We start from the raw sequence: 71,037 nt of genomic DNA, 5'->3' as shown, positions 1-71,037 counted from the left end.
CCTTTTTTTTTTTTTTTTTAAGGAAAACTTTCCTCTTTTTCTCCATCTCTGCCTTTTCTGTTTTCCAGCACTGACTTTCAGCTGAAAAGTTCCAGGATTTTCTTTATTGGTCTTTTAGCCTTTTTTTTTTTGGCCGCACCACACGGCTTGCAGGACCTTAGTTCCCCAACCAGGGCTCGAACCCGGGCGCCGGCGGTGAAAGCGGGGAGTCCTAATCACGGGACTGCCAGGAAATTCCCGAACCTTCATTTTAATTACCTCCATTTCATCCTCTGCATTGCCCTCTGCTCCTTCTGGTGTTTGCTGCGCCAGACTGAGTCACGTCACTCATTAGCATGGCATACAAAGCCTTTGGTACTCTTACTCCTGCCTGCCTCCCATTCTCCTCCACCTTTGCACATGCTTTTCCCTCTATCTGCAATGCTTTTCCTTTTGGATAGCAGGGAAAATTCTGTTCATATTCAAAAGCAAGTACAGACCTCCACTGTGCTACAGAATTAATCACTAATTCCTCTGAACGACACTTTTTAGGTACTATAATTCTCTTGTGGTTTGGGACTTTATAAAATAATTGTCACATTTGTGTTTCCTACCATGTATATACTTATGGAAATTAGGAAGTATTTTACACCTGGTAGAGGGTTTTTGTATGGAATTGATAGGGATAACAATAGAAGCCCTTCCTTGTTGGCCCAACACCCCCCCGCGTCACTTTTATGCCCATTGTTTCCACTGACTCTACTGGACTATGGGACGTTGGGGTTTGGGGGAAGGATATGGTCCTAGACTGAACCAGGAGGATCCATTCCTAGTTGTAGCCAGGTGTTTGGCAGCATGCTTGGTGTTGCCATGGCAAAGCTAGCACCTGTGATACAGGGGAACGTCATGCCCATGAAGAACTTGGGAGCTTGGAAGTAGACCTCTGTAACTTCCCTTGGTTCTTTACTGTTGGAGAATTCTTGGGCTGGCTGTATACAAGTTGAGGACTGGATGTCCTCGTGAGAGTAAGTAAGCAGGAGGCGTGACTATGGCATGCAGACCCTTCTGATTCCTAAGGGCTGCTTATCCTCAGCTATGTCCACAGATACTCTGTTTATCTCTGCTCTGCAAGTAGTCTCACTACTCTCTAGTCTCACTACCTTCTGTGTACTGTGTGTATACATTCCGTGTATATATTTCATGGGGGCCATCAACCCAAATTGGGAAAGATATTCCCATCTTTATTTTTGTTAACCTCCTACTGAAATGTAACAGTTTAATGATTAGTAAAACTAGCCACAGTAGAATTAGTACACTTAGAAACACCTATCGCCTTGTCACTAAAATAAATGACATTTTCACATCACAGTATTCTTAGAGCCGTCTCAAAATTTTATCAAAACCTCAAACTTATAGTTATTAGACTACCACTGTAAATTTTTATTTTTATAAGTCAGCTTCATTAAGGTATAGTCAACATAAAGAGTCACAAATTTTAGTGTATAATTCTTTGCCTTTTGACAAATACATATAGTTATATAATGAACTCTACAATGCCATGATTTGTGTGTGGTAGTTATTAGACCCATCAGTATTCTGGGCATTGAATCTAATTGTAAAGAAGCACATATATTACTATATTATATTTGGTTTTTAAAATATTTTGTGATGATTTCAATTTGCTTGATTTCATTTGTAATCCTATGTATTTTATGTTAAATACTTAAATGTATTATTCTGAAAGGGTCCATAGGATTCACCAGACTAAGTTTCTCCATGACACAGAAAGATTAAGAGCTTCTATTACTGCCCATCTTCCCACCACTATCTTAGGGTATGGTAGAATATAGGCACCTTTTAAGCCTTTAAGGTCTAGTTGGTTAGTCACTGACGAGGTCAGAAAGTGGCAATATGGTGACAAGTTTGCAGTTTGTTCTCCTTGATTTATTTTAGCCTCATTGCATTTTATAAAACAGGGGAGGAAGGGATTGGATAGGAATTGAGAGAGGTCACATGGTATGATTTGCCTCAGTAGAAAACTTCCAGACAGAACCCCCTGATGAATGTAACAAATGGACTTAGAAAAAACTCCACAAATCTAATTTTAAAAAATATATCTTTAGAGCATTGAAGAAAAATATTGAAAGCAATAACTTTGACACAAAAGGCATATAACAGAGTTTGGAAGAAGATAATCCTGAAAAATCTGATATCTCCTAACCCTTTAGTTGTTAGATACTTGTTATGTAGCCTTAGAGAATAATACTGTGGCAGTTCACCAAATACAGGTGAACTCCCTTGTGCCACCCCCTGCCACAATTCATTTGTGTGAAGGATGTACTGTCTACGCCAGGCTCCATTACCTCCTGACATGCTTCTGTGACCAAAGTGAAGGAGTCTAACCTGGAAATGCTGGGAACAGGTATCTTCATAATATCTTTATGGTTTACATTTAATTTCTTTTTAGTAAAATTTTTTAGAATTTCAGTTAAAGTATATTCTTATTTCTTCATTTGCTTTAGAAGGTCATATTTACGTTACCTCTGATGTATTTTTCAGTAAATATGCAATTATGGAAAAAATTTCTTTGACTCTTGTATCCTTTTCTGGTGACGTTTCTTTTACTTTTTTATTTAAAAAGTTTTTATATTATCCACTTTGGGACTTGAGACAGCTGGTTTATTTATTTATTTATTTTTTCATATGTATATGAAGCTGGTTTTTTATTTTTTTAGTTTTTATTGGAGTATATTTGCTTTACAGTGTTGTGCTAGTTTCTGCTGTACAGCAAAGTGAATCAGTTATATGTATACATATTGACATATCCCCTCTTTTTTAGATTTCCTTCCCATTTAGGTCACCACACAGCCTTGAGTAGAGTTCCCTGTGCTATATAGTAGGTTCTCATTATTTATCTATTTTATACATAGTAGTGTATATATGAGACAGCTGGTTTAAAATCACAACAAAAGAACAGGTTGAATAGAAATTAAAGGAGGAGGTGTAGCAATTTGAGAAGATATATCTGGTGCAAGATAGGGATTAGCCAAATTTTTAAAGGGCCAGATAATCTTTTAAGCTTTGTGGGCTACTTTCTGTTGACACTACTCAATTCTGCTGTTGTAGCATGAAAGCAAAAATAGACAACTTCTAAACAAACAAGTATCACCGTGTTCCAAAATCTTTATGGACACTGACATTTGAATTTCATGTAATTTCCATGTCATGAAATATTATTTTGAATTTTAGCTCAACCATTCTTAGCTCATGGACCATACTAAACAGTGGGCTTGTACTTACAAATGGAATTTGTACTAAAAAGAATTTTTGCTATTCTGTACTGTTAACTTTGTACTATTACAATTTGTACTATTAAAGAGAAATTAAGAAAACAATCCCACTGTCATTGTGTCTTGGCATCCTTGCACCTTTCCACATAGGCCATGCAAGCAAAGGCTATTCTGAGTTTTGGCAGAATGCTTTGTATTCCTCCTAGATCAAGAGACGATGAGAGGCTTGTAAGGAATCGTTATAGGACCTTCTGTCACTTCCTTCTCTGGGAGGTTGTCGTGAGACAGTTTCTCATTGTCTCTGGATTCTGATGAGTTCTGAGGCTTTCTGCCTTGCCCCCTCCCCGCCCCTTTCCCCCCTCCAAAATAAAACTTCAGAATATAAAACCACTTAGCTACAGGCTAGAACTGACTCCTCAGCATCGAAATACTCCACAACTTGCACTGCAGGCATTCAGCCTCTCTTGCTTTGGTCTCATCCTTTTTGGAGTGTGGAACAGGGATTTGGCACATCTTTCACTGTCTTTGTAAATAATAAACTGTCTGAATCTAGAAGTGGATAGTTTTATCTTTACCAGCAGAATCAGTCGGGTCTCCCCCTGTCTTATGAGTGTGTGACAGTGCCCTGCTACTTACCTTCATCCAGGTCAGTCCTTTGACTCTTAAGAATTTGCATTTTGGGGGAAGAGCAGAGAAGGTTTAATCAACTCATTTATGATCTTAACAAACAGAACTGCAAAGCAGGAATGTCTTATCAATTCCACAAGTAATTAATTACTCAGTGCCTACTCTGTGCTGTGTATTGAGATACCCCAGTGAAGGGCTTTAGTTATAGTACTCTCTATAAACCTTCTGTGAACGAGTGGGGTAAAGGGAACGCTCCCTTTTTGGGAATTGCTGATAATAAACCAGTCATACAGCTGCGGTATTCTCACATACACCTGTATATGGCTGGAATTGATATGTATCCCTGGAGGCCAGCAGCAAACTTATTCATCAGATGGTGTGAGAGACCAGAATTATAAGACTGCTGGCCCTCAGAGCTGCCAAGCCATTTGCCATGATGGAGGCGTTAAGAAGCCTTGTCCCTTTGCCCCTTTTCATTTTACCATGTTTGACAAATGAATTTGACTGAGGCTGAGGGAAAAAAAAATTTAACCAGGGTTTCAAATGAAATCAGTTAAGTTCTCCTTTCAAAAGGCCACAGCCAGAAATTTTAAAGCTAAATTATCCACTGCTGGACATAATATGGAGAAACATTTTCTGTTATATACTCTTAAGTGGAAGATTATGTTAGTACCACATTTCTTCAGAGCAGTTCGACACTATATAAATATGTGGAACTTGACCTGGTAATTCTAGTTCTAAGAATTTATCTTTATGAAATAATCAGATATATGCATAAACTTGTGTATCAAAGTGTTAATTATGGCATGCTCATTATTGTAAAATATTAAAGAGAACACACATTTGTAAACCCATACAACCCATACAAAGGATTACTCCAAAGTTAATTTTTTTTTTTTTTTTTTGCAGTACGCCGGCCTCTCACTGCTGTGGCCTGTCCCGCCGCGGAGCACAGGCTCCAAACGCGCAGGTTCAGTGGCCATGGCCCACGGGCCCAGCCGCTCCACGGCATGTGGGATCCTCCCGGACCGGGGCACGAACCCGTGTCCCCTGCATTGGCAGGCGGACTCCCAACCACTGTGCCACCAGGGAAGCCCCAAAGTTAATTCTTTAATTGAGGCATATTTGTAGGAAAGATACCCATGATTTTTTATATATATATATGTGAAGTTGTTAACAGCTATTTTCCATAAGTAGATTGGATTACGGAATTTTTTTCTTTTAATTGTCTTTGCTTTCTTATTTTTCTGTAGCAGACATGTATTACTCTTATGATAAGAGTTGATTTTAAGTAAGTAAATAATTTAAAAGCCCTTATCTTCAAGGCATTACCCTTCAGCCAAAAATAAGAAAGAAAAATAAAATGGGGGGACTTCCCTGGTGGTCCAGTAGATAAGATTCCATGTTTCCAAGGCAGGGGGCACGAGTTTGATCCCTGGTCGGGGAACTAGGATCCCACATGCCACGTGGTGCGGCCCAAAAGTAAAAATAAAAGAAAATGATTGTTTTTTTATATGTGGTGATTACAAATCACAAGTTAGGTTTCATTACAGATTTTTTTTTAATGCAGTTAAAGAATCTTCTAGTAAATTCATCTTTTCTTCTTCTTCTTTTTTTTTTCCCCCTTTGGCTGTGTGGCATGTGGGATCTTAACCACTGGACCGCCAGGGAAGTCCCAAACTCATCTTTCTTTACATAGAGAAATCATAAATGCTTTTCTCCCCAAGGGCTCCAGGAAGGAGAAATCAATTTTGGTGGCTTACTTTGTGAGGACATAAGTACACTTCAACATTAGCTGCGTGGTTGTTAGGCTGTGCCCTCCAGACCTGCAGACCTTGTAATTGCCCAGCCGAGAGACTGAAGAAAGAGCCCGGAGACAGCGACACAGAGACATTAATGGTTTATTGGATAGGGAGTCTTACAAGCCTTACAATTCAGTAGATGTGAAAATTGATGACCAGAGAAGTCACTTAAGACACAGTTACATAGTAATGAAAAGTGGAAGAGGAATCAAATCTTAGCACTCTTGGCTCCAGGGTCCATGTTCTTAAACAGAGATCAGTGGTTCTTTAAATAAGCTTGCATTCCAGTGAGCTAGAGGGCTTGATGAAACACAGATGGCTGGGTCCCACTACAGAGTTTCTGACTCAGAAGTTCTGAGCTGAGGCCTGAGAATTTGCATGTCTAACAAGTTCCAGATACGGCTGGCCTCAGGCACACTTTGAGAACCACTATATTATTATTATTTTTTTTTTTTGTGGTACGCGGGCTTCTCACTGTTGTGGCCTCTCCCGTTGCGGAGCACAGGCTCCGGACGCGCAGGCTCAGCGGCCATGGCTCACGGGCCTAGCCGCTCCGCGGCATGTGGGATCTTCCTGGGCTGGGGCACGAACCCGTGTCCCCTGAATTGGCAGGCGGACTCTCAACCACTGCGCCACCAGGGAAGCCCCGAGAACCACTATATTATTATCTTAATTAAATGTTATTGAAGTGACCTCCATTTGACTCTCAAACTAGGAAATAAAAGAGAAGAGGGGCTTCCAAATATTCTGGAATGGTGATGTTATTAGGGGCAATACAAAATATTTTTGCTGTTTTAAGTAGAGGAGAGAGATCAGAGCATGGGAAGAACAAGGGAAGAGGAAATTGAGATTTAGCATTTACTGGGCACCTCTTGTATGCCAAGCCTGTGCCAGGTGCTTCATGTCCAGAATATCATCATGCCATAGTATGAAGTAGGCTGTGATATCCCCATTTTACAGACTAGAAAACTGAAGTCAAGTGATGTTAAGTCACTTAGCTAAAGTTATAGAGTGACTAAGGTAGGATAAGAATTCAGGTTTGTCCACGCTTGTGGTTTTTCCTCAAAACCACCTTGGAAATGTGTCTTCGGAGGGCATTTGGAGAGACCCTGTCAGAATGAGCAGAAAACTAAAATTCTGGGTTAATTGTCTAATACGTGGCATGGAACTATCTTTAAGAATGTGAAAGTGGTGATGTGGGAACTGGGGAGACGCTAAGTCTTGCTTTACCCATATTTGGATGAAAATGGCCTATTTAAATGATTTACCTCTCAGGTATTAACGTGGGCAAGGGAATTGCAAGAGTCTCAGGGTAGCCATGCAAGAAGAGTTACTTCACCTGACAACAGCTTTGGATTTCAAATGATAAAGGAGGTCAATTACCCATGAAAATATCTGTTTGGGGCTGAATTGTGCTCCCTCTCTCCCAATTCACTTGTTGAAGTCCTCACCCCCAGTATCTCAGAATATTATGTATTTGAAAATAGGGCCTTTAAAGAGGTAATCGAGTTAAAATGAGGGCATTAGGGTGGGCCATAATCCAATAAGACTGGTGTTCTTATAAGAAGAGATTGGCACAAACACAGAGAAAGGAGCACATGAAGATACAGGGAGAAGGCTGCTGATTTTTTTTTTTTTTTTGGCACTACTGTTATCCCCATCTTAAAACAGTGTTGACACATAGTAGGAGTTCAATAAACATTTATCCTTAAGCTAAATTAAAATGAATTAAACAAAAAATTGAATGGAAAAATCTGCACGAGTTAATTTTTACCTCATGGAAAAATATGTTGCACCAAAAACTCCCTGGTCTTGGACTCCTCCATTGCTCATTAATATAACCGTCATCTTGTTTGTGGACAGGATGATGCAGCATGAGCAAGGCCCTCAGCCACGCAGGTGTCTGAAGGTAAAGCTGAGAATCCCAGGAGCAGAGCAGAAGGAGCTGTGGAAGGGGCACAGAGCTGGAACTTGGGCCAAGCAAGGGGGCCTCACAGGGTTACTCCCAGTAGACTGGCATCTGGGCTGCTTTCTGCCACCATAGATACAATTTGCAGGTATGAGGGTGTGCAACCAACTGACCCAGGTGTTAGTCACAGGATGGGCACTTGGCCAAATAACTGACCTGGGTAAAAGGCCTTGAGTGTGAATTACAAAGAATTTCCCACAGAGAGAAAACAAGCCCCTGTAATCACATCACAGCGTTCAGCTCACTGATTCTGAATACAGCCACTGCTTACCTTTTGTCATCTGGAACACACGGCCCCTGGTCCCCATCAGTCCGAGTACTCTTGACTAGTCATGCCATGTGAATTGCCAATGAGATAGCTCTTAGGTTGAAAACATAATGATAATAACCAGCCCCTTTCCCTAAATGAAATGCAGCTGGATTTCTTTGCCCATCTTTCAGCTCAGAGTCAAAATCAAAGTCTCTGGATAATAGACTTGGGGGGACTGGAAATAGGAAACAACATATCATTTCAAACCATTTCAGAAGGCAGGGGGCTGGAAAGGTGTTGGACCTGGGAGGACAGGGGCTGGAGGGAAAGATCACAGAACCAGGCCCTAGTTCCAGTCCTGCCAGTGACTTGCTAAGTGATCCAAGGGAGTCATTTGTTCTCTGAGCTTCAGTTTCCTCATCTGCCAAACAGAGGTTTTAGTTATTTCCTCCTAGTCATCTCTAGAAAGCTGTTACTAAAACACGTTAGAAATGCTCAGGCCAATAGTTTAATGTTGGTAACACAATGTGAAATATCCTTATCAATAAATGAAATAATACTGGTCAGGGCTTACTGCTATGTCTGAATTTATTGCTCTGTCTGAATTTAGAGGCTCAGGTGGGGAAAGGTGTTACCAGATTAATAAAATTCATATTTGAGTCATCGTCCATGACATGTGCTAGCACCTAATGGATTCTAGGCTCTCTTTTTGATACTTGGGGATCCAGAGTTCGTTCCTCATGGAACTTATACCTTGCAAAAACACACTTTAAACATACAGAGTCATCAAGTAACTCAACAGTCAAGTAACTACAGGAATAGAAGGAAACCAAGAGATGAAGTGGTCAGCTCTGTAAAGAAAGTCAACATAGCCTGCCTCCTTAATCGTGACTTACCATATTCAAGACTGTGTCCCTCAGAATCGTTACTGCTTCAATAGGAAGGAATAGAAAAGAAACTTGGAAAAATAAAACATTTTTGAGTGAGATAAAAAGTCGAAGGAAACCCACCGTTAATTTAACTCAGAGTACTGGGTTCAGTGAGTGTGAGCATAGTAGGTTCCTTTACTCAAGACAAATGTCTGTTCAGAGTTAAAGCAGGAGCTGGAAAACCTTAAGGCAAACAGAAGTCAAATTTTCAGAGAGGTACAAACAAAGGTCATGATACAGAGGGAAAGGAGCAAGTAACATGGGGTGGGGGGCAGATGGGAATCAGTGAAAAGTTTACAGATGAGATGGCATTTTAGTGAAGCTTTGCAGGATTAGTATTTCAGCTGATAGAGGAGGAGAGAGACTGGAGAGCCATCTAGCCAAAACTCAGGCATGAAAATCCATTAGGTGTGGGGAAATGCAGTGGGGAATGAGGCTGGAAAGATAAGCTATGATGAGATGACAGGGCCCAGTCTAGGATGACACACGTGAGGTGCCTGGGGTGCACAATTTAAGGAGGCATTCACTCTCAGGGTCGGACAAGCGGGATTGGCACAGTGGCTTTGGTCATTAAGTAGAGGGTTGATGTCAAAATTTCCCACATGAGAGACTTCTGCTTCTGGTAAGATGGAGTAGATGTACCTTTCCTTATGCTTCCCACTAACTGCAACTAAAAACCGTGAACATATAAAACAAACATAAGACTCTGACAGATGGAGAGACGAAAACAGACAAGCTTAGTAACCTTGAGATCCAAGGAAACATGGTTGGTGAGTCCCCTGGATTTTGTTTTCGCTTCATATTTCCAGACTTGGAGCCGAAGAAGCTGGCAACCTGGAAACACCAGTGGGTGCAGACAAAAAAAGCCCAACAAAAGCCTGCTGTTTCTAGCCAAAGGACCAGGAAACAGGCAGCCTAGAAAGAAGGAAATAACTGCTGTGTTCCAGCCAAATGCCACAGAAAAAACTGGTCTCACTTCTCCTCCCCTTTCTGTCCCCCACAGCAGAGACTACATGCAGAAACTAGACTTCCATTATCACCAGGCTCTAAAGAGGTGTCCCAACCCCCTCTCTCCAGGTTAGTGCCCGAGAAGCCTGAGTAGAGCTGAGACCTGCATCCCTTCCCAGCCCCTGTGGTGTCAGTGGAGACCTTGGGAAGTCTGGACTTCCGCCCTCATCTGGTGGAGATGAGGCACTGTTCCACCTAACTGATGCAGTGATACCAGAAGCCTAGTGGAAATTCAAGACTTTATCTCCCAGCAGTAATAAAGCCACCTCCAATGTGGTGTCATTGGAGACCAAAGCACGAGGGTTTTTTTCTTCAGTCTTTACCATAAGAACCTAATTGAGTTCCTAGAGGTAACAATCATGAAAGTGTGCCCCCCACCACCAAAAACAAAACAAAACTGAGCCTCCAGGAGGTTTTTGGTTTTGTTTTGTTGTTTTTGTTTTGTTTTTTTGTTTTGTTTGTTTTCTCTCTTAAGCTAGTCCTCATTCAGTAATTCATCAATTACTATTTAATTGTTCCTACCCATTGCTGGCTCCAGCAGTGACTTCTTCTCCTGGTGTACTGTATGCCATGATTCTCTGTATTCACCTGTCTCTTAACTTTTGGGGGTGGCTGTTTTCCATGTGACTTCAATTCTCTTGTTAACTTAAGAAGACTTGTTGATTTTCAATTTGTTCCATTTTTTTTTTTCTTGGTTTTGAGGATGACAGTTCCCGAGCTGTTTACATTTTGGAATGGAAATTGGAAGGTCCATGATTATTTTTATTTATTTTTTCTTTCGGTTCCTTAGACTGGATAATCTCAATTGACCTGTCTTCACTTTCTTCTCCCTGTTCAAATCTGTTGTTAAGCCCCTCCAGTGATTTTTTTTTTCAGTTATTGTACTTTCCAACTCCAGAATTTCCATTTGGTTCTTTTAAAAAATAATTTCTCTCTCTATTGATATTCTCTATTGGAGACATTATTCTCATACTTTCCTTTAGTTCTTTAGAAGTGGTTTACTTTGGGGATTTCCCTGGTTGTCCAGTGGTTAAGATTCCACGCCCCCAATGCAGGGCTCCTGGGTTCGATCCCTGGTCAGGGAATTAGATCCCTCATGCCTCAACTAAGAGCCCACATGCTACAACTAAAAGATCCTGCACGCGGCAATGAAGATCCCGTGTGCTGCAACTAAGACCCAGTGCAGCCAAATAAATTAATTAATATTAAAATAAAAAGAAGTTTTACTTTGGTTTACTTTGGACATGTTTAAAATAGCTGATTTAAAGTCTTTTTCTAGTATAGCCAACGTCTGGGCTTCTTCAGGGAAAGTTTTTTTTTTAAATTTTTATTGGAGTATAGTTGATGTACAGTGTTGTGTTTCAGGTGTACAGCAAAGTGAATCAGTTAGACATATACATATATCCACTCTTTTTTCTTTTCTTTTCTTTTTTTTTTTTTAGATTTCTTTTCCCATATAGGCCATTACAGAGTATTGAGTAGAGTTCCCTGTGCTGTACCACAGGTTCTTATTATCTATTTTATATAAGGTAGTGTGTATATATCAGTCCCAATCTCCCAATTTTTCCCCCTCCCCCAGGGAAAGCTTTTATTGATTGCTTCCCTCCTCCCCCTTTTTATGGGCCATACTTTCTTGTTCCTTTGCATATCTTACATTCTTTTGTTGAGAACTGCACATTTAAAATAATATAGATAATAAAGAGTTCCCTGGTGGCCTAGTGGTTAGGATTCCAGGCGTTCACTATCATAGCCTGGGTTCAGTCCCTGGTTGGGGCACTGAGATCCTGCAAGCCACACACCATGGCCAAAAAAAAGCAAGAAAAAATAATATAACATGGCAACTCTAGAAATCAGGTTCTCCCCATTCTCCAAGGTTTGTTGTTGTTGTTTGTTTAGTGACTTTTCTCGACTAATTCATTGTGAAGTCTGTATTCTTTATTGTGTGTGGACACTGAAGTCTCTACTGATTAGCTTAGTAGTTAGCTAATGATTGGCTACTAAGCATTTAAGATTACCTTAAATGCCTGGAACCAGTATACCTCCCAGTCTTTCATGAGGGGCTCTGTGTGCCTACTGGGGCATGTCTTCAACAGTATCAGCCAAGCAGTTGAAAACTCTGCCTTTGCCTTCACTTCCTGCTTGGGAAAAGCTTCACGGTCAGCCGGGGTTGAATGCACAGGGCCATCTCATGTCTTTCTTGAGCATGCTCACAACCCTGCATGCACACGGCTCTATACATGTGCGTGGACTTCTAGACTCCTACGGATATGTCAGAGCTGTTCAGAACCCCTATGGACATCTAATTTACCAGCTTTTCCTTTAAGCTTTTTGACTAGTCTGTCAGTTGCCGCAAATAATCCAATGCCTCAGAGAGCCAGGAAGTTAAAACATTTTGTCAAAAGTTTTGCCAAAAGTTTTGTGGGGAGAAGACTTTTTTGCACTGAGTGGACTCCAAGTTAGGTCAAATGCAGATAGCTTTGCAAGCAAGTGACGTCTTCCAGAAAACCAGCAGATGAGTCAGATAATGACAGTTCTTTGGGAGTGAGACTCTGAAAGGGCTCTACCTCTATTCTGCTCCCTCTGGTGGCTGCGTTGGAATCTAGGCTGTTGAAAATAAGACTACCATGGAGCTGGAGAGTGGATGATGGAACAGTGCCACAAAGCATGCTGTTCAATACTGAGATTCAGTTGTTCTTAAATAAATGTTTCCTGAGCTGCTGAAAGCTTATAGTTATTATCCAGAGTCAGAAAAACCTGATTCTGACAATTTCTTTTTTTGCCAGATTTTTCATTGCTTTTACAGAGAAGAGAATTTTCAGAGATCTTATGCCACCATTTTGGGTTATATCTCCCCTGCAGTTTGTAACCTCACCCAGGGTTTGGCCAGAGCAGCAAGGAGTAACCCTTTGTAGTTAAAGTAATTCCCTCATTTAATGGAACCAGCTTTGCTGGTGTGAGTACCTTGAAATCACAGAAACCCGATTTAAAACAGATATCCTCTTCAAATTGCTTTTTGAAATCTTTTTGTCTTAACTATAAATTATGATAATATTCTGAAGTCAATGAACCTATATCCAAATCCTGTTCAAAGCTACAAGTACATACTATTTCATTGTGTTACTAAAACATAAAGTCTAACCAGCCTTCTATGACTGTACTTTTAGATATGAGTATTTTTAGATATTAGCCTCCCCACATCACTGTCTTTTTATTTTGTTGAAATCCCAAATTTGCTTTTGATTAACAGTCAAACCTTAAATGGTCCTCTGAGAGAAACAAAACCTGAAAAGGTGAGATTGAAATTAAATGATTTAAAATAGTATTTGGGCATTCACATTTCCATTGGTGCTAAAATAAATCTGAACATGGAATGGAATTCAGAACTCCATGAAAGAGAGCTGGTGTCCAAAGAGTTGATGTCACACAGCCTAAGGCCTGATAGGCATATAAGTTGGAGCTGGACAGTGGTTGTCCATTCTGGTCGCACTGGTGGAGACTGTGCTTCTAAAAGCGAGCTCTGCATACTTATATCTCAATTACTCCTAACAAGGATAAGTAGAATTTTCTTTCTCAAATTAAGGGTTTGAGAAATTCCTGATAAGATGTACTGTTCCCTAAAGTTGATTTTAATTGTAATTTTTTTAAACTGTCAGCATTTATCCAGCTTTGGCGACTTAGATACTCGTAAGTATGCTTTGGCAGTTGGATTGTTTATTCTTCTCTTCTGGCTCACTTTTCCCCAGTTTCAGGGAGTCAGATTAAACAAATTGCTTATTCCACACAAATGGGGCTTCCTGGAAAGATTTAGCATTTAGGAGGAAAAATGGCAGTTGTCAGAGGGAGAATTGAAAGCTTCCTTTTCCTGAAACACATATCACAAAATAGATTAGTATATTCTTAGTATTTTTGAACATAACATTTAAAAAAAGTCATTCCCTTAATAATTGCCATAGAAGATTTTTAAGCCTGATGTACAGGGAAGGGTTTAATTCTGACTCTGAAAGGGAACTTATTTCAGGAGGCCCAGGTGTTTGGGAATAAAACCATTTGCTCGAGTGCAGGCTGGTTATTTACAGCTGCACTTTACTGCATGTGAAAGAGAGAAAAAGATTCTTCCCACTTTCTTTCCTTCCTTCTCTCTGGACTTTGCATTTCAGTCCCATCTCATTTAGAAATGAACCCTTTCCCCCATCTCTGGGCCAGCTTAGGGTCCTGGGCCCCCCCTAGGAAGACTCATTTGTGTTTTACACGCATAAGGATCTGTGGTTTGGGTTCATTCTTCCTCCACTGAAGGAAGCATATTGAGGTTGCTAGGTGGCTGTGGGGAGGGAAGCCACATTCACTGCTTGCCTGCACTTCTCTGCCTAGGTGAAGCTTCCCAAGTTAACACGATAATTATGTTCTGCATTGGTGGCGGTATCCTTTTGGCTGTGCTTGTGCTGATGGCTGCTGTCATCTGTCTTTACTACAAAGTAGCCAACGCACTGAAGTGAGTGATATGGGTAAGAGTGGCTAACACTCCCTCAGATGGGATCCTGCGGTTCTCTGCTTGAGTAGGGTCATTCCTTGCCCCATGGCCGCACCCCGGGTGAGGTCAGGAACAGCGGGAGGGTTTGAGACGACAAAGGCAGTGCGTGTAGAATCTTGGTTTCTTCACCTTCCTGTTTGGGGCTCTGAGCTCATAAGTAGAATGTTCTCAGCCAGGTGGCTCTGTGCTGCTTTGCTGTTACTTGGCCTCATTGAGTTTACCCTCAGCTGGCTAATTCCACACACTGCAGACTGAAGACTGTGTGAATGAGTCTCTCTGCCTGTGTTCACTCAGAGGACGGGCTGAGTTGATCTTCTCTTGCCTGAGTTGGGGAGCTCTCAGTGTGTCCTTGGCCTTGGGGACAGTGAGGTGGGCCTATAGGACTTTGGGGAAGCTGAGTTGTGTGAAGATCCTGGGGTTTGCCTAACAAGGGAGTGTAGATCAGAAAAGTGAGCATTAGATTTTGGGGAAAGGAACCTTCAAATATGGGAGAGATTGGTTGCCAGAAGCAGTGGTGTTCCCATTCATTAACGTTCCAAGGAGGCAGCATAAGTTGTTGAACAGAGTCCTGCATCAAGCTTTCAATGACCTGCCTTTTATTTACAGCTCCTCCTCTGCTTGTATGTGTTTGACCAAGGCACTGTGTTTTTCCATGTCTCAGATTCCTTACCTAATAATGGAGAGAAAAAACAAACAAAAAAGCAGTGGTTTTCCCATTCTAGGGAACTTAGGCCTGTGTGCTGGAAGGTGAATCCCAGCACTCAGGGGACGGCTGACTTTGGCACCTGTCATGCTCTGCACTTGGAGGACTTGCAGTGATCATCTCGTGACCCACACTTGCAATTCACACTCCCTTATTTGCTGTAACCTGATTTTACATTTCTGGCAATCTTAGGAGAGAAAGGGATTAGACAGGAACTTGGGATGGGGGCAGAGCACTTTAGTCTTGGGCTGGTGTCATGTGTTTCATTGGCTCCAGTCCTAAGCTTCTGAGATACCTCTGACAAGTTGTAACAAATGGACTGAGAAGAAAAATTCTAATCCTATGCTCTGTGTATGTCTTTTCTTAAGAGTTCCAAAGGTACCTATTTCTTCAGCCTTAAAAGATAATCCAGCCATGGTCACCCAGGACAAGGTCACTGCGGCCATCACCACTGGGTCTTATCCCAACCTCCAATGCTGTGATGAATGTAACTTGTATGCTGGCTTTGATGCCCTGCCACCGTGCTTCTGTGATGCAAACGAGGGACTCTGACTTGGGTGGGCACAAATATCTTTGTGAGCAATATTTCTTTATTAGTAGAATGTTTTATTATTCAAGTCAAGTTTTATACCGTTTACATTATATCATGTGCTATGTAACATATTTATGTACTTTTGAATAACTGAAATATTGAAAATAATCCTCTCTGCCTCCAGTGTTGTTGTTGTTAGTTATAAAAGTACTTAAATTTGTGTAGTACCCACTTTGGGACTTGGGGCAACTAGCTTATAAAGTTGTACTGCAATATAAGGAGAGTTAGAGTAGAAAATACACCTATATATCCAACCCCAGAAAAAAAATATTGACCTTAGAGTGTTTCTAGTTTCAGACCCTGCTAAACTTCCCACGGTCGGCCCTCCTCCTTCTAAGGGCTTCATTCACTCTCATCCAGCTACTCTACCATGGGCAGTTGTTACACTGCCCTGGAGGGAAACTCCATTCATCCCAGAGGGAGAACAGCCAGATGGGCTACCTCTGGGTTGAGGCTGCCTGATATGTGCAATCATGGGGTTGAGCTCTGTGGTGTCAAAAGGACATTTTAAAAACCTGAGATTCCTCCTCCTGCTATCCTCCAGAGCTTCAGAAGCAGATTTTTTTCTTCTTTTTGGATCACTTTAACGCTGATTATTGCTGACTCAGCTGTCAGTGTCTTTAACTGCAAACAGGAACCTCCCGCTGAATGGTGAAGCCCAGATCCTCCTGGTCTCAGCAGTAGGCAGGAGGGTGCACCCCTTGTCACTCCTGCTCGTCTGCTCCCTTCTGTTCCTGCTCTTTCCTCTGAACCTCTGGAACCCCCTTTTAACCATAGACTCTCCATTTGTAACCACAATTTGTTCTTTTTTTTAAAAAAAAAAAACATTTGAAATGTTGATAGCACATATTTAATTTATTTTTATTTATTTATTTTTTGGCTGCATTGGGTCTTCATTGCTGCGCGTGGGCTTTCTCTAGTTGCGGCGAGCAGGGACTACTTTTTGTTGCGGTGCACAGGCTTCTCATTGCGGTGGCTTCTCTTGTTGCGGAGCACGGGCTCTAGGCGCACGGGCTTCAGTAGTTGTGGCATGAGGGCTCAGTAGCTGTGGCTCGCGGGCTCTAGAGTGCAGGCTCAGTAGTTGTGGTGCACGGACTTAGTTGCTCCGCAGCATGTGGGATCTTCCCAGACCAGGGCTCGAACCCGTGTCCCCCGCCTTGGCAGGCAGATTCTTAACCACTGCGCCATCAGGAAGTCCCCGCAATTCGTTCTTTCATTAACAAAACCCTTGCTTAGTGAGCATCATGTGTTTTACTCAAGGTAAAGAATTGACTCATAACAGGTGGTTGGTTACCTGCTAAAAGGGATGGAAAGGGTAACAGGAAATAATGAAGGAAACGGCTACTATCTCTAGGCTAACAGGGAGAGAACAATGGTAGGACTAAGCATTTGGAAGAGGCCACCTCCTGGCTGAGTTTCAGTCCTCAGTAGAGGGCTTGGCTGATGAGGGAGTATTCAGTGCTTTAGTGCTCGTGAAATTTGCCAGAGGGATGTGGGAGCTGGAGCTGCTCTCACACAGTAGCCCTTGGAATGTCTGGGAAACTCGATGGAGGGTGAGTGTCCCCAATCTCAGTAAGAGTTTCAAGAGGCAAATTCAAGGCTGCACCTGCCCTGGAACCTGCCTTCCAGCCGGACGTGACACGTCCTTCTTGAGTTCCTGGAGCACTTCCTCCCTCTCCTGGCACCTACTGCTTTCTGCCCCTTCTTAGGAGTTCGAATGCAGTTCTATTTTCTCTTGTCGCCAGCAAGCCCCTGAGCACGTCCAATTTCCCTCTGAACCCCACCCAGTGGGCAGCTCAGTGCCCAGCACCTGGGAGGCCCTGCACAAGTGTGTTCCAAATGTGGGGAATATGCCGTAAGTCCAGGCATCGCAGGGTCCTTGAGGAAGGCAAGATGGAGTAAGAGGTCTTTGAGACAAACCCCTCTGGTTGGCAGTACGGACAGAGTGTAACACAGGGGCTTTAGAACTGGACACAGTTGGTTCCAATCCAACTCTGCCTTTCACAAGCTAGTGCCACTGGAGAAGTTTCTTAACCTCTCTGAGCCTGGTGGCTGGGGGCTGCCAAACAGGAGCCACATTCCTGATGCCCAGAGGCCCTCTCTTTACTCCTGTGTATGAGTATACAGTATGCTGGGGATACACCATGGATACAACAGCATCTCTGCCCTCAGCGAACAAGTTCTTAGGGGCCTGATTGAATTCCAGCTCCAAATCAAAACAGATTTCCCCCATTTTCTTCTTAATATTTCCATGTAGATCTTCCAAATACTTGCCCCAGTGGCCATGCGGGTGAATCTCCTCTGCATTCGTTCATATAACGAATAAGATCTTTTCTAACCCAATGTGAAAACACTTAAGAACTTACTTAGAATGGGCAAATCAAATTAAGTATTTAAAAACAGCGCTGAAAAATTATCTGGTCACTGGCCCATCAGTCATCCCTCTGTCAGGAACTGACTAAACAGCCACTGGTGGCCATGCAAGGGGTGTATTCAGAGGTGCGTCGGGTGCCATAGTGTAATACGAAGAAAACTGTCAAATACTGTGACTCACTAGAGAGTGTAAAATCATATAACCAGGAATAAAAAAACCTTTGTAGTGCAGCTATCGAGCTGTACAATGCAGTGTCAGCATATGATAATATATCAGTGTTGTTTTTTCTTTAGTCTTAGCAGACTCAAAGGGGTGCCTCAGACCTGATGGGTGGGGCTGGAAGTCCAGGCTCCCCACCTGGCCTCCACCTGACTTGGGGGTGCAGGGTGGCCCTCCTTGCTGCCTGGAGGTGATGAAAGTCCCAGCTCTTCACTCTGCCTTTTCTGACATCACCCTGGGGAAGGGAAGGGAGGGGAGGACAGGGGATGAGATGGGTGTGGGGCACGGAGAGCAGGTGGAAGTCTAGGCTCCCTACTTCACCTTTGCTGCCTGGGCTGGGGGTGGGGCATAGTTTTACCTATGGTGTTTAGAGCAGGAGGTTATTGCCTAAAAGTTTTCTGAATTGGCTGGCTGCCCCTTTGCTGCTGGTCCTTTGGCTAGAGGGAGCAGGCTTCTCTTGGGCTGTTTTTTTTTCTGCACCCATTGGAGTTTCCGGGTTGCACGCTTTTCCCTGTTAAGTGCATTTTGATCCATGGGGCATAAGATGCTGAACAGCGGCCTTGGTTTGCAAACTTCATCATTCCTAAGAATCACCTGGGTGCTTTTGGAAAGGGCAGCTTCCTGGCTCCCATCCACTGAACTACACCCAGAGTACCTGAAATGGAAGTTCATTGGACCCTTATTTATTTATTCTTAAAAATTCAGTCCATTCATTGTCAACACTTTTCACATTAGGGATTTGCTAAAAGCCATAAGATGCTAATTTTGGAAACTGTTACCCTCCCACTTTCTCAACAAGATTTGGATAGGTACCAGTTAATGGGCAGATGAACTTTTCAAAGTGGAAACTCTAGCAGCTCTTGGTTACTTGGGAAAATTCCCTTTTTCATCTGAAGCACTTGCATGAAATAGATGCCAGATGCTAAAATCATTGTTTCGTGTGATTGAGAATGAAGCTCCTCATGAGAGATAATACACTTTAGATACGAAGATTGCCATCTTCATCAAATTGACCGGTCATCACATACCATCAGCTTCCACTACGTATCAGCAGGAAACTTACTTTTACCAAGACAGTTGTTGGTGAAGGGCATGTTTGTAACCAAACTGACATGTCTCCCTTTAGAGGCAGTGTCCCTCCTTGGGTCCCTTGTCAGATTTTCACCTCTCAGGAATTTGGGGTTCACTCCCAGGCCCCACCAAACCCTGCCTCCTCCCTGGGGGACTTGACAATACTGTATTCTCATCTCACACATGCTATTTATTGACAAAGATGGGAACGATACCCTGGGCTTGAGGGCTCATATTTTAAATATTGTTACTGAATATTTCTAAAAAATTTTTATTGGAGTATAGTTGCTTTACAGTGTTGTGTTAGTTTCTACCGTACAGCAAAGTGAATCAGCTATATGTATACATATGTCCCTTCTTTTTTGGATTGCCTTCCCATTTAGATCACCACAGAGCACTGAGTAGAGTTCCCTGTGCCATACAGTAGGTTCTCATTAGTTATCTATTTTATACATAGTATCAATAGTGTATATATGTCAATCCCAATCTCCCAGTTCATCCCACCCCCCCACCCCCCTTCCTCTTTGATATCCATACGTTTGTTCTCTACGTCTGTGTCTCTATTTCTCCTGTGTAAATAAGATCGTCTATACCAGTTTTTTTGGATTCCACATATATGCATTAATGTAGTTACTGAATATTTATTGAAAAACAAAGACAAAAAAATCTGGCTGTGTCCAAGTCTGTATCTTTAAAGACAACTTTGAGGGTACTGAGCCTAGTGCAGGCCTCTTTCTGTTAAGGTATAAAAAGATTAGATTAAGTGGGTGCTGCCCTTCTTTTCTGGGAGCGTGTGGGAATATGCTAATCTTTCTTTGCGTGCTTTTCAGGTTTCCTGTAATGCTTTGAAGATCTGGGAAACAGACTAAGTGCGTGGTAGCTCACAGAGCAGTCCTGAGGGGTTGTCGTGATTGTCGTTAAGTGTCTCATTTGCAAGCTTAACCCAAACTCAACGAAGCCAAGGCCCAATTTGTTCCCTTTGAAACAGACAAATAAAGCTTGTTTTGGGTAAATGGCAACTGATTCAACTGACCAATTATTGTAGTTTAAAGAAAAAACAAAAAAAAAACAGCAACTTTCTGACAGACACTTAGTTTATTCTTCACAAGACCCTTGGCAAAATCTGAAAATAAATTCTCACACCATCAGAGGGACAGAAACAAAAAGGTACACCTACTAGCATCTAAACATTAAGGAGTCAAACATATCTTTAAGTTGGCAATGTGGTATCAAGAGATAACTTTTCTTTATAAAATGTTGCACTGTTTAAGACAATGATCAAGTTCTTGATAGTGAAGAATTATAAAATGCAAGACTTCTAGCTGCAAAGAGAGCGACTGCCTTAGAAGTTGAATAATCAGAGAAGAAGACTTACTTAGCAACAAACCTCAGAGAGAACCTCTTTAGCTATTTCTTTTACCTGTCTCTACATGGACAACCTCAGATTTGTCAAACTTACTATTTTGCTGAGCAGAAATAGAATTTACTTCTAATTTCTAACAGATTGACGTGAAACTTGGAGAAATCACACAAGGGTCTTTCTTCAATCAGTTCCTTTGTGGATCTCCAGTGGCCCCACCATTTGGAAATACTCAGTGTGCTCTACTGTGGCCTCCATGGGGCCTGCGCCCCTCTTACTCTGCCCTGCACAGCCCTGGGAGCAGCGGGAGGCGTGGTCCCCCACTTTGCCTACGGCAACTTTACACTGCAGATAGATCACATCATAGCTGGTGAGAAAGCTGAAGACGTTGAACTTGAACTGAGCTATGTTCTTCTGTCGGGAGTGGAGGTTGGCATAAGTATTGTCTTTGATGCACCTGATGGCAAGAAAAACCCCAGGCCAAGAGGATTAACTTAAAGCATGGTGTGAATTAATTCTGGCTCAAATAATCAGGCTTGGACACAGACCTTTGAATTTCAACTGGAGTTCTCCCCACAACCCACTCTTCCTTTCGTTTATTAAAAAACCTTATAATACTACCATGAGGGGAAAAACCACCATTCCTGGCCAAACCACCATTCTTGGCCAGAAACAGAAGGGAACTGTAAAATAAAATAAAAACAAGACAAAGTAATTAAATTATAGCTAGAGCTGTTTCCTGCTCTACTTTTTTCAAAAGTGGAGATTAAAGGTGGTGGCTGCATTATTTGAAGGTGAACTTCAATTATTTTAAAATGTATTTTGTAAACCCTAGTGCAACTACTGAAAAACTTAAGGAAAGAAGTAAATGATATATCAAGAGAGGAGATGAAATGGAATAATATAAAATGCTCAGTTAAAACCAGCATATAAAATGTTGTATTAAAACCTGAGAAGGGACTTCCCTGGTGGTGCGGTGGTTGGGAATCCGCCTGCCAATGCAGGGGACACGGGTTCGATCCCTGGTCCAGGAAGATCCCACATGCCGCAAAGCAACTAAGCCCGTGTGCCACAACTACTGAGCCTGTGCTCTAGAGCCCGTGAGCCACAACTGCTGAGCCTGTGTGCCTAGGGCCTGTGCTCTGCAACGAGAGAAGCCACCACAACGAGAAGCCCGTGCAGCGCAATGAAGAATGGCCCCCACTCGCCGCAACTAGAGAAACCCCACACACAGCAATGAAGACCTAATGCAGCCAAAAAAACCCAGAAACCAGAGAAGGCAGCAAAAGTAGAGTGGGGGGAGAAACAAAGAACAAATGCAACAGGTAGAAAACAGTCACTAAGATGGTAGATTTTAATCCAGCTATATCAATAATCACTTTAAACATGAATGGACTAAATATACCAATTTAAAGACAGAGACTGCCAGAGTAGATAAAATGAAACCAAGATCCGACTATATGCTGGCTATAAGAAACCCACTTTAAATATAAAGATAAAGATTAATTAACAGTAAAGGGATAGAGAAAGATTTACCATGCTAATACCAATCAAAAGAAAGCTGGATTAGCTACATTAATTTCAGACATAACAGTCTTCAGAGCTAGGATAATTATTAGAGATGAAGAGGGGCATTACATAATGATGAAGGGGGATCAGTCCTCCAAGAAGATGTGGCAATCCTTAATGTATATGTGGCAAACAATAAAGCATCAAAATATATGAGGCAAAAACTGATAGAACTGCAAAGAGAAAGTGACAAATCCATTATTATAGTTGGAGACTTTAACACCATTCTGTCACTGATTGACAGATCCAGCAGGCAGAAAATCAGGAAAGATACAGATGACCCAAACAGCACCACCAATCAGCCAGACCTAACTGACATTTATAGAACACTTCAACAACAGCATAATACACATTCTTCTCCAGCCCACATGGAACATTCACCAAGATAGACTACATTCTGGACCATAAAAAACCACCATAACAAATTGAAGAGAATAGGAATCACAGAAAATACATCTTCAGATCACTTTGGGATTAATCTAGAAATCAATAACAGAAAGGTTGCTGGAAAAATCCTAAATATTTGGAAATTAAACAACACCAAGTAACCCAAAGATCAAAGAAAAAGTCTCAAGAGAAATTAAATCTTTCAAACGAAGTGAAAATGAATATACAATTTACCAGAATTTGTGGGATGCAGCTAAAGCAATGTGTAGAGGGAGATTTATAGCATTAAGTTAATGTATTTGAAAGAAGAAAGATCTAAAATCAATAATCTAAACTTCCACCTTAGGAAACTAGAGAAAGGAGAGCAAATTAAACCTAAAATAAGCAGAAGAAAAGTATGTCAGTTGTTAAATTCCAGCCTCTCTCCTATATGTGTATAATATTTTTTTGGCTGTGCCACGTGGCTTGCAGGATCTTAGTTTCCTGACCAGGGGTTGAACCTGGGCCATGGCAGCGAAAGTGCTGATTCTTAAACCACTGGACCTCCAGGGAACTCCCTCTCCTTGATATATTTTGAAAAGGGAGAATTGAAAAGGGAAGAGCTTTCTCACTCTGACTCAGTGCAGTTTAGTGCCACATCTGTGCACCTCCTGCACCATGGCTCACACTGCCTCTGGAAGGTGCTGCCTCTTGCCCCTCACTGGCTTTTTGGAAACAGGCACCACGATGCTTCTCACGGGCTTTAGGCTGCTGTGGCTCTCACTACTCTGCAGCTGCCATCAGTAAGTGATGGGTTTTGTTATCTTCACACTGGTTGCCAGTTACCCATCCATAAGCATTTTGCCTTGGTTGGGGGACATGGGAGCTATAAAGGCAAACAACTTGTCAGAGTTCTAACTTGGCAAATCCTTTGTTTAACCAAAGGCACCAGAATAAATCTCATCACTGTAAGAGCCTAGCCTGGGGTAACCCACCAGCCCATCAGTGTAGGCCAAATATCCTGAGGAATGGGGAGTGTAATACAGTTATAAAACTTAAAGAGAAGCGGGGCATGGGTATGAAAGGCTGGGATGAGACAGCAGAGTCTGAGACAGCGAGGGTTCTGCCCAGGACTCTTTGGGGATTCAAGGGAAGTTGTCTAGACTTCCTGTGATTGTTTGTCCCCAACTAGAATGAGAGGGATGGTGAGGGCCCGGGCTCTGCTTCTGGGGCATGATGAGGACTCTCTGCGCAATGTTATGGTTTAGGACTACCAGTTAAGAAGCCACAGGTCCCCAAAAGAATGCCACGTAAATATAACAGTCAACCAGCGAGGGCCTGCTATTTTCCTTACCCTCGTTGGATCAAATCATACTTGACAGTTGTAAAATCACCAGGATCTGGAGAAGCCACACAGGTATCCACAAAGAGCCGCAGGCAGGGATTGGGGCTATGGAGTGTGACCTGGAGGAAGACCTCTTTGCTCTGGCTGGCGTAGTGCGGCCCCATGCTCCCCACGTGCTGGGACGTGGGCAACTCGAGAAATGATATGGACACATCGTAGCTGGCATTCTCCCTTGGGACGTCAGCCCCAGGGACAATTTCAACTGCTAACGGGCCATCCACCTTGCAGGTGAACGTGAGCTGAGGCACCTTGTGCCGTACAATGACTTGGCCAGGGTGGCCCTGTGTCTGGCCTCTGATGGAGTTGGAGTAGTTGAGAGAGCCGAGGCTTTCCTGGGAGGAGAGAGGCAGCTTGGTGACCAGTGCTCCTGGCTCCCTGACAAGTACTTTCTTCATGAGCAGAGACCTCTGCTTCATGTCCCCCACTTGGAGCCAGTTTTCTGAGAAGCTGGAGGGCATGAGGCCTCGGGCATGACCTTGCAGTTACCTGAGGCCATGATGGGTGACCTTATGTCCTTGTTTTTGGGAGTTGGGGGTGCATACAGCGAGCCCCTAGTATGTGAGTCTGGACTCCCGTCTTCCCTCCTGCGAGGGCCAGGCCGTGGGATGTGAAGTGGGGTGGGAGGTCCACGCTGGCTGCTGGATTCTTCCACTGCTCCTCCCTGCTCTTGACCCCAGGTCAGCCCTGGCTCCCTGTGAGCTGTGGGCCTGGCCCTGCTGACCTTCATGCTCAGCCATGTTCCTTTAAATCCAACATGACTTGAAGGGGCCAAGGGGGTGCTGAAGGCTGATGAGCAGGGGCCACTGCCTCTGGCAGCCCCCTTCCTGTAGCCTGGTGGGTCGCCAGAGACTCACTCTGCCCAGGGACGTTTGTTCCAGGAAGCGTTGGCTTGTGCAACTCAGATCCAGTGACAGTCTGCCTTGAAACCCTCCAAGGACTGCCCTGTCAGCTTACAGCAGTGTTTCTCACTGATCTGCCTTGTTTTCCTTTTTTTTGCTTCTGAGAATCAATGTCTGTCTTCCCCCTTGAAGGGGATGTCACCCTTGTTGAGAGGACACAGCTAAGAAGGAAAGCTAAACTTCAGGACCACATGGCCCTGCCCACTTCCAGCCGAACTTTGGGCTTCCCGTGGCTGCTGGGCCTGAGTCTCTCCCTCGAGCTCTCCAAGCTGGCTGTCGGCTTGGGGGCTCTGCACTGGCTGACCCCCTGCCTGGAGCCCTTGTTCCTCTGTACTTGGCTCCAGCTCCTTGTTCAGGCCTCGGCTCTTTGACCACCCTATTCAAAGTGGCACCCCAAAGCATTTTCTAGCCTCTTCCTTGATTGATTATCTTCTTAGCCCTTTTCACTATAAAGGACTCTCATTTGTGTGTTTATCCAGTGCCTCTCTCCCTTCTCTCGAATGTAAGAGCCATGGAGCAGTGGCCCTGTCGGTCTTGTTGGCTGCTGTGTCCTCGGCACCTAAAAGGTTGCTCATTCACTGACTGAAATCAGATACAGGAGGACCTTTTTATAGTGGTGTTTTTCCCATAGGTGGCCTGGGGCTGGTCACCACTGCAGGTGGTTCCTGACTTCTGTGTCCTCTGGCCCCAGCGCTGTGGTCAGCACATGAGGTTTGCAGGGGGAGCTGGGCCAGCCAAGGCTAGAGAGGACAGCTGCAGGGTTCTCCCTGCTGGCCTGGAAATGTCTGGGGCCTGCTCTCCTCCCAGACACCCGGGGGGTTCTAGCATGGTTTCTGGGGCAGAAACCTCTGAGATGAAAACTAGAATTTTTAGAGCGAAAGGGATAAGAAAGACCATGGTCTGCACAACCAAAGAGACAAACTGCGAAGCATGGAGTTGAAGTGGTCACTTAGCATCATGCAGGTGGTTTGAATGAATTCAACCTCCAAAAATACCAAGTATGTTGGTTTTGGGTTTTCTTGGCATGTGCCTAAACAGGGATGTGAAAGAATAGATGAATAGCATAGGGATCTTGCTTTGGGACATGTTACATTGTTAAATGTACCTACAAAAATGATTTTGTGGCTATACACTCTTCCTGGAGAAGGAGCCGGACAGACTTGAAATGACTCCCCCACAAAAGTGACTTCCTCCTGTGAAAACAAACGAGAGAGCCGGGGCTGGGTTCTTCAGGCACGCAACGTGCATTTTCCCAAGTACAGAATCCAGAACTCCAGCAAGCTCGGAAGTGAATCACAAACTGGGAGGGGATCGTGCTGGTGTAGACGCGGTTGTGGCTTGGCTGGTGTAGATGTGGTTGTGGCTTGGCTGGTGTAGACATGGTTGTGGCTTGGCTGGTGTGTGGCTGTGCCCTGAGAGGGGGTGAGGGAGGAGGAGAGATGTATGACAGGTAGGCAGGACCCTACGACTGTAGGTGAGACTGGAAACGGATTGGATACGTACATGGCAGGTGTGGGGTGTCCAGTGACACATCCTTAATGCTCTCCCCGGCTTCCTGTCGTGCAAACCAGCCCAACTAAGATGCGGACAATCCATCTACTTGTGAGGGCTCCGTCCCACCACCTCCTTCCCCTCATGCAGGCAGGACAGCAGACGTCTATTCTACTTTTATGAATTATCACCATGATTCCACCCTTTATAGGTTATACTTTCAGTGGAAGAGTTACCTTGTGGGATAGGTGCTTGGGGAATGGCAGCTGCAAAAATCAGAACCAAAACAATCAGGAAAAAGCTTGGCACGATAACATCACCTTATATCAATACCTAGGTACAAATGAATGAAGCTGCTACTACTCTTGAATCTTAATATATGGTGTGGACACACTCATTCCTCTTTTCTCCCTGATCTGAGATGCAACCTCTCCCCTTCTTGCAGTGATTCACCAGGAAATCACAGACAACACACAGTCACATGATTTGTTTTCTCTTCTGTGCTGGGGCCCACCAACCCAAGGGCTGTCCTGAGACTGACCAGTCATGAGGCATCACCTACAGTAACATCTGGGCTTATGAACACGCCACAGTGCCTATAGAAATTTATCAGGTGCCAAAATGCAGAGGGACAATGCAGCTTTCAGACCCGGAAAGTTGAGAGCCATGGTGGGGAAAGGTAGGTTGGACAAGTATTCCAATGAAGTAAGACGGGCCCCTTCCCATAGTTCTGCCTCTGCAACCCGCACCAGAAGGGCAACCTACAAGGGATGGCAACTTCCACCTGGGATGCCCTCGGAACCTGGACTGGAGTGGGTAAGAGGCTCCCAATGCGTGTCTCTCCAAATGCACCATAGTGGTGCCAGCCCCAGGTAGGGACAGCTGCTAGCCACCTCGCCTGGCCCCCAAACACTGCAAGGAGCACCCCTGACCCCGACTTTCCCCGACCCAGGCCACCACTGAGGGCAGAGAGTGGCACCAGCCACTGGGTAAGGCTGGGAGGAGGGTGTGTGGGGCCCAGGGTGCCAGTGAGCAGGGAAGCAAGTGGCTGGGAACTTGTCCTGGAGAGGCAGGCAGACGCAGGAGGCAGGACCGTAGGTGCTCTGATGCAGCAGGAGTCTGAGTTAGGAGGTCACTGCTGCACATCGACTTTGAGTAGGTTACCTGAAGAAGGTGTACCTTTCTCTATTCCTGCTGTGTTGGCTAAGCCAGGAGGCCCACAGAGGAGCCCCAAGTGTTTTCACTTCCCCAGTCTGCTTTCTACCCACTGGGAGAGTTCAACATTCAGTGCTTCTTTGTTTACTTGCATGCTTTCACTCTCTAATTCGTATCCCTGAGAGGTAAACCTTTCCTCCTTCCTCTCTGTATCAACCCTCTTCTCAGCCACTGTGATGGAACCATCCTCTTTCCGTCCCCTCCCGCCGCTCTGTGATCTGTTGTCCAGAGAGGAGAGTTTCAGATGCCATTTCATTTGGGAAATGTGACTTTTAGCTCGTTGACCATGCCCCTGGTTCTCAGCCTTGGCTGCATGTTGGAATCACACAGGAAGCTTTAAATACCACTGATGACTGGCTGTGACCCCAGAAGTGCTGATGTGACCGGTCTGGGGTGCAGCTTGAGCATCGGGAGCTTTTAAAGCTCTCTGGGTGATTCCAGTGTCTGGGTCCAGACAGAGGTTAGATTTCTTTTTTTTTCTTTTTTAATATAAATTTATTTATTTATTTTTGGCTGCATTGGGTCTTCATTGCTATGCACGGGCTTTCTCTAGTTGCGGCGAGCGGGGGCTACTCTTTGTTGCGGTATGTGGGCTTCTCATTGCGGTGGTTTCTCTTGTTGGGGAGCACGGGCTCTAGGCGCGCAGGCTTCAGTAGTTGTGGCACATGGGCTCAGTAGTTGTGGCTTGCGGGCTCTAGAGCGCAGGCTTAGTAGTTGTGGCGCACGGGCTTAGCTACTCCGCGGCATGTGGGATCTTCCCAGAGCAGGGATCGAACCCATGTCCCCTGCATTGGCAGGCGGATTCTTAACCACTGAACCACCAGGGAAGTCCCAAGGTTAAATTTCTTATTCACTTTGCAGAGATAATGGGTTCAGTGTCAGACCTACCTGGGGGTGCAGGAATCACATCTGGAACCCAGTCCCCTGCATCTGCATGCATTAAAAAGAGGTAAATTTAGGAAATCTAAGTTAAATTTTATAAAGACAAGTGGTGGCTTTCTAGTGTGGGCAAGTCCCAAACAGGCAGACTTCGTCTTACACAAGCAAGAACAGGGCATGTTTAGACTCTGGAGAAGCAGTTCCAGACCTGAGAGAAGCTGCAAGGAACAGGACCAGAAAATTGTGTGGCCCTGGAGTGTGTGTTCAGAAGAGAGCGTGGCTCTCAGCATTCTCTACCAGCCCGGCTGAAGGGACATTCATCTGTCTGGTCACCTGGCCCTGCTCTGTGCACACCTTCCACCCGAGATGCTGAAAGACCAGAAAGAACCTGCCGCAGGAGGAGAGGTATCTGAGCAGATGACGCCAGCATCCTCATGGTGACCACAATTGTGGTCTACCAGCCAGAGCTGGGACACTGGCCAAGGTGGTTCTCGCTTCCCGAACACTGAATGTTGTCCAGGAGGATGTCTCCAGAGCCCAGGCTGAAGTGGGCCGTTCCAGGGGCAGCGACGGCCCTTCCATACCCCAGCTGTCGGCGCACGACCTCAGCTTCATTCAGGTCCCATAGGTGGTCACACACGGTGCCCCAGGCCCCTCATGGAGGATCTCCAGGCGTCCTGAGCACTGTCCAGAACCACCCACCAGCCGCAGCTCTGGTCCATCTTCTAAACAAAGCAGGATTTTATTTATTTATTTATTTTTTGCGGTACGCGGGCCTCTCACTGCTGTGGCCTCTCCCGTTGCAGAGCACAGGCTCCGGACGCGCAGGCTCAGCGGCCATGGCTCACAGGCTCAGCCGCTCCGCGGCATGTGGGATCCTCCCAGAACGGGGTGTGAACCCATGTCCCCTGCATCGGCAGGCGGACTCCCAACCACTGCGCCACCAGGGAAGCCCAGGATTTTATTTTTGAGTGTAGGGAGTTTTAAGTAAGAAGGATTTCTAGCTCCCGTATTTGTGGCTAAGGGAAATAAATGCAAGAATGAAGCCTTAAGGCTGTCTTGATTCCGTAAGGGCTTAAGAGTGAGACAGAGGCGGGTTTGGATCCCAGCTCTACTGCTCCCTAGTTGTGTAACCTTTGACAAGTTATTTCATCTCCCTGGGCCCCAGTTTCCTCATTTGTAAAATGGGGCTTCTAGCAGCATGTATCTCAGAGGTGACAAGCCAACAAGAGTGTGACTATAAGGCACAGTGCTTAGCCCCAGCACACCTTGGGTTCTGCGGATCTTGCAGAGCTGGGTTCCTGGGGAAATGGGTTCCCAGCTGCTTCTTTGGACATGTCTTGGATAAGTGCTTGGATAAGTGTAGATTTAGTCCCCTGAAGGCACTTGGTCACAAGGGTGTCTAGGACTTCATAAAGCCCAAAGGGAATGGCTTTTTCTGGACTGACGGGCTGTGTCCAGCTGGAGTCACCTGTGGTCTCCTGGAGACGCCCTAGGGACAGTCTTCCCTTACTGTGTCCACAGGCTCTGCCACCCTGGCCTTTCAGTTTCTCTAATATGTCCAACTCTTTCCTCCCTGGGAGTAGCCCTTGCATTGCTATTCTCTCTGCCTAGAATGCCCCTTCATGGTCACTCATCACATATAACCTCCTCAGCAAGGCCGCCATCCCCATCCAATCCACAATAGCACCTCCTCCACCCCAGGCACTGTCTTCTATCCCATCTGGCTCTGTATTCCCAGCCTTATCACTACCCCCCAAATCATCTTGTTTATTTACTTGTTTCTTATGTCTTGATCCTTCCCCACTCACCCAAATCCACGCTACTGTAAACTCCACGAGGGAAGGACATTGTACTGTTTACCGTGTCCCCAGCACTTATAACTGGGCCTGACACAGAGTAGGACCTTAGTGAAGATTATTGGATGAGAAAATGATGATCTTGAGTCAATGAATGGTCTGGATTTCAAATGCTGGACCTTATTTAGCCTCCCCAGGGCAAGATCTCAAGCATGCTTTTGAAGGTAAAATATATAAGGAATTCCCTTACTCAGAAACAAACACCCCCCAGCTTCAAAATACACCCAGAGAGTTTCCACCCGAATTCCTAATGACCTGAGTTACTGGGGCCCCACAATCGGCAGGTAAGTATGCTTTCTGGGTGCAAACTGGACCTGGTCCTGGAATGACAGGCTATAGCATCCATCCATTAAGGAGTCCCCAGGCCTCTTATTTGGGTGAGTCTAGGGTCCAATGCAGGCAAGATGTAGAGTGAACCAGCTGGTGGAGGGGAAGAGAATTCTTGCAAGTTTGACTTTTACATTTCAGCACCCTGGACAGTTCCCAGGCAGCCGGCAGCGCCGGATGCAGCTGTGGAGAGGAGCCCGCCTGTCCGTTCAACATACAGGCTGCACGTCACTGCCTTATTTCATCGCTCATGAGGCCCTCTTAATGGAAAAATCTAGCAGCGATGCAGCAGGGCTTATGTGTGTGTGTGTGTGTGTGTGTGCTTTTACACCTGAATCCCAGGCCTCTGCTAATAGGGGAATCCCTTAAATTAGAAAACTGTTCTGTCTTTTCAGGGCCAAAAACCTGCTTGAAGCTTCCCACCTGACTCTCTTTCACCCTGCGGAATTGCATTGAAAAGAGCATAAAAGCCACTGTTGGTGATCACAGAATCACTTCCGAACACCACAGTCCTGATGTCGGAGGAGGAGAAAAACATCACAGCTACTGAGGCACAGAATTTGCCCATGGACAGCAGGCAATCCTGGGGCCGTCAAAGATTTCAAGTGAGTCATATGGGCATCCAAGGATGTCTTCCAGCCTGGGGGAATCACAGCGGAGGGTTAGCGGCAGGTTAGGGCATCCTAGATCTTAAAGTTTGAAAAGTATGACAATCACAGGATTAAATAGTTGGATTATACTTTAACTTGCATATTAATATATAAAATATCAATTAACTTTTTCAGATGCCTTATTAACAGAACTCTTATTATCTTTGAGGAATGTGTGAGGCTTATGGTTACAACTTAGTAATAGAAATTTAAAAATCATAACGGTTTTGGCCAATCACAGCTTACACGGAACATTAGGAAATGCGAATATACACTGCAAATAAAATCTGAACAGTAAAATCATCCCAGTGATCAGCATGTAACCAACATCACAGCCTGATTTTCCTACCTCTGTATTTCACAACATTTTTCATACCCAAATTCTTGGGGAGAAAAAACTTGATTTTACAATAAAAATAGGGACTTCCCTGGTGGTCCAGTGGTTAAGACTGCGTGCTCCCAATGCAGGGGGCCCAGGTTCCATCCCTGGTCAGAGCACTAGATCCCGCATGCCGCAACTAAGAGCCCGCATGCTGCAAGGAAGATCCTGCATGCCACAACTAAGACCCGGTGCAGCCATAATAAATAAATAAATAGATATTAAAAAAATAAAATTAAAATAATGTCAGCATGTAGAAGAGTATTTGCACTTTGGTAATTATCCAAAAGGATGTGTATGAGAGCTGATTTTGAAGAAATGGATAACTGATAACATGACAGGCTTTAGAGGTTTGGGTTCAAGGCTCTCACTTCATTGTGGGCTATGTCCTTAGGGTTTTAGTCAACAAAGATAATGTGTTTCTAGGATATCATTTGTCACAGGGCATGTTGGACTCCATGGACCGAGCAACAATTCAGTGCATGATAAAGGGGGATTTTCATAGCATTTCGCAGTATTGTTGTGTTTGTAGCATGATGTGTGTCACAGACAACAAGAAGAAGGGCTTTGTACAGACTCTGCTTACAGAACCATATACTGGTGAAGAGCTAGGCCATTTACATCCAATAGGACTAGAAGGTTGGCCTTGGGCCAGTTAGTTAACCTCTCTGAGCCTCAGCTTCTTTGTCTCTAATTGGGATGAGAAGGACATCTATCGTAGGGCTAAAGTGATGCTGGAACATGACAAAGCATACACAATACATAGTACAGAATCTGAGCACACTAAAACAAGTCAGCTATTACTTTATGTCCTGAAGGTTAAAAAATGGCAATGACTTAGGAAATTCTATCCTTTTTATATCAGAGATGAGGCAATGACTCTACCATCCCCTTTCACTCTGTGGCAACATTTAGAGGATGTGAGGCTCAAGGCTGGAGTAGCCAGCTAATGTATGTGTATGGAAAGCCTCTTAATTTTTAAGCTTGTTTAAAATGTAAAGAAAAAGAAAGTCTAAGAGAATAAATATTGGTACCCAGTGTATAGTGAGGGCAAAGCTGATAAGGATATTTTTAGAAAAAAATCAAAAGAAAAACCATCATAGGAATGTTAAGTCAAATATGTTAATAAACCACTTATTGAATTTTTCAAGCTAGAAGTAGCTCATTGGATAGCACTACAAAAACAACTCCAGCTTCAAACTGGAAAGAATTTGGCATTCTTCTGGTTTTGCCCCTAAATGTTTCCCACTAAAAGAAACATCTTTATTATGATTTCACAAGGCCATACTCTTATTTAGGTGGACTCTTCCCTTTAAAAGTTGTTTTCTTACTTCAAAGTTGGAATCATGAGTTCTATGCGGAATTTTTTATCCACGTGGATCTCCCAAACACACTGGACGTCTGTTGGGTAGTCTCCTGGATGCAGCGGACTGGAAAATGAGCCAGAGACACTAGAAATGACCCCTCCACAAGAGTTACTTCCTCCTGAAATGACAGGATAAAGGACGCCAGGATGTGCCTCCATGGCATCACTTATGTGATCCCACTAACGACTGCCTCACAGCCAGCGGCCTGGTGGAGTCAGGCTGCCGTCGGATGGATCTTTAGCCTAAATGTCTCCTGGGAAGGAGAGTCCATTCAATCTAATTCTTATGGGTCAAAAAGTATTAATGCATGAGAGCTCCCGGCCTTTCCCCCTCCCTCTATCCTCTGATGAAGAAAATATTATCTTTGTCCTGTCTGTTTACTCTCTCCTCGCTCTTTCTAAAGTGGAAGGGTTCTTGCTTGCTGGGAGAGAGGCAGAGCAGATCGACATGAGGGTTTGGGAAAGAGAGACAGAGACTGAGGCTGGACATGCCTGGGGAAGGGGTGAGTCTGACGAGGTTTGGGTCTGAGGAATCTGAGATGGAGGGAATGGGGGTGGGATGGACTGTTTTGGGAGGTTATGACTGGGACCTCCCTTTCATTACTTTTTCATCACATTTTCTGGGTAGATTGTGTTTTCTTCAACTCAGTATCTACTGCAACTGAAACTTACAGGTTTTGGATTTATAAGAATTAAACAAGGGGCTTTCCTGGTGGTGCAGTGGTTAAGAATCTGCCTGCCAATGCAGGGGACACGGGTTCGAGCCCTGGTCCAGGAAGATCCTACATGCTGTGGAGCAACTAAGCCCGTGCGCCACAACTACCGAGCCTGCGCTCTAGAGCCTGCAAGCCACAACTACTGAGCCCACGTGCCACAACTACTGAAGCCTGTGCGCCTAGAGCCCATGCTCCGCAACAAGAGAAGCCACCGCAATGAGAAGCCCATGCACTGCAACGAAGAGTAGCTCCCGCTTGCTGCAACTAGAGAAAGCCCGCGCGCAGCAGTGAAGACCCAACGCAGCCAAAAATAAATAAATAAATAAATACATTTTATTAAAAAAAAGAATTAAACAAGTAAAATCTAATTCTTCCGTACTAGTTGTCATATTAATATCAATTGATACACACACACAAACATACGTATGTAAAGCAGCATGCCACACAAAAAAGTAGAAAACTTAGAATTGTCAAATTATTTTAGAGGAAATTTGAAAACATAATGTTTTATTGACCTTGTGGCCAAATTATGAAGATGCTTAACTTTCTTCTTTCTGTTCTCCCCTGCCCACCTCCTCCTGGAGTCACACAGATTCCTGGCCTTTCCCACGATGGATGGTGGGAAGTGGTGATGGGCACAGAGCACTAGTGTTGACTGCGCTTGTAGGTTACAATAACTGGGCCTCGTCATGCTTGATGCTGAAACCCCGGGGAGCTGGCAGGGGGTGATGAGCTGGTGCCCGTCATGGGTGTCTGCTGCTGGACGGTGCCCAGAGGCAGCAGGCTGAGAACGGCCAGACGGACCGAGCCACCTTCTCTTCAAGTCCCTTGTCACCCTCCTGCCTACTCTGACCTGGGCAAATCCACACGCCCCCTTCCCAGCCTGAAAGTCAGCATTTACAATTTTATACAAAACTTATTGTTCCCCTTCATTATATATGGATGTCGGCATTTATTCTGCTACTTCTATCCAGTTATTTTCATTAAAAACGTGCTTCTTAGCAGACTCACAGATATAGGGAACAAAGTAGTGGTTACCAGTGGGGAGAGAGAAGTGGGGAGGGGCAATATACAGGTAGGGGAGTAAGAGGTACAAACTGTTATGTATGAAATAAGCTACACAATGTGGGGAATATAGCCAATATTTCATAATAACTATAAATGGAGTATAACCTTTAAAAATTGTAAATCACTCTATCATATACCTGTAACATATAATATTGTGCATCAACTAAACTTCAACAAAAGTTTTTTTAAAAAATCATAAACCAAGAAATCAGCATTTACAGGCATTAGAAGTACTAATGCCACGCCCCTCGGCAAGGCTGCAGTGAGGACAGAGACGCTCCTCCGATTGAGTCCTGGCTGCCCTGCCTTCTTGTGGAAGGGGCTGCAGCAGGATGGGCTTGAGCAGCAAGGAAGCAGCCCCTCAGCCACGCTACACCAGCCTCTTTGTGCCTTTTCCTGAACACACCGCCTGGCATCTCCTATGATGGTTCTCTTGGCATGGAGTTATTACCATGTCAATTTAAAACAAGCGACTACCTGTTACGCGATCCTGAGAAGCTGTGGAAAGACCCAGAAGGAGAAGAAAAAAGGAGATACTGATGACCTCCAGGGGAAAATAGTCTCATCTACTAGGTTAGCAAAATGTAAAGGGTCTCCTTAGAAATGTCCATGTACTTAGTGCAAACTGAGAAAAGTCTGAAGGTGCTGAGAGAATTCCTGTGGTAGGTTAAAGAAGGCCACAGATTCTCGGACGTGCCTCTCGTCACGAGGTGGGTTCCCTCCCTTGAACCTGGGTGGGCTCTGTGACAGCTCTGACCAGCAGAGTATGGCAGAAGCGATGCTGTGCCTTAAGACACTGGCAGCTTCCACTTCCTGTCTCTGGGAACCGTGGCTTGCTCGTGGCACCCTGAGCCACCCCTTAAGAGGTCTGATTACCTGGAGAGACCTTGGGAATGTGAAGAGGCCCTGAGACTGCCTGGAAAGGAAGAGGGCCCTTGGCTGAGCCCTCCAGGGCTCCACCAGGACCCCAGGCATTGGAGTGCAGCTGTCCTGGACTGTACAAACCAGCCACTAGGTGACCCTGCTCAGTGGTATGTGGATTGGAAGACTGTCCCATCCAAGCCCTGCCCCACAAAACCGTGACAGACAACTAAGTGGTTGTTTTTTTTGTTTGTTTGTTTTTTGCAGTACGCGGGCCTCTCACTGTTTTGGCCTCTCCCGTTGCGGAGCACAGGCTCCGGACGCGCAGGCTCAGCGGCCATGGCTCACGGGCCCAGTCGCTCTGCGGCATGTGGGATCTTCCCAGACCGGGGCTCGAACCTGTGTCCCCTGCATCGGCAGGCGGACTCTCAACCACTGCGCCACCAGGGAAGCCCTGTATGCGTACTTTTTAAAAAGCCTGTTTCTGTTTTCCGCTTCTCTCCAAATGTCACATTGTTTATGTGCCACCTTGAAAGATGCAGTCTGAGTGACGTGCATATGAAAAGACCCATTTAAAATATTACCATCACCTTGAGTCACAGAGACAAAGAATGAGAGTCCTGCCAGAAAGAGATGTGAGCGATGTTTGCATTGGGAGGAGCTGAAGGCGCGTTCTACCTTCCTTGTCTGATGTCTCAGACCTGCTGGACCCTCACCCTCACCTTAAGCCAAGAACAATTCTCAAATGTTTCCTGTTGTAACAAAGAATCTGCACTTTCCAAGTCTGAGTGCCAGTGCTGTAGACGAGCACCACTTTTCATGTTCAAAATGATCCTTTTATTAAAGGTGATCCTGACACATCCCCACTCAGATAAATTAAATGCCGGAGTAACGCAGGATTAGTAAATTCTGACATAGAGACAGTGCAGAGCTCTTACTTCAGACTTCTTCCTTCATCTGGTTCCAACTTGTTCCACAGGACCCTGGGTCTACCCAAATTCTGTCTCTTTAGGTTCCTGGCATAAAGTTACATACTGGATACAAAGGTGAGATTGCTCCTTCCCCAAGTCAGGCTGGGAACTGGGAAGTTCAACTGTGAAGTCCCCCTGGGGGTAGAGCACTGGCCCCAGGGACTCTTCTGGAGGGACAGGGCAGAGAGGAGCTGAGTGGCCAGACCTGGCGTCTCCAGCTGAGACTGTCTGGTGCTGGGGTCCGACAGCGGTGAGTGCTCCAGAGAGGCCACCGAGCAGATGCAAGACTCTGGGATTCCAGGATGACGGAAACCCCCGTGGGACAACAGCAAATTTTACTTCCTTCCTCCTGTTGGCAAATCTCATTCCTACTTTTGTTCCACTGCAGAAGGGAGAGGCCCGTGTGAGAGATCAACTCTCCCCTGCAGCCGGGCAGAGACCTCTCGCCAACACTGACTCACCCCACTCAGCAAATGCCCTCAACCTGCTTCTCTTCACCCATCTCCTCTACTGCTCCAGGCCCGCTGCAGTTTGTAGAGTCTATTCCAGGCCAAAAATTAATAGAAAGCCCGGGAGGTGGATAAACTTGCATAGCCTTTCCCCAAATTCTCATGCACCTTATCTCTGAACACCCATAGTTTGCCCCATGGGAAGTTTCTCTGAGCCCCTGGCTGTTAAGAATCTTCCCAATGTTGCCAGAATACCACCTTTCTTGCACCAGTTATAATGTGCATTATTATATTCTACACTGACCTTCTGTATACCTGTGTCACCCCATTTTGTGAGATCTTCTGCAAAAGAGAGACCCTGTCCTGTCTTGTTCCTCTGTGTTTCCTCAACATCTAGCAGAGTTGAGCTCATGGCGTGCTTGAGTGGAGGCATGCGTGCACACATGAACATATGTATGAATGTGTGAGTACCAAAGAAAGCATATCCAGAGAAAAATGTTCTCCCTTACAGAGTATTACATTCAAGCAGACATTTAAGTAGACTTAAGTATCCTGCTTTGATACCCCTGTAACGTGCATCTATAATGGGCAGCTTTTGCCAGTAATGTCAATACTTGCAAAATGTGCAGAGCAGACATTTAATGGTTAGTCCACTGTCTAGGGGGCTTCTGTGCATAAGAGAAGAAAAAGTGAAAAGTTTGTCCACCTACCAGTCAAATGCCAGTCTCTTTCCATCACTATATCCCGACCCTAAATGTGCCAGGTCTTTGCCTCTGTATTTGGTGGCTCCTCCTTGCCCTGGGGACTCAGCTCTGCCACTAGATCACATGACCCTGAGTAACTCCTCTTCATCCCTTTTTTTTTTTTTTAACTCTCCACAGGTCGAATGAGCACCCTGGTGAGCCCTGCATCTGGTGAGCTAGTTGGGATGTACCTCCCAGACGTGGCCAGCTCCTTTTCTCTCACATTCTCTTTCTGGTTGTTTACTTCTCAGTTAGAGTTTGTAGCAACCCAGACAGGGGACAGAGCTAAATAAGATGTCAGGGGGACATGGGCACAAGACAGGAATGGAGCCCAGACTCTGCCTAGTCATACCCTTCCCCAGCCTAACCCATCCCCTTTCCCACTCCTCCCCATCATGGAGGGAGAGTAACACCACAGTCCTACAGTCTTGACTTGCTGTGGCCCCAGAAAGGGGGGTCTTTTCTCTTATTTTATCTGTGTCCAGATTTCACAAGGAGTGACAGGCGGGAAGGAGCGTTCCAGATACAGGAAGCTGTCCATCCCCTGGTCTCCTGCTTTGTCTGGTTGCAGTGTGACCAGCAGAATCATGGTCTGGTTTGCCTGGCACCATCTGCACGCCAGGCTAATACAGGAAGTTGTTATTTAAAGATAAGGGAAACCGCAATTAACACCCTCCCTCCATAATCTGATAGAGTCTTGGAACTGCTAAGTTGTTTCTGCATTAGCCTACGGAAAGGTAAGATGATCTTCAGCCTGATTCTCCAAGTGAGTTCAGGCATTATCCCAGCTACAAGCCTAGGCAGGTACTTCCGGCTTCATGGGAAGAGGGCAGGTTTCCTGAGCACGGATTTAGCAGTGCCTCTAGTGGTGACAGAGGGACAACAAAAAAACCCAACGCATCCTACAGCAGAAAGCCAAGGAGGCGAGGGTAATTTGAAGCTAGAAAGGGGTCATTTTAAAAAGAAAACACTTGGGCTTCCCTGGTGGCGCAGTGGTTGAGAGTCCGCCTGCCGATGCAGTGGACCCGGGTTCCTTCCCCGGTCCGGGAAGATCCCACACGAGGGCCGTGGCCGCTGAGCCTGTGCGTCGCAACGGGAGAGGCCACAGCAGTGAGAGGCCCCCGTACCGCAAAAAAAAAAAAAAGAAAAAAGAAAACACTTGAACGCAAATCTGTCGAGATAGAAAGTAGACTAGTGGTTGCCAGGGGATTAACTATAAATGACCATGAGAGATCTTTTCGGGGAAATATTCCAAAACTGGATTGTGAATTATACAATTCAGCAAATTTATTAAAAATCATTGAATTGCATGTCTAAAACAGGCAAATTTTATGGTAGGTAAAGTATATCCTATGGCCCAGGGCTTCTTGGTTCACTTCCAGTGCTATCTTAGCTATTTTTTTTTTCATTCCACAAATATTTATTGAGTGCCTTCTATGTGTCACAGACCATGCTGGGACTGCGAAAATAGCAATAAATAAGATTTTAAAAGTTCCTGGTCTCTTGGAGCTTACATTCTAATGGGAGGAGTGAGATAGTAATAAAGATAACTACAGATCGCTATAGGACAGTAATTCTTAACCCACATGGTAGGACCACCTGGAGGGCATCCAAACATCCCAATGCCCAGGCCACACCCTATCAGACTCTCTCGGGTAGGATCTTAATAGCAAGACAGGCAGCCAAAGGAGAATTCTCAAAGCCTCCTTTCAGACTGAGAAGGTGGTGTTGCACAGTGGTCTGCGTTAATCGGTGAGGGAAGGGCTAGGGAAGACCCTCCTTCTTGTGCCCTGGTGTCTGTTACCTCAACTCACCTCCGTGGGACAGATTCCACTGGGGAGGGGGAGTCCTCCTTGGTGGGCCTGAAATTCTGGTGGGAAAAAATAAAAAACACATGCAGGCAGGAATATCGTCATCCTGGCCTAGATTCTGAGGTCTGATTAGATCACCCTTTTGGGACTTGACCTTCCCCAGATAATAATCTGTTCCCCCTCAGTCAGAAAAAAAGAATTAGAGACCCTGCTTCTGACACCTCCATGTGACCAAGCATTCCCCAGAGGTCTAAATGGAAACAGGCCTCGCCTTATCCATAGGTTTCCACTGTTCTGGGTGGACCTCCCAAAGAGGCTCCAAAAGTGGACCTATTTATTCCTAAGTAACTATTTGTAACAACTCTGCTTGAGCCAGCATCTCCTCAATCCTTATGCCAAGAGGAAGCAGACAGGAAGCTGGAAACTGGATTCATTTTTTAATTTTAATTTTATTGGAGTATAATTGATTTACAATGTTGTGTTAGTTTCAGTTGTACAGCAAAGTGGTCCAGTTATACATATACATACAGTTGTTCTTTTTTAGATTCTTTTCTCATATAGGTTATCCCAGAATATTGAGTAGAGCTCCCTGTGCTATACAGTAGGTCCTTGTTGGTTATCTATCTTATATATAGTAGTGTGTGTATGTTCATCCCAAGCTCCTGATTTATACCTCTCCCTCTTGCTCCCGCTTTGGTAAACATAAGTTTGTTTTCAATATCTGTAAGTCTGGGAAACTGGATTTTAGAAACAGGTTGGTGCACAGCAGGTGAATCCTGACCACAAGTCCTCTGGGCTGACTCCATGGGGGTCCATGTGGAGGTTGTGTGTCATCTGATTCCTCACGGGGCCAACCAGCTGCCTTTCACACTTTTCTGTGTGTGGGATTCACCTGGGGAGCTTGTTGAATTGCAGATTGTGACTCAGTTGATCTGGGACAAGGCCTGAAATTCTTCATTTCCAACCTGCTCCCAGGTTATACCACTGCTGCTGGCCCCCTAGCCACACTTTGAGTAGCACCTCGTGCTGAGGAGTCCCACACATTGAGTTGCAACTTTGTTCCTCTTGGACCAGCAGCATTGGCATCCCCTGGGAAGTTGTTAGAGGTGCAGATCTTTAGGTTCCACCCCAAATCTGCCGAATCTCTGCATTTTAATTAGATCTCCCCGGAGGGTTATATGCACATTAATGTTGGAGAAGCACTGACCTAGAAGACTGTCCAGGAGGCTGGTCTGCCCAGAGCCAACGGCTTTGTAATGGGAACTATGATTTTAAGGCACACAGCTTCTCATATAAAGTCTGGATATAATGCAATGTTAGAAAGGAGCACCATTCTCATAACCAAGGGGGCTATCTCCATAGGGAATCTTAGCCCAGGGGTAGGGGGATGGCTGGTGGGTCTTTGCAGAGCCATCTTTCAGTGAGTGGCAAGATCCACCAGAGGGAGCCAGAGCCTAGGAGGTGACTGAAGGGACGGATGTGGCAAGGGGGGGAGGAGAAGCCCGGACTTTTTGTGTATGACTTGCACACACAAACACACACACACGCAAACACACACATGTACACATGCTCCTTGATAGCCATTATAATAATAAATTGGAAAATGTACTTAAAGAAAAAGAGGTAGAAAATGAACATTAAAGTTAATAAGATGAGGGTAGGAAGTTAAGAAAGTTCAAAAGAAAAACGTTTTTAGAGAATAATATAAGAGAACTCATAAATATATATGCAGTATAATATAGTAGAGTATCATTCCTACCTAGGATAGGAAATGATTTCTTAAACAAGTCATGAAAAGCACTAACCATCAAGGAGAAGACTCATAAATTGGAGTGTAGCTGGCATCAAAGTAAGAAAGGAGAGAGGCCAGTCTCGAATAGGAGCCGATATTTGCAACACAGGTTACTGGCAAAGGGCTTATATCAAGAATATGTAAAGAAGTTGTACATATCAATAAGAAAAAAGTATTAGAAAAAATAGACGAAAGACTTGCTGAATAGACATTTCACTAAGGGTAATCTCAACGGGCAATAGAAAAAGTGTTCAACCTCATTTGTAATCAGAAAGTGCAAATTAAAGCCACAGTGAGATATCACAAGATACCCATTAGTGTTGGCAAGAGTGAATTCTCATACTTTACTGGTGGAATGGTGAATTGTAGAGACACTTTGGAATAGAGCTGAGAATTCTCTAGGAAATCAAAGCTACACGTATCCTAGGGCTCAGCAATTCCACTCTTAGGTATGCACCTGACAGAATAAGTGCAAGGAAACATGACAAGAATGTGCCCCAAATTTTAAAAAAACCAGCCTAAATGTAAACAACAGAAGACTGATTAATAAATGAGTCTTCTCTTTGAAGAGAAGGTGGCTTCTCTTTGTTGCAGAGCACAGGCTGTAGTTGCTCGGGCTTCAGTAGTTATGGCACGTGGGCTCAGTAGTTTTGGCTCACGGGCTCTAGAGTGCAGGCTCAGTAGTTGTGGTGCACGGGCTTAGTTGCTCCACGGCATGTGGGATTTTCCCAGACCAGGGCTCGAACCCGTGTCCCCTGTATTGGCAGGCGGATTCTTAACCACTGTACCACCAGGGAAATCCTATTCTGTGAAGGTGTTTTTGGATGAGATTAACATTTAAATCAGCATACTTTGAGTAAAGCAGATTGCCCATTGCTCCATAATGATGGTGGGCCTCATCCAATCAGGCCTGAAGAGAACAAAGACTTATGTCCCCTGAACAAGAGGAAATTCCGCCGGTGGACTTGAATTTCGACATGGGCTCTCTCTGGGTCTCCAGCCTGCTGGACTACCCTGCAGATTTTGGATATTCCAGCCCACACTCATGTATGTTAATTCCTTAAAATAAATTTCTCTCTGTCTCCAGATCCCACCCCAAACCTATCATTGCCATGGTGACATCACTTCTGGGCAGAGTGGCAGGGTGCCCTTTCTCACTCTCCTTTTCCCTGATGCCTGGAGGAGCTGAGTCCTGACAGTGCCACCCTTTTCTACCTGGACCTGCTGGGACAAGGCCATAGCTTCTCCATCTCAATACCTGGAGGTAACCAGGCTGCTGGTACATGGCCAGCCCTAGAATATCCCCCATCATCCCACAGTCCACTGCAGATGTCTCTGTGAATTTCCTTCCAGTCTTTTTTCCTCCTGCATATTTGTATATTGACAGCATCCGGATCATACTCTATATAAGTTTTGTATTCTCTCTTTTTAAAACATCACATTACATCATGAGCATATTATTGGAAATTTGACAAAGACTTGATTTTTTGATAGGCCCATAATATTCTATCATGTATCATTCATTGGTTGTTCCACAAATATTTGTTGAGTGCTTGCAATGTGCCAGGTGTTGTGTGGCTTGTGCAAGCAGTTGACTGTAGGACAAATGTGTGAGTCAATGAATACAGGGCAGGAGGCTCAGAGGCACTTGTTGCTATTTCCAGGTTCACAGCTGTTCCAGGTAACTGAACTTGCCCAGGTAAGAGGAGCACCAATGTATTTTGGGTGGCTGGCATCGGTACGAGCACTGGACTGAGCTCTAAATATCCCCATTTGGGGATGTTTCCTGGTAGAAGCAAAGGAAAGCTTTAGGACCAGTACTTGTCAGAGACAACTTCTTCCATAAGCTGCTTCTTTACTTTTTAAACTTACGTTTTCAATAGGTAGTATGCTTACATTGTTCTAAAATTCAAGACGAAATAATAATGTACACAATGAAAAGGCTCATTCCCACCTCTTCCTCATCTGCCAGGTACCCACCTCTGGTAACCATTTTTATCATTTTTTTGGTATGTATTATTCTAGAGTTTCTTTATGCAAATACAAGTTTCCTTTCCAACACAAAAAAGTCGTCTACAATTTATATACTTTTGCACCTTGCTTTTTGCACGAACAATATTTCTCAGCGATATTTCCAAATAAATTAAGATCTTTTTATTACTTCTATAGTCCTATTACTCCTATATCGTATTCCATTGTATGGTCAAACATAACTCTCTAGAGCCAGTCACCTGTTAATGGACATTTGAGTTTCCCATTAGGTTTGTCATCTCACACAAGGCTGCACTGACAAACTTGTGCGTATTTTATTTTATACGTGTAATTGCTGGGTCAAAGGGTAAACACACTTGTAACTTTTGGTATATATTGCCTAATTACTTTCTACAGGATTGTGCCAATATACATTCCCAGCAGCAACACTCTTGACCCCACTTTTGGGCAGGAACCCAAGATGATTGCTTATTAGGTCAACAGGCTGAACATCTGCTCTATACTAGATCCCATGATAAACAACCCCAGTGCAAAGAACAAGATGCTATTGGCACCTGCCTTTGAGCAGAGGGAGAGACAGACCTATTTATTGGACAACCAAGTCAATACGTGACAAAGCACTATAGCATGATACAGGAAGTGCTGTGAGAATGTGGGCCAAGGGATAATTTATTCTGCAAGGAAATCTTCAGAGGAAGCAATAGTTAAGCTGGGCCCTGAAAGACAAGCAAGTTGTCTAGGGGGAGAGAGGTATTTGAGACAGGGGGGAGCATGTCTAGAAGCTGATTCCAAGAACCATAGATAGAGTTCATGGACGGAGCATGAGGAACTAAGATCGGAGCTAAGATTGGAGAGGCGAAGCCAACAGCAGGGAGAGACGTTAGCTGATGAGCCTTCATCCTGAAAGAACCGAGCAGTCTTTATGGGCACATAAGTGGCAGTGACGTGGCCAGATCACCTCCCAGCCACACTCTCTGCCCACTCTATTCCTCTAGACCCCAACACGCCAGGAGCATGGTAGTGTGTGTCCATTTCACCCCAAGGGGTCATTTGTTGCCTAAACTCAGACCTCACAATAGCTCCACGTAGGCCAGTTATGATGCAAGAAGTTTGTGACTGTCCCTTGGGTTCCCATTAAAACTGTCTTACAAAGAAACTCCAGGCACTGACACCTCCCATCTTAGCCTATTGCCAGAGTATGATCAGAGAATGGGAGAATGGCTGTCAGAAGACTGGAAAACAGAGGGCTAGAGATTCAAGGGCCCAAGAAAGGATGACTACAGAGGGGAAGTCAAATAAGAATGGAACACCAGTCCAAGTATTCAATATAAGCGATTCCTTTCAGGATAAAGACTCCCTGTGCTGCCAGGGGGATCCATGTTCTGCTTCACCATTGGGGTGAGTATGACCTGTGCTTCTGGTCTATTCCTTCCCACCCATGTCAGAACAAGGCCAAGTGGAGGAGCCCACTCTAAGGCTGTAGAAACCCTGGTCACAGTGACCCTGCCCTGACTAATGTAGAATCACCCTTTGTGAGATTTCCCATTCCAAAGGGAAAACTAGGATGACCCTTTCCGAGTTCTAATACACCCCTCTGCCTTCCAGGATATGGACCAAATTCTACAAATCAGACCCACGCATTGCCCTCGGAAAATACTCCCCCTTGGAAAAAGAGATCCTAGTAAGTGCTGTGAAATTTATACACAGGGAAGCCCCATGGAAGCCAGGCAGTTAGGCTAGGGGAGCCAGAGGTTCAAAAACCACCAGCAATAGAGATGTAAGTCTCCCAAACAGCAGACTGGAGTTGGCCACTACTTGGCCGTTGTGTGCTAGTGGCTTCCACACCTGCATAGCAAAAGCAAAATACTCTCTTATTTCGAAGTCCCAAGTAGGAATATAACTACAAGTGATAACAAATCACGGAAGCTGCCTTTTCTCAAGCCCTTATCTTGCACTAGTTGCTTTCATATATATCTTATGGAGACCTCACAGGGGCCTGTAAGATCAATAAAATTCTTTCAAATTCATAGTAGGTAAGAAGGAGAGTCAGGAGTTGAACCCAGGCTCATCTAACCCCGAAGATCTGTGCTCTTTCTCACTACCCAGGGGCTCGGGCACCCTCAGCGATGGAGGGTGAAGGTGCCACTAGGTAGTTGTTCCTGTGGGTCCCCCCTACTCCTGTCCCGTTGAGATTTTAACCATCCCTTTCCCGTTGTCAGCGTCTAGGCGGTGTTCACACCATAGCAGCCAGGAGGTTTCTGACTTATAAGCAAGAAGAAGAACGGAAAATGCTCAAGGAACTACAGGTGCTGTCTTCAGACTATAAAAGGGCGGTGGAATATAGGAAGCAACTCACCCCTCCTTGTGCCACCTGTGGACCCCTAGAAAAAATATGGACGGCGAAGGTGATGGTGCCCCCAGAGGAATTCAAAATGCCACAGCGGGAGAGGCTGAACGTCAGCAAGCACATAGAACGAATGCAGCTCGCTCGAGCCCTGAGGAATAAGCAGCCTTTACCCTACATTGAAAGATTTAGGAGCTCTTTGCTTCTGTCTGGAGGGGGCCTGGACCTCCCGGCAAGGGACAAAACTGGGGAAGGCAAGGATGACCGAGACGCCGATCACTGCGACTATGCCCATCAAGAGAAGAGAGATGAGGCAGAGAGCAAAACCACGAAAAGACAGGAAATAAAAATGAACGTAATTTTCAAGTCAGAAGAGCCAAAAAAATGTGTAACGTACCATCCAAATGATCTAAAACCATTCCTCCCTCCAAAAAAAGCAGAAAGATCCATCGCTGGCTTAACAAACAGAAATCTTTTGCACCTGGCCGAATTCCCTGGAGACCTAATGCTGATGAATCAGGATTTTATATCACGGGGAATCCACCCCGGTGATGTGTCAAAGGCCAGCTGCCTGGAAGAAGGCAGCGCCTGGAAGGAGTACATGCACAAAGTTGCTTCCCACCATTATTAAAGGTTTATTTATTCCCCATGGAAACCGAGTGCCCTGGTCCTTATTACTCCTGCAGCTCTGCCCCAGGTGGCTTCCCTCTTTCTCTTTTTTTCATTCTTTTCTTTTCTTAGCTTTAAAAAAATTTGATTTAAAAAGTTTTAAATTTTATTTATTTTTAATTTTTTAAAAATTTATTTATTTTATTTACTTATTTTTGGCTGGGTTGGGTCTTCGTTGCTGTGCACGGGCTTTCTCCATTTGCAGCGAGTGGGGGCTACTCTTCTTTGAGGTGCACAGGCTTCTCATTGCAGTGGCTTCTCTTGTTGCTGAGCACGGGCTCTAGGCGCATGGGCTTCTGTAGTTGTGGCACGTGGGCTCAGTAATTGTGCCTTGTGGGCTCTAGAGTGCAGGCTCAGTAGTTGTGGTGCACGGGCTTAGTTGTTCCACGGCATGTGGAATCTTCCCGGACCAGGGCTCGAACCCATGTCCCCTGCACTGGCAGGCGGATTCTTAACCACTGTGCCACCAGGGAAGCCCCCAGATTTTTATTTTATGTTGGAGCAGAGTTGATTAACAATGTGTTAGTTTCAGATGTACAGCAGAGTGATTCAGTTACACGTATACATGTATCTATTCTTTTTCAAATTCTTTTCCCATTTAGGTTATTACAGAGTATTGAGCAGAGTTCCCTGTGCTATACAGTAGGTCCTTGTTGGTTATCTATTTTAAATATAGCAGTGTGTACATGTCAATCTCAAACTCCTTAACTATCCATCCCCCCCACCCTTCCCCCCTGGTAACCATAAGTTCTTTCTCTCAGTCTGTGAGTCTATTTCTGTTTGGTGGCTTCCCTCCTTTTCTCCTTACAGGACCCGATCTCCAGGGCGTCCTCAAGGTAAGACCTAGCTGCTGAGGTTTCCTGGTGTCAGGCAGCTGTTGGCTGTCAGCTGCTCCCCCGACCCCAAGCAGCCCAGGCCTTCGCAGGATGCAGACGACTCCTTTTCATCTACTCCCATGGGACCTGCATCAGTTACCTGCTTCGGTGAAGCAAGTCACCCCAAAATTTAACAGCTTACACCAACTTTCATTAATTTAGGTTATAATTCTAATTGTGGTCAGCAATTTGGGCTGGTCTCAGCTGAGTTCCTCGTGTGTCTGCAGTCAACGGCGGGTCATTTGGGTGGTTCTCTTTCTCGGGGGAGAGCTATCAGCTGGGTCAGTGGGAGTGATGGGTACATCTTTCCTCTTCCAGCAGCTGTAGCAGGCCAGCCCCAGGCTTGTTCACGGGGCTGCTGCAGGAGCCGAGAGAGCAAGCAAAAGTCTGCAAGGACTCTTGAAGCCAAGACCAGAACCGGCACACCACCACTTTGCCACACTCTGTTGGCCAAAGCAAGATACACGGCCAGGTCCAGATGCAAGGGTGTGTAAATGGACTTCACCTCTTGTTGGGAGGAGGTGGAAAGTCGTACTGCAAAAGGGCATGAGCTCAGGGAGGCTGGTACAGACAGGACTGTGGCTGCAGTTAGTCTGCCCCAGAGCCCCTGGGGCTGGAGCTGGGACCAGCCTGTAGCCCAGATCGGGGGAAGGAACCCTGCTCAGGAAAGAGGCTGCCCAGGCCTAAAGGCTAGAGGTCTGTTCCATGCTCCCCACTTCTTCCCTAGACATGCAGCTTCTACCTTGGAAGGCAGAGCCAGCCTGTTCCCGGCCTGATCTCTGCCGCCCTCCTCTTCTGGGCAGCCACGTGACTTACACCCTCCCCATCAAGTCAAGTGCAGGCACGGGACACGCAAGGCTGTAGCAGGCACAATTCCTTTGGATGTGTCAGGAGGATAATCCAAGGTCCCTGCGGTCAGTTATTGCTACTGCCATGAAGGCCCTGCCTCAGCCCCAAGGTGGCAGATCTGGGAGATATTTCAGTGTTTGAGAAGATGACGCATTCGTTTCTTGTCTGCATCTGAAACCCAGAAGAATCCCCCGGTTAATCACACACTGTCCTCGGCAACTCTGCACACAGTTGGAAAGACACTGAGCTTGCCCACAGGTACAGCTTCCGGGGACAAGGCCAGCATTCTTTCTAGATCATTCCTCTCCATGGATTTTTCGCAATTGGCTCTTTCAGAACCACAGCTCTCCTCCAAGCAGAGGGGGAGTCATGGGCGGGAGGCTGACCCTCTCCCATTTTCCAGGAGAACTCCATTGGCCATAGCCACAGGTTAAGAGAAAGTATTGTATCGGTAGCAGCTATTGCCAAGAGAGCGATTTAGGGAGAGGTAGCGCAATTCCAAAGTCATCAGTGGAAGAATCAGTATAAACCAAAGGGATGCTCGAACTTTTCCACTGGGGCAAAGCTGGAAATTAGGGAGAAGGAAAATATTATTTCCAATATTGATATAACTTCTCCAATGGCTATAAAATTGTGAATATCAAAGCAACACATGAAAACTCAAACCGGTTTGAAAACATTTTAAAGCTATTTAGCTGGATCCTAAACATTGCTCAAGATCAGCTCTGCAATGTGGTAGAAAGTTCTTTGCATGAGAAGCGAGACCAGTGCTCTTCTTAGAGATCTACCACCAACCAGCTGGGAAGTGTGGGTAAACCACAAAGCTCTCTGTGACTCAACTTCCTCAGCAGTTAAATGAGTTCATCAACTAGAGCATCACCAAGGTCCAGTTCTGGGATTCATTTAACTAGCTGTTTGCAGTGGAGTTTGCATTGCTCACCATCTGCTTAGTGTCACAACCTAAGAACTGTGTTACAGCACCAGGTGGTGCTGGTCTGGAGACATTTTCACTGAGTGCAGTAGTCACCTCTGAGAATAAATCAGGGAAGGTGTTAACAATCTTGTTGATAGTGTCATTTTAATTACAACAAACATTAATTACTTGGAGCCATCCAGAAATAACCCACAGTTAACCATACAGGTTTGTGTATCTGTGTGCCATCTTCTAGGAAGTATATATGAAAATAAACTTAGATTTATTTATTATTAAAGGTTTCTGAAAAATCTCTGAAAGAAGTATGTATTCCTTCTAACTGCTTACCTGGAGTTATATAAACACACCCAGATGATAATATTTGATAAAAAGATAAGTGACCTAAAGAGCCCTGCAAGAGCCTTAGGCTATGGTGAAATTTAATTAAAAATGTATTTATTTATTTCTAATTAAAAATACTTTTATTGAAGTATAGTTGCTTTACAGTGTTTCAGGTGTACAGCAAAGTGATTCAGTGATATATTTACATATATGTATATATATTTATACTCTTTTCCAGATTCTTTTCCATTATAGGTTATTACAAGATATTGAATATAGTTCCCTGTGCTATACAGTAGGTCCTTGTTTATCTATTTTACATATAGTAGTATGTATCTGTTAAACTCAAGTTCCCAATTTATCTCTCCCCGCCGCTTCCCCTTTGGTGACCATAAGTTTATTTTCTATGTCTGGGAGTCTGTTTCTGTTTTGTAATAAGTACATTTGTATCATTTTTTTATTTAGATTCCACATATAAGTGATATCATATGATATTTGTCTTTGTCTGACTCACTTCACTTAGTATGATAATTTCTAGGTCCATTCATGTTGCTGCAATGGTAATATTTCATTCTTCTTTTTAGCTCAGTAGTATTCCATTATATATTTGTACCACATCTTCTTTATCCATTTCTCCATCGATGGACACCTAGGTTGCTTCCATATCTTGTTTATTATAAATAGCACTGCTATGAACATTGGGGCGCATGTATCTTTTTGAGTTAGAGTTTTCATCTTTTCCAGATATACGCCCAGGAGAGGGATTGCTGGATCACATGATAAGTCTATTTTTACTTTTTAAAGAACTATGGTGGAACTTAGAAAGCCTTTGGGCATCAGCCCAAAGAGAGTTCTGGTAAGGAGTAATTTAATCTGAAATTTGTAACAATTCTTTATTCCTTGAGAACTCTGATACAAAGTAGCCTTGTGGGACAAGTGATAGATTAAATTTTTCCCAAAAGTCCAGTATTGGTTATTCAATATACAGAGGCAAAAAGAGATAGATGATAGATAGATAGATAGATAGATAGATTAGATGATAGATAGATAGATAGATGATAGATAGATAGATGATAGGTAGATATTTCAGAGGAAAAACTAATCTGATAGTTGATTTTCACATAAGCTTAGTGTCGTCATTACTGGAAAAAGTCAGAACTTCTTTGGACTTCCTTAAACTTACAGTTTAGTATCAGTTTTATTTTGAATTACTTATGGAAACAGACCTCATTGTCTTTTCCATTCTTAGAACCAGTACAGATTTTAATCTGTTCTTGCCCGAGACCCACAGGAGCCCTGTGGTGTCAGAGAGGGCTCATTTACGAGGATGGTGTCTGAAGAAGGTGACCAAATGAGCTGGAAGATTCTGGGGTGAAACATCTGGCTAGCACTTTGGACATGGCCAGACCTTCAGCTCCATTTCCTGAAGAGACACTGGGTGCTTCCTGCTATAGTTCACCCCTATACTGTGTCTGTTGCCCCCCTTTGGGATCCCATAGCAATCTGACTTTGCTCCACCTTCCCTGTTTCATCTTTCCCCATGTATAACCCGCTGGCTGATGAGCCATTTGTGTGACCCCAGTGCCTAGGTTCAGCTTAATCATTCTGGCAGCCCTAGTGCCTAGCACACCTTCTGTACTCCATAAATCATTACATCACTGTAATGAGGTGACATTTACATTCCTTAAGAGCTGGTACCAGGATGTATCTTAGGGTAAATTGTCTTTCTTGGGGAAAAATAACCTTACAATCCATTTTGAGCTGGAATGGGATACTTGAGGACCCCCCCCCCAAACAAAACAAAAGAATGGGTAAGCCTTCTTCATGGGGAAGTGAGAGGAATTTTCCATTTCCTCTTGAAAAAGGGAGAAAGGGAGAGAGAGGAGGGAGGAGCTAGTGAGATGGAGTAAGGCAGGGCGCATGGGTAGAGGGACCACATAAAACCCCCAGGTGGCGATGAAAAGGAAGACTTGGACTCCACCCTCAACAAGCTTGTAAACTGGTTAAAGAATGAGACAAATACTCAAAAATATTAATACCATGGAGCCCAACCTATCCAAGCTTATCTTCCTCTCCGCGCCATGAATCTCCAGTTTCAGCAAACAGGGCTTCAGATTCTGCCCTGAAGGAGATGCTCAGAGTTCAAGGACCACCTGGGCTGTGGCGGTGGGCACACCTGGGTTCAAGTCCTTGCTCCATTATGAGGTGAGCTGTGGGATCTAGGTCAAGTTCCAGACATCTTTCAGCTTCAGGTTCCTCACCTGTAAATGGGAGCAATAATGTGTCTCCCTCACAGGGATGCTGGAGGATTAAATGAGGAAATGTGTGGGAAACACTAAGAACAGTTAATTCAGCATGAGGCTTGGTAACTACTTCATATCAGCTGAGACTTTATAATATCTGAATCTCTATTATTATTATTGGGTTCAATCTGGTTGAAGCCCCCCATGTAAAAATTCAATAAAAGGTATATGCTTTTCTCCTGTTAATCTGTCAGTTTAATTTTTAGACCCAACCAGGGATCCTAAGAAAGTCGAAGAAAATTTTTCTTCCCCTACAATATGCATGTCTGCTACTTCAGTTCAGTGTTTCATCAAAGTCTCCAAAAGCCGGCAAAGCTGTCAGAAAAGACAACCTGATAAAAATATCAAGGATAATCAGAGGGAAATATGCAAAATATAATGCTTGGAAACATCCATCCTAAAGGTTTACGTAAAACGATTCTTACGTGAAACGATTCTTAAACTTTTTTGACTGGAAAAACCAAATCATGGAAACCGTGACACCATTAGAACAATGGCTCCCATACTGCTACCCTGAGCTACACTGTCATATTCACATTGAATAAAAGAGCCTCAATATCAGTTTGAGTAATTATTGTTCATCTTTGGTACAAACTCAGAATTCTTCATATGAAAAAACCCAGGAAGTTCAAAAGGCTTGCTTTTTAGTGCAAAAACCCAAATTCCTAGATAGATTAAATCATGCCCTGATTGCATCTCTTTTTCTTTTGTATTCTGTGGTAATTGCCTCCTGAGAGATTAAGCAAAAGATTTAAAATCCACAAAAGTACCCTAATGCACCAGTGAATGTTCGAGACATTCCAATTAGGTTCATTACTTACCATTTGGTAAGCGCTCTTACTGGTGAATAGTATAGCTTTTAGCTTCTAAGCCATACGTTACCCTGACATCCTTTCCATCTCAGCTTTTGACAGTTCAACTCGTCACCCGTATCAGGTGTTATTTTAGCAATTTTTGAAATAGAGGGTATAAGATATTCTTTCCTGTTTAGGGGAGAAAATTTTCCATTTAAACCTGAAACACTATTGCTTTTAAAAAGAGACATATGGCATTCTTGGTTTCAGAATCATGGTGGTATTCAAGGGCTTGAAATATGAGGGGGGGAAATGTTAGTTAATTTTATTTTCATCCTAGTGAGTACCAGGTTTATAAGCATCAAATGGTAAATATTATAACAATAGAAACTATTCCTCTAATAGCTGAAGGAAGAAAGGACTCATACACCTGTTTTTCACTTGCCCCTACATCCCAGCTGTCTGTGCACATAGTGTGGGAGAGGAAAAATTTCCCCCTTTACCCTTTCTAGATTCTGTGCCTGGTCTAAGAATTAAACTGACATAAGACAGATTAACCACTGGGGGGAAAAACAAATTTAATTATGGATGTATTTATGGAGCCCCATAAAGATATGGGACTCAAAATATGGCCAGCTGATTGGGACTTATAAGCCATCCTGAGCTAAGGAAAAGGATAGGAATTGTAGGTGAAGAGAAGGCAATTCAAGGACAGGTGGGAAGAGAAAATGTATGGGAAACAAAAGTTCTTACCCTTCCAGGCAGGTAAATCTCAGGTGAAAAAAAAGTGATCTATGGGAGTAGCTCTCCTCCCTTACAAATACTCTTTCTAGTGGAAATTTCCTTTATGAATGTAGATTTCCCTTACAGAAGGGTACCTTCTCCTGCTTCTACAGTTTCTCAGAAATAACCAGCTCAAAATAATCCTTATGCCAAAGGGGCATATTTGGGGGGCCTGTTCCGCTACCCGTCATAGATTTTCTGTTTTTCTAATTATCCTTGTGTACTTGGAATAAATCCTATATTTTCATGATTATTTTTTACATTGCTAAATTCGATTTCTTAACATTCTATCCTATTTTATCTTTTTTTTTTTTTTGCGGTATGCGGGCCTCTCACCGCTGTGGCCTCAGCGGCCATGGCTCACGGGCCCAGCCGCTCCGCGGCATGTGGGATCTTCCCGGACCGGGGCACGAACCCGTGTCCCCTGCATCAGCAGGCGGACTCTCAACCACTGCGCCACCAGGGAAGCCCCATCATCATTATATTCTAAACATTTAATAATTTCTATTACCATTTTACCTCCCTCTCAAGAATTATTTTATTTTGGAGTTCATTTTCAAAGTTTACAAATAATTTAATACTTTTATTTTACTATTTAATTGCCTTGAAGTTATAAACATGGTCTATATGACATCTTTAATTACTGGATTTAAAAATTAATCTATGACACGATTAATTTTTGTGAATGTTCAACACGTCCTTGAAAAGACAGTTCATGATTTCTAGGGTACAAGTCCTATATTCATCTTTTAGATCAAAATTTTAAATATTCACACTTTGTGGTAAAATCACCTACCACATTCATTTCTCCTTCTACCACGATCAGTTTTTGCTTTGCAGTTATGTTAAGTGTGCAATTTGTGATTGTTGTATCTTCTTAGTGGACTTTCTTCCACTACTTTTTAGTAACTATTTTAATTTTTATCCTTATTATTGATTTGTGCATTAAATATCTCATTTGGTATGAATATTTCAAATTCATCACATTTTGGGAGGGCTGGGATATTATATATCACAACTTTCATGGATTGTTGTGCTGTTCTGACGGCAATCACATGGCTTCCACTGTTGATGTGCCCTATGGTTTATCCTCACAGTGTGACGAGTGGGCACAGCACAGCTCAGGAATCAGACGGCCCTGGTCACAGTCCTGTGGGCATGAGAGCTGGATGGCTTTGCACAAGTTATTTACTCTCCCTAAGCCTCAGTCCATTCATCTGTAAAATGAGGATTTAATAGTAACGGCTTCCTTGGGTTCTGGAGGATAATCCACGCATACACGGCTCAGTGGCCAGCCCAGGGAGCCTCTCCAGTACATTACCCGCCACTGTCAACATCCTATGACAGCCACTTCCTTTCCCAACTAGATACTTCTTTCCTCAGTAAGTAGAAATCAACAAATGCTCTGGAAACTATTTGATCATAAATGTCAACCTGAACACTGGGAGTCCATCTCCAGCTGCCCTTCCTGGGCCCTGAGGTGGCATTGGATTGGGGGGGCACAAAAGAAACCTCCCCACCCTGGGGTGTCCACCACGTCTGCTCTGGAAAATATAAATGAAGGTTTGCCTGAAAGCAGGTGTCAAGTGCAGAACCAGAAACTATCCCCGTCACTTCAGGTGGCGTCTCTAGACTGGACCCACATCTACAGTGAACCCCTCTGATCTAGAATCTGAGGTCCCAGCTTTGAAGCAGAGGGAACATGCAGCCCCTTGTAGGAGTTCAAGACATGTCACCCTGAAACATGCCATCTTGGCATATTGATGATTTGAACTGAAGGCACTTGAGAAACAGCAGATGCAGGAAGGGCTCTGATGGACGCATTTCTACCCACAAGCTGCCCACAAAATGTCCCATCAGAATGGCGCCCCCCAGGACCAGGCAGACAGGAAGGTCCTCCTCACAGCAGCCTGGGATGGACGCTGACAGGGGTCTGTGGTCACACACTGACCGCACTGACCTGTCCTTCCACTTGCCACCACCTGCATCTCCTAGCCCCGACCCGCATTGCCTGAAGGAGATGAGAGCAGTGAGGAGCAGAGGGGAGGGGAGAGCCTAGTGATGGGGGCCGCCCTGCCCTGAAGTGTGAGGGGCAAAGGTGAGCAGGGGGGGAACAATAGGGCGAGGGCAGGGAAGCAGAGTGAGCAGAGCTGAAGAGAGGAGCTGGAGCAGAAAGGGGGACAGCAGGGGGAAGGACAGAAAGAGACAGAGATACAGAATGAGGGAGAAGAAGCCAGAGGTCTCCCTGAGGAAATGACGGCTTCTTTTTTCCTCCCAGCATCGGGAATCAGGGCTGCTCTCCCTCCTGCAGTCAAGGGCAGTCCCAGCGGCAGGGCTAGGCTCTCCCTGTCAGGACATCCTCAGCCCCTGGACGGAGCTGCTGTTCCTGCTGTTCGTTCCCGAGCTTGTGTAGCTGCCACGTCTCAATCCCTGGGGGCAGGTGCAGAGCACACCCACCTGTCCTGGGGCTTCCTCAGGGGCCCCCGTTTCCCCATTGGTCACCCCCTCCAGCTCAGGTCCAGCCAGGGTCCCCCCTCCAAGCACCCACACAGTCACAGCTCCAAGAACCCCTCCAAAGCGAAAACACGTCTGGTTCCCCTCATCCAGGTCTGGGCTGAGCCCTGGCTGCCCCGCAGTGCATCCCAGGGACATTGGCTTAAGGCAGGAGGGAGGGGGGAGGCAGGGAGACCCAAGAAAACATCTCAGAACAAAGACAGGGGAGCCCAGAGAATGTTTAAAAATCAAGGTGGTCTCAGCCCAGGGTCATGGCCATCCTGTTGGACCCCTCCTCCTCCAGCCCAGGGTGAGGGAGACATCTCGTTGGAGGAGAGTATCTTGCAGACTGTCTTCGCTGGCAACAAGCAAACTGCATAGAATCTCTAGGTTGAACAGGAAGCAGAGAGAGAGGCCCAGGAGTAAGGGGCTGGGGGCCAGGCTTTACCTGTGCTGAGCAGCAAGGCCCAAGGGATGGCGCTGGACAGCTTCATCTTAGCAGGCCTGGCAGCAGCCTCAGGAATGAGCCTGGCCCTGGAGGCCTGGGGCTATATAGGCACAGCCGCTGACACCTGATCTCCTCCCTCCCTCTGGAGACCAGGCCAGCAGGGCTGCAGGAGCCTCGAGTTCTCTAGAGGGAGGGAGGCTGCCTGCTACTTACCCCTTGTCTTTCTCAGACACTTCTGTGTCCTTTCTCACCCAGACTGGGAAATAATGGGCAGTTTCTTCTCTTCCTCTCCTCTTCCTGTGGTCCTGGATGAAGGGTGGCAAGTTGACCACCTGCCACATGGAACTCTTGTTTGGGGAGCACCTCCTGCCTGGGGTTAAGTGACAGCACTTTCACCTCTAGTAACTTGCAGAAGCCTCACAACACTTTGGACAGGATGGGAACTGAGACCCAGAGAGATCAAGGGACTTGCCCAACATCACAGGGTGACAGTGGCAGAAGCGGGATGAGGTCTGACCTCCTGGCTGCCTGGTCTCTCTGAGAGCCCTCCTTTGTCACTCAGGGCAAAGGTGCATAGACAGCCCCCAGTCTGCTCCAGGTGTGGGTCAGGATTGGTGGAGCAGCTGTAGTACATACCAGCCCGTGTGTGGTGTCTCCACAGGGATGACATGGGTACACACGTCGGAATTCCTTCTATATTTATGACACCAATACCACATGGCTCGGTCCAAGGAGTGTCACAGTTATAAGAACCCAGGGAAACTTCCTGTGGAAGACAGTCTAGCAGGTTCTCACCAGACTCCACAGGAGTTTCCATATGGCCCAGCTTTCCAATAGGTATTTACCCGAGAAATGAAAATGTATGTCCACACAGAAAATTATGCATGAATATTCGTAGCAGGATTATTGTAAGAGACAAAGTGTGGAAACAACCCAAATGTCCAACCACTGATGAATGGGTAAATGAAACGTGATCTGTCCATACAATAGAAGTCATTCAGCCATAAAGAGAAGTGGCAGCCCAACTGCCTTCGAAGGAGTATTAGCAATTACAAACCAAACAGAAACATGAAAGTCCAGTTCCCTGAAAAATAAACAGCTCTGGATTTTACCAAATCTTTCAAAATTTCTTGTTGGTCAAAAATCCTATAATTAATATCTAGTTTTTTTAATTGTTATTTCTCCAATTGCCGGGGGAGTTGGTCTCTTTTTATGTTTCTAATGCAACTGCAGCTCTTTGGTGAAATGCCTGTTCATACATATCTTTGGGCCAGTTTTCTATTACTATTGCATCACTCATCTTTTTCTTATGGATTGTAGAAACTTCCTGTCCTTTCCAATCCCTATCTCTTTTCATAGAGGCCCTAATGGGTTCACAGTGTGGAGAAACGTTCCACCCCAAGCAGAACCCAGGGAAGCTGCCTTGAGCCATCTGGTCACTCAAGCTCTCCTGGCTGATGAATGGGGGAGGAAGCACACTGGACAGTTTCTCCCTCTCAGGATACAATGAGAATTCTGCTTCAGTCGTTAAGCTCCCTGCTTATTACCAATATAAAATATAATATTTCCTCACAGTTCTCCTTCCATCTAGAATATCCCTTTCCTAATCTTTCCCTGTTACCCCTCACAGCCACCTTTACTCAGAATACTACCCAGCCCTGGTCTGTGGAGAGGACGGATGAGCTCCCCAGTGGACATAAATGCAAGAATTGAGTCAACACGGGAACCCTGGGCAAAAGGCAGTTCCTCATCTTACATCCCAGCCCAAGCACCTGCCTTCAACTCCAAAGTGTCAGGCTGCCTGTCCTCCCAGCAGTGTCCAAGCACGGCTGTGGCTGCCTGGGGAGAAAAAGTAAGCACGGTCCCTTTTCCAGGGAAATTCAAGGTTCCTAAAATCACAACGTCCTCTGGAGGAAATTTATGGGTTAACAGCAGTTTTTGAGGATCTTTGCCCCTCGGATTCTGTCCCCAAAGGTCACACCTGGTTTCTAAACAAGCCTGGTCTCCCCCCTTCTAAGCTCCTTCCCTGTGGACTGCTCCACGGCACATCTTACCTCTCCTTCTCCATGAGAGGTACTAGTTGTCTCCACCTGGCTCACAGACCCCCTACGTGCCTTCCACCCCATCAGAACTTTCCATCTACTCTCTTTCTAGATGGGCGTCATCTCCTGCTGAGCACCCAGGCTTTATTCTCACGGAAGCGTTCAAGGGTCTCTTGGGCATTTTGTAAGCTGCCTCCCCAGCATGGATTCTCTCCTCGTTGACAGAGAACCACAGGTTTATTCAGTTTCTCTTCCCCCCTGAATGTCCCATGGGCTTTGGGAGAGGTTGACCCCAGACCCAGCTCTGAGAACTGGCCTCAGTGGTGGAAGAGGTGGTGTGAGTGTCACCAGGGGGCTCCCCGTCCTGGTTGGTGATGGTGCAGGAATGAGCGTGTCCCCTAAATGGGCCACTGAAGTGAAAGGAAAGGTCTGGCTGCAGGGGAGGTGGGAGAAGTCTGCTCTCCACTTCCTCCCAACTGAGAGTGAAGTCAAGTCACAAGGCAAGAGGAGGGTGGGGCTGCCAGTCCAGAGCCACTGGGCAACCTCACCTCCGAAGCCTCCACTCTTCCAGCCCCAGGAGTCATCCCCTTCCTTGTTGTTGAAGGCATTTGAGATGGGGTTTCAATCACACGCAGCAGGAAACATCCTCACCCACTTAAGGTCTCATGAATCCAAGGACAGAAAGTGCTTCTAAGTTTCCTTAGAGACTCAGAAGAACAAGAGCTGTCTTCTGTTTGAGCCCCCCAAGCTGAGCAGACCTGCTCCATCTCACTTTTCTTTAGAGGAAAGGCTATATTGGCTATACTGGAGGAAAGCCTCCAATCCAATGTTGACTAAACTTGATGACAGTCATTCTGTAGTGTTCTAGGCTTGCTCCTGACGTCTCAGTTATAAATTATATGTTTTGCTGTATGTTCTTTCTTGTTGTGAGTTATGAACTTAAACTTGTTCCCTTCAATGACTAGTTTCTAAGCGTTTTGTTACAACATTAATAGCTATTCAGTTTTGTTGAATTTGCTTCTGTATCCATTGAGGTGTTAATTTGGATTTTAGTGTTAATTCTATTAATATGAGAAATTTCATTAATAGATTTTCTGATTTCAAATTATGTTTGCATTCTTAGGGTAAAACCTTACTTTTTTTTCCCCTTGTTTACTAATTTTATTCAAATTCAGTCCTTGCACACACAAAAAATAAAACTTTAAAAACCAACAAAGAAGGAAATGATCTCATCTACTGATAAATTTAAATAAGAAGTGGTTAGTAGCAGTATCCAACTATATCTATGTAAAACCTTACTTTTTAAGAATATTTTATAAACTACTAAATTCAGTTCCCTAAAGTTCTATCCTATTCCATTTTCTTTTATCTTATGTTTGCATCTATGTTCATAACTTTGCCTAGTTTCCTCTCCTGTACTGTCCTTGCCTATTACTCACATCAGATCATAATTTTATGAGATTATTCTAAATTTAAAACGATTTGGGTAGCCTTTTTACTTCCTCTAAGATATTTTGAATAAGGTAAAGATGATTGGGCTTTCCTGGTGGCGCAGTGGTTAAGAATCCGCCTGCCAATGCAGGGGACACGGGTTCAAACCCTGGTCCGGGAAGATCCCACATGCCGTGGAGCAAGTAAGCCCATGTGCCACAACTACCGAGCCTGTGCTCTAGAGCCCGCGAGCCACAACTACTGAGCCTGTGCGCCTAGAACCCGTGCTCTGCAACAAGAGAAGCCACCGCAGTCAGAAGCCCGCGCACCGCAACGAAGAGTAGCCCCTGCTTCCCGCAACTAGAGAAAGACCGCGCGCAGCAACGAAGACCCAATGCAGCCAAAAATAAATAAATAAAATAAAATAATTTTATAAAAAAAAAAGATAAAGATGATTGAAAACAGTGATATTTCCTTGTAAAATTGCCTGAAACTATGGCCTTTGAGCAGAAAACTTTTTTTTTTTTTCACTCTGGATAATTTCAGGGCATCCGCCATCATATTTTATTAAATAATCTCTGAATTCCTATTTTTTCTTCCACTTTTATTGAGATATAATTAACATACAGCACTGTATAAGTTTAAGATGTATAGCATAATGATTTACCTTACATACATCATAAAATATTTATCATAATAAGTTTAGTGATCATCCATAATCTCATATAGTTATAAACTAAAGAAATAGAAAAAGTTTTTTTCCATGTGATGAAAACTCTAAGGATTTTCTTTCTTAGCAACTTTAATGTATAACATACAGTGTTGATTGTATTTATCATGTTGTACATTACATGCCTAGTACTAATTTTTCTTATGACTGGAAGTTTGTCCTTTTTGACTGACTTCATCCAATTCTCCCTCCCCCACCCACCTCCTCTGGTAACCATTAATCTGATATCTTATTCTGTGAATTTGTTTGTTTGTTTGTTTTTGAAGTACAACAACCTTAAACACTATGTTAGTTCGTGGTACATAACATAGTGAAGAGATATTCCTGTACATTTCAAAGTTTTGTTAACGATGTCACCATAGAAAGATATTACTTAGTTATTGATGGTATTCCTCACACTGTATATTTCATACTTGTGACTCACTTATTTTGTAACTGAAAGTATCTACCTCTTAACCTCTGTCACCTATTTCTTTCCTCCTCCTACCCATTTCCTTTCTGGCAATCACCTGTTTTTTCTCTATGTCTGTAATTCTGTTTGTTTCATCATGTTTGTTCATTTGTTTTGTTTTTTAGATTCCACCTATAAGCAAAATCATGCAGTATTTGTCTTTCTCTGTCTGACTTATTTCACTTATCATAAAACCCTTTGGGTCTATCATGTTGTTGCAAATGACAAAATTTCATTCTTTTCTATGGCTTAGTAACATCGCATTGTATGTATGTACCACCTCTTCTTTGTCCATTCATCTATTGATGGGCCCTTAAATTGCTTCCATATCTTGGCTATTGTAAATAATGCTGCTATGATCATTGGAGTGCATGTATCTTTTCATTTTCTTCAGATAAATACCCAGGAGTGGAACTGCTGGTTAATATTGTAGTTGTATTTTTAATTTTTTTACAAATCTGCTTTGTGTTTTCCATAGTGGCTGCACCAACTTATACTCCCACCAACAGTGCACAAGGATTCCCTTTTCTGCACATCCATGCCAACACTTGTTATCTTTTTTCTTTTGGAAATAGTCGTTCTGACACGTGTGGGTGATATCTCAGTGTGGTTTTGATTTGCATTTCCCTGGTGATTAGTGATGTTAAGCATCTTTTCGTGTTCCTGTTGGCCATCTGTATGTCTTCTCTGGAAAATATTCAGACCCTCTTTTTTAATCAGATTGTCTATTTTTCACGTTGAGTTGTATGAGTTCTTTGTAAATTGTGGATATTAATCCCTTTTAGGACACGAAATAGAATAGGACCCTATAGGGTTTTCCTGGGGACAGACGCCCTCCTGTTTCCCTCCTCTTGTTTGGAGAGAAGATTTAGCATCCTACACCTTCCCTGAGTTCCAAAGAACAAATTTAATCAGAGAAGTGAGAATATGCAGAAACAAAGGAAAGCAATCAAGCAAGACAACATAATAAGAGTTTAACCATAAAACAAAGTCAAGGACCTTTAGTTCCTCCTTAAGGGCTATAGAGAATATCCTGAGCCATATCCTTGAGTTGTTTTGCAGATACTAAAACCCCGACCAGGTGAAGGAAGTTAACTGTATGCTGACCACCAGTATGTAGACCCCAGACCTTTTGGAACCAGAAGGTTGACGATTGAGATTCCTGAAACATCACACTGTTACCTCACCATCAACCAACCAGAGAATTGTGCATGAGCTGAAACACACCCTGTGACCCTCTCCCTCACACTGTCTTTAAAAACCCTCCCCTGAAAATCATCCAAGATTTCAGGCCATATGAACATAAGTTGCCCGTTCTCTTTGCTTAGCACCCAGCAATAAATGCTGTACTTTCCTTGACCACAACCCAGTGTCAATATATTGGCTTTGCTGCACATCAGGCATGTGGACCCAAGTTCAGTTCAGTAGCAGATATATCATTTGCAAATATCTTCCTTATTTCAGTAGCAGATATATTATTTACAAATATCTTCTTTCATTCAGTAAGTGGTCTTTTTGTTTTGTTGATAGTTTTCTTCCCTGTGTGAAAGATTTTTACTTTGAAGTAGTCTTATTTATTTTTACTTTTGTCTCCCTTGCCCAAGGAGACATATCCAAAAAATATTACTAAGACCAATGTCAAAGAGCTTATGTTTTCTTCTAGAAGTTTTATGGTTTCTAGTCTTACATTTAGGTCTTTAATCCGTTTTGAATTTATTCTCGTGACCAATATAAGAGGGTAGTTTAGTTTCATTCTTTTGCTGGACAAGTAACTGTCCAGTTTTCCCAACACAGTTTATTGAAGAGGCTGTCTTTTCCCCATTGTATATTCTTGCCTCCTTTTTCTTACGTTAATTGCCCATATATGTGTGGGTTAACTTCTGGGCTTTCCATCCTGTTCCATTGATCTATGTGTCTGTTTCTCTGCTGGTACCAGACTGTTTTGATTACTGTAGCTTTATAACATAGATTGAAATCAGGCAGCAGAGAGATAGCTTCAGCTTTGTTCTTCTTTTTCAAGATTACTTTGACTATTCAGGGTATTTTGTGTTTCCATACAAATTTTAGAATTATTTGTTCCAGTTCTGTGAAGAATGCTATTGGTATTTTGATAGGGATTGCTTTGATTCTGTAGATTGCCATGGATATTACAGTCATTTTACCAATATTAATTCTTCCAATCCATGAACATGGTATATCTTTTCATCTGGTTGTGTCATCTTCAGTTTCTTTCATTAGTGTCCTATAGTTTTCTTGGTACAGGTCTTTTACCGCCTTAGGTTTATTCCTAGGTATTTTATTCTTTTTGATGTGATTGTGAATGGGATTGTTTTTTTAATTTCATTTTCTGATAGTTTGTGTTTAGTGTATAGAAGTGAAACAGATTTCTTTATGTTAGTTTTGTATCCTGCCACTTTACCAAGTTAATTGATGAGTTCCAGTAGTTCTTGGGTTTTATCTTTAGGATTTTCTATGTATACTACAATGTCATCTGCAAACAGTGACATTTAACTTCTGCCTTTCCAATTTGGACTCTTTTTATTTCTTTTTCTTTTCTGATTGCTGTGGCTAGGAATTCCAATACTGTGTTGAATAAAAGTGGCAAGCGTGGACCTCCTTGTCTTGTTCCTGATATTAGAGGAAATGTTTTCAGCTTTTCACCATTGAGTATGGTATTAGCTGTGGGCTTGTCATATATGGCTTTTATTATGTTGAGGTGTGTTCCCTCTATACTCATTTTGTTGAGAGTTATATTTCTTTAAAAAACTATCAGGAACTATGGTTTTTTGATGCAGGACACTTTGAATTACTAATACCATTTTTTGGGCAAACAATAAACATTTATTGAATCAAAGAATTAATGAATGGATGAATGGATAAAATAGTTATTTTAAAAATCTGTCTCATTACCATTGTTTTCATGAGACCTTTTTTTTTTTTTTTTTTGGCCATGCCATGCAGCTTGTGGGATCTTAGTTCCCCAACCAGGGATTGAACGCAGGCCCCAGCAGTGGAAGTTCGGAGTCCTAACCACTGGATCACCAAGAAATTCCTGTCATAAGACTATTTTTAAAAGCAGTTTTAGGTTTAGAGCAAAATTGTGAGGGAGTCACAGAGATTTCCCACATATCCTAAGCCCCACACATGCATAGCCTAGTCTATTATCATCATAACTCATCAGGGTGGTACATTTGTCACAACTGATGAATCAAAATGGAAGCATCATAATCATCTGAAGTCGGTGGTTTACATTAGACTTCACTCTCGGTGTTCGAACATTCTATGGGTTTGGACAAATGTATAATGACATATATCCATCATTATAATATCACACAGAGTATTTTCATTGCCCTCAAAATCCTCTGTGCTCCACATATTCATCACTCCTCCCTAAGCCCTGCAAACCACTGACCTTTTTACTGTCTTCATAGTTTTACATTTTCTAGAATGTCAAATAGCTGGAATGGTAAAGTATGTAGCTTTATCAGATTGGCGTCTTTCACTTATCAATATGCCTTTAAGTTTCTTCCATTTGTCTTTTCTTTTTTTTGTTTTGTTTGTTTGTTTGTTTGTTCTTTCGGCTGTGTTGGATCTTCATTGTTGTGCGTGGGCTTTCTCTAGTTGCGGTGAGCAGGGGCTACTCTCCATTGCAGTGCACGGGCTTCTCATTGTGGTGGCTTCTCTTGTTGTGGAGCACTGGCTCTAGGTGCACAGGCTTCAGTAGTTGCAGCATGTGGGCTCAGTAGTTGCGGCACGCAAGCTTCAGTAGTTGTGGCTCGTGGACTCTAGAGCACAGGCTCAGTAATTGTGGTGTATGGGCTTAGTTGCTCCATATCATGTGGAATCTTCCCAGACCAGGGATTGAACCCATGTCCCCTGCATTGGCAGGTGAATTCTTAACCCCTGCACTACCAGGGAAGTCCCTTTTCATGGTTTGATAGCTCATTTCTTTTTAGTGCTGGATAATGTTCCATTCCTGGATGTACTACACTTTATTGATTCATTCACCTACCAAAGGACATCTTGGTTGCTTCTGAGTTTTGACAATTATTAATAAAGCTGCATAACATTTGAGTGCAGATTTTTGTGTGAACATAAGTTTTCAATTATTTTTGTGTAAATACCATGATACATGATTAGATTCCACATGTAAGTGATATCATATGATATTTGTCTTTCTCTGTCTGACTTACTTCACTTAATGTGATAATCTCTGGGTCCATCCACATTACTGCAAATGACACTATTTCATTCTTTTTTATGGCTGAGTAGTATTCCATTGTATATATATACCATATCTTCTTTATCCATTCATCAGTCAATGGGCATTTAGGTTGCTTCCATGTTTGGCTATTGTAAACAGTGCTGCTATGAACATTGGGGTGCATGTATCTTTTTGAATTAGAGTTTTCTCCAGATATATTCCTAGGAGCAGGATTTCTAGATCATATGTTAACACTATTTTTGGTTTTTAAGTAACTTCCATCCAGCTCTCCATAGTGGCAGCACCAATTTACATTCCCTCCAACAGTGTAGGTGGGTTCCCTTTTCTCCACACCCTCTCCAGCATTTGTTATTTGTAGGCTTTTTAACTATGGCCATTCTGACTGGTGTGCGGTGATACCTCATTGTGGTTTCGATTTGCATTTCTCTAATAATTAGTGATATTGATTATCTTTTCATGTGCCTGTTGGCCATCTGTGTGTCTTCTTTGGAGAAATTTCTATTGATATTTAGGTCTTCTGCCCATTTTTTGATTGAGCTTTTTTTTTATATTAAGCTGTATGAGTTGTTCATGCTGTCTTGATAACTGTAGCATTATAGAAAATTTGAAGTCAGATAGTGTCAGTCTTCCAGTTTTGTTCTTCTCCTTCAATATTTTCTTGTCTATTTTGTGTCATTTGCCTCCACATATAAAGTTTTCAGTCAGCTTGTCCATACCCACAAAATAACTTGCTGGGATTTTGAATGGGATTGCACTGAATTTATAGATCAATTTGGGAAGAACTAAAATCTTGACAATATTGAGTCTTCCTGCCCATGAACATGGATTATCTCTCCATTCACTTAGCTATCCTTTGATTTAATTCAAAAGAGTTTTGTAGTTTTTCTCATGTAGATCACGTAAAAATTTTGTTTGATTAAAACCTAAGCATTTCACTTTTGGGGTATTAATGTAAATTATATTGTGTTTTTTACTTCAAATTTTGTTTGTTCATTGCTAATATATAGGCAAGCAATTGACTTTTGTATATTAACCTTTTTATTCTGCAGCCTTGATATAATCACGTGTTACTTCCAAGAGGTTTTTTTTTTTCTTAACAGTTCTTTCATATTCTCTAAGAGATGATCATGTCATCTGTGAACAAAGTTCATCTCTTCCTTACCAATCTGAATACTTTTTACTTATTTTCTTTGCCTTATTGCATACTGGAAGCAAAACTTTCCAGTATGATGTTGAAAAGGAGTGGTGAGAGGGAATATACTTGCCCTGTACCAGATGTTCATGGGAAGATTTGAATTTCTCATCATTAAGTATGATGCCCGCGATGGGGTTTTTATGCATGTTCCTTCTGAAGTTGAGGACGTTTCCCTCTATTCCTATTTTACCCTGAATACTGATGATGAATGAGTTGAATTTTGTCAAATGTTTTCATGCATATATTGTTATGATCATGTGATTTTTCTTTTTCACCCTATTGATGTGCTGGATTACAATAATTGACTTTTGAATGTTCAACCAGCCTTACATACCCATAAGTAATCCCACATGATTGTGTGTATACACTATTGGATTCAACATACTAACATTTTGTTGAAGATTCTTGCCCATATGGCTTTGAAATTATTTCAAAATAAATTATTATTTTTTTAAATATCAGAAGTTATGCCTTCAAGATACCATTGATCTCCTTCAAGATTCCTATTACAGTCTTTGCAGGAGTGTTCTTAAAAATTAATCTGGAGTGACGAGGTAAATCCATAGAGACAGAAGCAGATGGGTGGTGGCAAGGTAGTGTCAGTCTTCCAACAGGATGGAGGGGAAAAGAGATGACCATTTACGCTGTGGGCTTCATTTAGGGCTGATGAAAATGCGTTGGAACTAGATAGACTTGGTGGCTGTACAACACGGTGATAATACCAAACTCCACTGAAGTACCCTTGAAATGGTTCATTTTATGTTATGTAAATTTGACGTCGTTAAAAATAATCTCAATCTCCCAGTTCATTGGGAATGACATATATACACCAATATGTATAAAATGGACAACTAATAAGAACCTGCTGTATAAAAAAATAAATAAAATTATAAAATATTAAAAAAAAAACATAAAAGAGCCAAACGGCTTTTAGAACACCTTTGAGGAAACTTGTCACTGATTAAATAAAGTTGGTCATTTAGACACGTGAGGCAAAACAAACAAAAAACAAAAAACAATCTCCCCAAACACACTAACCCAGAGTAAACTTCTGTGCCAGTTGTTGATTTCCTTGGCCAACATGCTTAGCATTTCCTTCAATAAATGTGTTGTCACTTGGTTTTGTAGGTCCATTTGGAGCGGGATATCTTCATGATCTCTGTGTCTCCTGCAGCCCTCTCCCCATCCTCCGTCCCCACAGTCTCCTCTCCTGGTCCTAGTGGTTTCACAGTCACCTTCCCGTGGCTCTTTCCTGGGCCAGCTGGATCTCCTGCAGAGATACTGCCGATCCAGCTGGAGATCCAGTCAGAGATCCAGGAGTGCCTGCGCTGTGTCCACCTTCCGTCTCCCACAGCGGGGCCCCAGGTCCAGCAGAAGATCTTCATCAGCCTCCCTTAGCTGGTGGTCGTTGGGTGGGTGGATGCATGTCAGTCCCCATGTGGTTGGCTGGCTCCTGGCCCTCCCAGCAGGTCGTGTCAGTGGAGGACACGGCGGCTCCCAGCTCTCAGTTGACCCCTGAGCTTCAACCTACTGGCCATTTTTGTGTCATCAGTGTTGCCAGATCTTAGAAACATTACTTCTCTATTTGAACCCATGTGAGCTTTTGATTTTTCCCTATGTTATCCATATAGTCATGTGCTGAATTTCAGGGAGGTTTTTACCCAAAGGCAAAGGAACATTTCTCGAAGTGACTGGTGAGTCAACTCTGTAAGAATCACAGTTGGGAATGGGAGGACTATAGATCACTGCCCTGTACCAGCTCAACCAGAGAGGCTCCTGAGTGACTCTAAAGTTTGAAATGACTTAGCTTTAAAACAATTGAGCCTATTTAAAATCTTGAACCTGTTTTCATGTTTACCCTGAAGGAATTCAGAACTTGCCACCAGAAAGTATGTTGATATGGCATATTGACTGTTTTGACTTAAAGCCACTTGAAAAAAGACAAATCCAAAGCAACAACACACTCACGTGCACTCTGACCTTCTTTCTTTTTCTTAAAAACAGGAGATAAGTTGCCATTGAAATACATCCTCCTGATGCCAGACGGAAATAACATCCTTATCATCAGGACATAAAGTTGAGTCCAGAGAATTCTATACACAGAGACCTTGGTAAAATAATTCTAATTATCTTGTCTTCCTCACATAGTGTAATTACTTTTCCACCGTTGTTTCTCTTTGTTGAAACACATATAAAAGCAAGTAGGTTTCCCAATTTGGGGAGTTTCCATTTCTTATGAAGTCTCTCCCCATGTCATGTACAACTTGCATTAAATAAACTTGTATGTTTTCCTCCTGTTGAGTTGTCTTCTGTCAACTGAAGCCGCAGCCCTGCCGCATAAAACCCTAAGAGGGTAACGATAAGCTTTTGCCCCCCCACAACCACTACAAGCCAAACCTAATTCCAGTTCAGCAGCCTTTGTCTCCAGGGAGGACGTCAATCTGCTTCCCTGTGTTAGAGAAAAGAGTCAGGCACATTACAGATGCAGTTACAAACTGAGAACAAGTGCAAGGAAAAGCCCTGGGCCTCATCTGACTGCTCTCCGTTCCCGCAAAGCACAGCTGCAGGGTGGGCTCAGTGCCCGCGGCTTTGCGGAGGCAGCCCGTTTGCAGTTTCCAGCTGGTCCTCCAGAAAAGGGCAGACAACTCCCAAATGGCTTCTTCTCTCTCTGAGCTAGAGCTTCCCTCCACAGAGAAGTCAAAGCAGGACTAGCCTTCCTTCCAGGAATCTCTTCCTGAAATGGACATCCTGTTAGAACGGGGTCCTGTGACTCCAGCCACCAGGGACCCTTCCCCACTAGACACTTTCCCTTTTCCACTTCTCCCGCAGGCAGAGACGTCACTGTGCTCACACACTGGAGAGTGAACATCAGTGGTGCTGGCCTAGCTCCTCACATGGAAGACGTTATCCAGCCCACCCCAGATGTGCGCGTGTGCGCACACTCACACACACACACACACACACACACACACACACACGTCATGAAGGCCCATATGCTTTTGTAACTCAGGGTTTTGATCCAGTCCTGAGTAAAACCTGAGGTCTTCTCACCCATCTGGTCTTGGCCCGTAGAGACCAAAAAAAAAAAAAAAAAAAGACCAGACACTAACCTGAGCTAAGGGCCGTCTCCCAGATCCTGTGTCCGGGACATCAAGGCAGGTAGCAGCCACCTTGGTTGCTGCACTTCGGCCTGGTCTGCTGCCTGCTTCTCCATCCTGTCTGCTACATTGCGTGTTTGTCATGGGAACCTAGACCCCAGCTCCCCGCTAGCCCTGCTGCCCAAAGTTTAGGTTGACCAACCCTCCTGGTTAGTCGGGGAGCAGAGGGGATTCTCAGGACAAGGGGCAGCAGTGCCAAACCAAGAAGGTCCCAGGAAAATAAGGGTGAGTGGTCCCCTCCCAAACCAGGGTGATATAAATGAGGCTCCAGCGGCCAAAGGACAGGGGACAGAGGTTTTAGTGGTCAGATGGCCAACCACATGCAGCGGTGTCAAGCAGGTCCCCTGTCAACCTAGCGGGAGATGCTTTCACACAGATGTTAAAGGCTCCAACTTCCTGTACTTCCTGACCCTCCACCAAGTCTACTCCACACTTCACACCTCACGGGAGGCCCTGTGGGAGGGAGCGGACATGTCATGGGTCATTGCGGGTCTCTGTCAAGAGTTTTCTGTCCTGTTGCCCCCATGAGCTCCTGACATTTCACCCTCTCAGCCCACACCCCAAGCTTGACACCACCCCAGGCCCCTTGGGCCAACCTCAGCCCTCCTACAACTACCTGCTCCATTGAGGACACGTACAAGAAGGGAATGTGCCCAACTTTGCCTCTCATGCCCTGCGTACGGAGGCTGTAATGGGTCCAGGGAGGCTGTAATGGGTCCAGGGAGGAGAGGCAGGTTGATGCGGGCGTGGCTGTCTGCCCATCACAGCCGCCTTGCCCGTGAAGACCCCCAGGGGCTGTGCGTGGAGGATGCGGTGAAGCTGTCTCAGCCCCATCTGTCCACTGCTCACTCCGCACTCTTCTCTACCTCAGGGGCACGACAGGGCAGGGCCCCGTGGCCTTTCTCACTCCTTGTGGGAGCCCACGTTACCTGTCTACCTAACATGAAGGGATAAGTGCTTAGATGTGACGCTGGAAACAGTGACCAAACCGACACTTGCTTTGAAAAAGTTCTTTATTTGGCTTGTCCTATAATAAGAAAAGGCTAAGATATACACCACAGGCCAAAGAAGCTGGTTCATACAAAGTCAGAAAAGAAATTCTATCTAGAACAAGCGCTGCTGCTTCTAGTGTGTGGCTCACTGCCTCACGTGGGATTTTAGGTTCCAGCACCTGCTTGCCTGACATTTTGTCCCAGCACCAAGTCTGCGTTTCTGGGAAAACCTGCTCCCATCTTTCTCACCCCCTCTTCCACCACCCACCACTGTGCACCTGGGCCAGAGTTGGGTGCTCTGTGTGCCAAGCTCTGGACACTGGTTTCTTCCCTCCTCTCACGGGCTCCAGAGCATGGGGGCCTGTGTCTGAGCACAGCGCGTTATCACCTGCTTCACATCCTAGAGCTCAGACGCTGGCCATGGGCAGCACGGGTGCTCCTCCCCAATGTGAAGGCTGCTACAGCCAAGAGCACGGCCAGGAAGACCCCAG

General features: G+C 44.2%; 3 protein-coding genes across 5 annotated transcripts in view; 2 read left to right on the top strand and 1 right to left on the bottom strand.

Annotated features, from left to right (window-relative positions):
* The first annotated feature begins 14,251 nt into the window (after positions 1-14,251).
* Positions 14,252-15,637, top strand: LOC114908474 (protein FAM24B-like). The gene is made up of 2 exons (XM_029244656.1): positions 14,252-14,343; positions 15,454-15,637. Exons 1-2 carry the CDS (start codon positions 14,252-14,254, stop codon positions 15,635-15,637), a joined length of 276 nt encoding a protein of 91 aa, XP_029100489.1.
* Positions 15,638-31,110: 15,473 nt separating this feature from the next.
* CUNH10orf120 (chromosome unknown C10orf120 homolog) lies at positions 31,111-46,508 on the top strand. 3 transcript variants are annotated; one of them, XM_029245529.1, is made up of 4 exons: positions 31,111-31,316; positions 44,694-44,907; positions 45,115-45,190; positions 45,729-46,508. In XM_029245529.1, the coding sequence occupies exons 2-4, from the start codon at positions 44,708-44,710 to the stop codon at positions 46,482-46,484; spliced, it is 1,032 nt and encodes a 343-aa protein (XP_029101362.1). In that variant the 5' UTR covers positions 31,111-31,316; positions 44,694-44,707; the 3' UTR covers positions 46,485-46,508. The 3 variants fall into 3 exon arrangements, with proteins under 3 accessions (XP_029101362.1, XP_029101364.1, XP_029101361.1); XM_029245531.1 differs by lacking the exon at positions 31,111-31,316 and adding an exon at positions 43,029-43,216 and having other exon boundaries at positions 44,855-44,907; XM_029245528.1 differs by lacking the exon at positions 31,111-31,316 and having other exon boundaries at positions 43,029-44,907.
* Positions 46,509-70,554: 24,046 nt separating this feature from the next.
* Positions 70,555-71,037, bottom strand: part of LOC114908580 (deleted in malignant brain tumors 1 protein) — a 33,408-nt gene continuing 32,925 nt past the window's right edge. The window contains exon 15 of the mRNA XM_029244825.1: positions 70,555-71,037. This exon is cut by the window's right edge and continues 69 nt beyond it. Within this exon, the coding sequence (XP_029100658.1) occupies positions 70,940-71,037 (98 nt within the window). The 3' untranslated portion in view covers positions 70,555-70,939.

The sequence above is a fragment of the Monodon monoceros genome, unplaced genomic scaffold (assembly GCF_005190385.1).
Source record: "Monodon monoceros isolate NGI ecotype Baffin Bay Population unplaced genomic scaffold, NGI_Narwhal_1 Super_Scaffold_4, whole genome shotgun sequence".
Lineage (NCBI taxonomy): Eukaryota > Metazoa > Chordata > Mammalia > Artiodactyla > Monodontidae > Monodon > Monodon monoceros.
The sequence above is the reverse complement of the archived record's forward strand: the minus strand, read 5'-3'. Positions and strand labels throughout refer to the sequence as shown.

What these genes read in the sequence shown, in the direction of transcription:
- CUNH10orf120 (XM_029245529.1), top strand. Translation starts at nt 44,708, where the DNA reads ATGATCAGAGAATGGGAGAATGGCTGTCAGAAGACTGGAAAACAGAGG. An exon ending in TGTTCTGCTTCACCATTGGG is followed by an intron (nt 44,908 to 45,114) that starts GTGAGTATGACC and finishes TCTGCCTTCCAG; the next exon opens with GATATGGACCAAATTCTACA. An exon ending in CCTTGGAAAAAGAGATCCTA is followed by an intron (nt 45,191 to 45,728) that starts GTAAGTGCTGTG and finishes TCCCGTTGTCAG; the next exon opens with CGTCTAGGCGGTGTTCACAC.
- LOC114908474 (XM_029244656.1), top strand. Translation starts at nt 14,252, where the DNA reads ATGTTCTGCATTGGTGGCGGTATCCTTTTGGCTGTGCTTGTGCTGATG. An exon ending in AAAGTAGCCAACGCACTGAA is followed by an intron (nt 14,344 to 15,453) that starts GTGAGTGATATG and finishes TCTTTTCTTAAG; the next exon opens with AGTTCCAAAGGTACCTATTT.